Raw genomic sequence first — 60479 nt, 5'->3', positions numbered from 1 at the left:
AGAGCCTGGAGTAACCATATGGATTAATTTATCTAATAAGACCAGAAAAATGTGTGGTTTAGACAAAACCCCAACCCCAAATGAAGGCATCTTGAAACAAGCAGCTTCATCTAGGGGCAGCTAAGGCTGTGAGACAGTTGGGAATTTTCACATTGTCTTCTGAAAGCTTGGGCTCTCTTAAAATGTGATTGCTTAGAAAGACAAAGAATGCAACTTGAAAAATAAATATATTCACAATCGAATGTTACATTCTCCTTAACCACCCCACAATCTTGGGAATGCCTAAGAAACTCAACGAGTCTTTAAAATGTCACAAGGTGATGGTATCTGCAATGTGAATACAGTATACTCCAAAAAGAAAGAAATTCTTTGACCAAAGTGTCCTCCAAATCTCCATGTGGACTTGCTTATTTTCCTGGGTCATCCTTTTACATTCTTCTTACTCTAACCCCAAAGTTCTTAACAAGATATACTAATGTTTGAGGAAACGAAGAGGTAAATACGTGTGTATTCTACTACATAAATCTGTATACTTGCAAACATATTGGTAGAAGACACATAAGTGGTAGAGGTAGCAAAAGTAATTAAAAAGGGTCTACTTGGTCATTTTTATGAGGAAAAATAAAAAGACCCAAAGATATGATTCTGTGCTAATATTCACAAACCTGTAAAGTTCATTGGTTTCAGGTAAAAAGGTCCTATTTGTTTTCAGATCTGAAAATAAAAAAATAAAATGAAGACTCCGTAGCTCTCTAAATGCCAGCTGGATAATTTGGATGGGGTATTAGAGTAAGAGAAGAATTTAAGGCAATCCAGTAGTTAAGATATTTCCAATTAAAGCTCTGTCTTTCAGAGCATGCTCTATTTCCTTTTCTTCAATCTTCAAAAACACCTGGAAAGAAGAGAAAAGGATTTCTCACCATGCAGAACTCACAAAAGCAAACCTGTTACTACACAAACTTCTACCACGTGAAACTTCTCTCACAAGAGGCACACAAGTTAAAACATTGCTTTATCTCATCTATTCTGTAAGCTATTTTGTCCTACAGAATAAAATTTCATGACAGAGAGACAAAAACCTCCTTGAAAAAAAATCTTCATTCACACCATACTCCCATCCTCATACACCTTAAACCCCACCTAATAAAAACCAAACTGTCTTATTTAATTGGGGTGATTTTTTAATCTTTACTTTAGCAAAGAATAAGCTCTCCAGAACAGGACAATTAAAAGCGCCACCATAAAGAAGCAGTTAGCTGTACCTTTGTGAAGCGGGTTTCCTTGTTTTTCTTTAATCCTAAAATGCCCCTGGCCTCTAAGAGCCCTGAAAGTGACAAACACTCTGACTGGTCCACAGCTGCCACCTGCTGTTTTCGACAGACGTTACTATAAGCTTCATATAACTGGGAGGAAATAAGGGAGAACAAATGTTGCTTAAAAGTTACATCTTACCTCGTTACTGTACCATCTTTTAAAAAATATGAGTCTGGGCTTGCAAAAAAATTATCTGAATGCCCTATTTCCCATTTTAAATATGATAAATTCTTGACCACAACCCAAGGGAAATAAAGTCAGCTACCTTTTTTATATAGGGACAGTATTTACTTTTTCTGTTAAAATCCATTTTTAATTATATCAGCTGGAGCCTAACAGGCCTTTTGGAAAATATCTGCTCTACAAAGCAGATTCTCATCTCTACCCAGTTCCATCTGCTGAGGTTCCCAGCTTACCTTCCCCAGAGTGACCTCTTTGATTTTCAGCTGCCTGGTCAAGAGCAGCAAAGAGCAGACTAAGATCTTCTGCTGAAGAGGGAAGGAATCTTGTGCTCCTTCTTGGCCCAAAGTCATCCTGTTACCATCAACTTCTGAAATAACTTGGGATATGTGAGTAAGACCAACCCGCTTGGGAACCAGAGCCTCAGAGGATGACTTACCTATAAAGTAAATAAACTAAGCTTAATTAGATTTTTAAAAGTGTGTGTATATGTGTGTTCAGACAAATGATAACTACGTTTAGCCACAGGAAATTCAAGTGTAGTCATGTGGTGGCAAAGCAGGGGTTCTGACTCTCCAGAAGCCGAAAGATGAGAGGGAATACTGGCTGGTATGGATTGAATTGTGTTCCCCAAAAATTATACTTTAGTCCTAACCTTTGTACCTATAAATATGACCATGTTTGGAAATAGGGTTTTTTTTCTTTTGTTATGTTAGCAGGTACATGTTGGAATAGGGTGAGTCCTAACCCTAATCCCTTTTGAGTGATGTCTTATAAAGGAACACCACGGATTTTGGCAGCCACCAAAAACTAGGAGAGAGAACCACAGAAGGAATCGACACAGCCAAGATTGTGATTTGGACTTTTAGTCTCCAGAACTATGAGAAAATACATTTCTGTTCTTTAAAGCCACCCATTTGTGGTATGTTTGTTATGGCAGCCCTAGGAAACCAAGGCAAACACTATCCTCAGAAAGATCCAAAATGATGTAGGGTGACTTGGAAAGTAGGGTTGTTCTTTTTCTGGTCCGAATAGTAAGCTATTTTGTTCTGTAGAATGTAATTTGATGTCAGAGAGACAAAATCCTCCTCAGAAAGAGTAAGGGCCAGACAGAAAACTACTGTATTATGCCTTGGGAGTTCCTGATGTCTCAAAGGTAAAGAACAGAACCTGGAAGCAAAGATGATGACAGTGCCTGGTAATTAATAGAAGAAAAAAAAAGTTAAAAAAATTACCCAATCCTTTGAGTCAAATGAGGGGCTAAATGTGGACTGTAAAGTCAATCCCACACCAGTCCTCCAGACGGCTTCCCCAGGCTTCCCCAAATGACCTTTGAGGTTTGGTTCACTTGCCCAAGCAGTTTTGCAGTAGAGCAACATTTGAGAGAATGTCATTGGATAGTTTAGCAGATAGCACCATCTCAAAAGCCGGAGGTTGGGAAACTGCCAAGAAGCTGCAGAGGACTATGGCCTCATTGTTTGGAGATGCCCAAATTGCAAGACAGAGGAGGGATTTGCCCTGTAACAACCTCTGCCTGAAGTTACTTCCTGAGACCATTTGCAGTTCCCCCACAACAATTTTCTACTTCATGACAACAAACAGGATTCTGCAGTAGAGAAACCAAAGATCACTGAACAAATAACAGAATCTTAAAGTTGAAAGAAATTTAGATGTCTATTCTTGCTCCCTACCAGACAGGTGAGTCCCCTCTAAAATAACCTCAACAAGTGGCCATCCAGCCAGCTTCAATGCTGGGGGACTCACCATGTTTCAAAGAAGCCCAGTGAGTTCTATTTATTAGAAAGTTTCTTCTTTTATTTAGTTAAAGTCAGGTCTCTACAGCTTTCTGGAACCATTAAATGCCAATTCCACACATATCAGAAGTCAAAAGATAGGAATTAGGTTAGTCTAGTAATTTATGCCAGAAACTTAAAACTTGTTTTATCCGTGTGTGTGCTCATGGGGGGTCACTGACAAGCCTAAATGTTATTGGAACAGAAAAAAAGAATAATCTGAAACGGTGAAGAGAAGGAAGAAACCAGTATCTAGTTAACACATTGGCATATATTGCCCACCATCAGCCTAAGCACTGTTTGGCTGCTTCTGAAATATTTATTAATTTGATTTTAACAAGTTGATGAAAAGAAGTTTTATGTAGAACTATAGTGCTAGAAACAAATTTAATAACTCCCAACCAGTGCAGGGGTAAAGGAAGAAACAACAAATCAGACCGTCCTGTTTTGAAAAATTAACGTTGGAAATTAAAAGCTGAGAAGATACGTGGTTCATGGCCATTTGACATCTGCCACAGCTAAGAGAGCAAGGCTGAGGGAAAGAAAAAATTGGTCATTAGTAATAGCCTCCAGTTTACTGCAGCAATATGATCTTTGTACTTCTACTCTCTTGGACTTGTTTAAAGGCTTGAGATATTCCAAGTTGAACTCACAATTCTTTCACCCAACTTTTTTTTTTTTTAACCAGAGCTTTACTTTCACTTGTATGGAGACCTATAGTGCACTCAACGTAAGCACAGAGCAAAGGTGATCTGACATTATTGTCTACAGTTTTCATTCCTAGAGTGTGGAAAGAAAACTTTCTCTGTCCCAACCATTTATGTAACACCCTAGGGAACTCATTTCCGGTAATGCACAGAATATATGGTACCAGCAGGCAAGACTGAAACAAGGTAGATGAAACTGACCAAAAACACAGACATAAAAACGGGTGGGTATGGATTTAACTATGCTCATTTCATCTTTCAGAAAAGTTAAGCTTCCAATAATAAAGGAAGATAAAACTACTTACGTTCAGACAGTGGTTTGAGGATAGTCTGGCTTTTGACATCCGACTCTACGATTTCAATAGCTCGCCTATAAGAAAATAGTTCTGAAATTAATTTAGGCTGAGCCAAACCAAATACCACACCAAACCACCAAGCTCAAAACCAGGCACATTAATTAAAAAAACAATATGTTTTATCATTTAAAGCCCCCAAACAAAACTGGGTTGTGTCTCAGCTAAAGGGGACTTAATTGCCTTGGAATAATTCATGGACCAGGGAATTCAAGAAACTTCAACATTACATGGTTTCCTCTTATAGATGCGAAGTAGGTCACAACATACATGGAGCCAACAGTAACATTTTGGATGAGAAGAAATGTCATGCATAAGGGAGAGGAAATGCAGTGTGGGTGACGAAGAAGGAGCACAACCCCCATACATTAGGCCTAAGCGGGGAGTTCTTGGTTATATCTACACGCGATATATGTAGGCTAAACACCAGCCTACTTGATGATTGCTCACAGCTGTAGTCTTTACTCAAGTAGTTTGCCGACTAGGGTAGACTTTCAAATCCAGGATCATGCCATCTAGCAAAAGGAAGAGCTTACTCTCCCACTGCTCTCTCCAAAGTGCTTTGCCCACAGGAAGCCATAAGCCAGACCTGGATCTTCTGCATGACAGTAGGAGGAGGTTGGACCAGTGGGCCAGCACAGCAAGTATCATTTTAATGGACCCAGTGTCCCTACTGGGAAGCAAGAAATTTCATCAGTCAGCACAGGAGGCTTTCCCCAGCAGGAGAGTCAGGGGGATGGGAGGAGAGAGCTGTCTGGAGTACAACTGTGAGGCCCACCAACTGGAGGGAAGGGGTGCTCACAAAAGCAAAGGAAGGGGGAAAAAGTCTAAAGGCAAAGATGGTTCAGGTCCATAAATAAACCTGCTTGAGACCGGCTAATGGAAAAGTAAACTGGAGTCTTTTTTTAATACAAATGTAATTAACCAATCTATAATCACCACAGGGAGTGCCAGCAACATCTCATTTGTTTCTCCCTCTGTAGGTAATGGACTGATAATGTTTCAGACATTAACACGGTGGAAATGCAGAGCTCCCCACTGAGAAACAAGTCCTCCTTTCGGAGCATAAAAAGTAGCAGAATGGAGCCTCTTAAGCCGTATTCACTTGAGTTACGTGAGACAATTAACAGCATTTCTTTTTTTAATAAAAGCGACCCACAGTGCCATAACTCACCTGCAAACATCTAGCGCTTTGCGAACATCTCCCGACACAGCTGAGACTTTGCGAGCACAGAACTGAATTGCAGCATTATCCAGAACCTGATCTCCAGACACCTTCAGACAACACAGAAAAGATGACAGTCTACACTATAAGATTTTCCTTCTCTGGGATCTAGGTCCCAGTCATAAATATTTTCACGGTTAAGTCTAAAGCTTGATTGGCCACCCCGGATGGTCTGAGATGCCTTTTCTGCTCATAAGTAAACGGAGATGTTTGAAGGAGATAGTTTTCTCACACATTTAAACATTTTGTAGTAATATGGCAGAAATGGAAATGGAAAAAAGCAATTAGACCTCAGAAGAAGGTTTTTATAGGCCCCTATTTTTAAGGGCTAAGGAGCCACTTGAGTGATTGCCTTAATTCCTATTTTATTTCAATACTGAGCTGTATAAATAGAGCCATATGTGGGAATTCATACAAGAGTTCTCACTATGGCCCATAGGAACTCAACTGGTAAAGCAATCAACACAAAATAACTTAGAACCATTGTTAGATTTTTCCCACCACAGGTGAGCCAAAGAACATATATTTTGGCACAATGGTTGACACTCACTTGGTTAAGTCGATCCTGCAAGATAGTGGCTATCTGATTTCTGGTATAAGGTGGGAAGTTCAACAGCTGTGGCTTACATTTTTCTCTAGCTTGAAGCCTAGGCAGAATTCTGTCTGTGAGATCCAAGGTATTAGCAATACCTGAGGAAGAAATAAATAACACTAATCATTGGTCAAATCATCCTAACAGGAAAACCAAACCCTGTGAAAGCTAAATTTCCAGTTATAATCCAGCATTTCAATTGTTTCCCACTTGGCCCCCAACAGTCATTAGTTAAGATGTACATAGTCATCGTAGAATGTTCAAGTTAGGTACAGAGTTGTTCACTGATAAGCAGACCCAAAACCAGAAAAACCAAACCCAGTGCCGTCGAGTCGATTCCGACTCATAGCGACCCTACAGGACAGGGTAGAACTGCCCCATAGAGTTTCCAAGGAGCGCCTGGCGGATTCGAACTATCGACCCTTGGGTTAACAGCTGTAGCACTTAACCACTACGCCACCAGGGTTTCCAAGCAGACCCAGACACCCCCAAAATCGATGGCCTCTGAAATGCAGTATAATGTCACTTCTATTCAGACTTAACAAAATTGATTTGCCTTGGATTAAAATTACTATTATTTTAGAGTAATTTTCTTATTTTGACAAGCAGAAAGCAGATTTTAGATAAAATAATAAATAATAAGTAAGCTAAAGAGAGATAACAGAGAAGACTTTAGAACCACATGTAACATGAACAACTGAGCACTAACCAATCAACACCAATCGAGAGTTGCTTAGCCATGGCCATTCAAACAGCGTGTACAATACATCCTGCCCTTTGCTGTCTAGCTGGTCCATCTCATCCAACACCAACACACTACATATAAAGAGAAACAATTAGTATTCGGGTTCATCTTCTTAAATTTCCAATTTTTCGGTTTGGGCTGACGTTAGATCACCACCTTAAAGCTGAGACTAGTTTAAGATCATCTGTCCTACTTCTATTCACTGTTAAAATAACATGACAACCTCTATCACGAACAAGTAACTTCCACGTTATCTTCAAGCAATTAGTTTAAAGACATTTTTTCCAATTTATAACTAGAAGGTGTATTTTTCTTCTTTCCCTTTACGTTTATATAAGTGTCTCTCATATATCAAACAAACCAAATGTTCTTTATGAAAAAACTGATAATCCAGAAGACCAGAACGTGAGTTTGTGGGCAACAGACCTTGCAGATTTTCAAAGCACAACATGCAGCAGAGCAATACTTACACCATGGGGCCCTTCTCTGCAGTCATATGTTTTTCTAACTTCCTCATCATGTCCTTCCCAGCTGGCTTGGATCCTCCTTCCTGACAAATCTCCTGAGCAATAGCTGGGAATACAGCCTGAGCAGTCTTCAAAGACATGCAATTCAGCATGATAGTTTTAAAGCCTTTCAGTTCCTTCTAGAAAAATACAAACATGAAAGAGTTACTTTGGTTTCAGATAAAGATTTGATAGAACCTAGGGTGTCTTTGAGGAACTAACAGCATACAAGACCAGAAGCTCCACTTTCTTTTGGAAAGATAGAAACAATGAGAAACAAAAAAGGCCCTATTTTGGGAGGAAACTTCAACCCTCTAAATACTTCTTTCTTAACCCTCAACAACCACGTTTCATTTTAGCAAGAGCATCAAAATTCAGATCCTCAATGTACCTTGAGGTCTCGCAGAATTCGGCTTAAGCAGGCAGTTTTTCCAGTTCCAGGAGCACCAGACAGATAAAGACTTCCAGCTTTTTTTCCACAGATGTGCTCTCTTAGGAAATTCCTGATGACATCCATCTCCTTTTCCCTGGCAGGCAGCAGATCCGGGACAGCTGTATGCAGGACCAGCTTTGCTTGCTGGTAGCAAGTGCCTGTGCCAGACACGAAAGGACAGTTAGACACAGAAGAAGGTGACTAAGAAGACCCACTGGGTTGCATTTGGAGTCATCAGCCTTGGTTATAGGAATGCACTAACAGCTGCCATCTAAGAACAAACCTTCTTGCTTGAACAGTCTTATACATTCAGATTCTTTCTCCAATGGACATCTCTGCTCAGAATTTGTTGTAATCTCTTGAGCTTTTCGAATTGAGGAAAGTGTTTTGTTTTGGTGAACGCTGTCCTTTTCTCTTTTGCTAGGAGACTTAATTGTCAGCTGATTGTCAAATACCAATTTGCGCCCCTTAGGCATACGTGAGCTAGGAGGACCATTCTCTTTCTTGCCTTGCTTTGGTGGAGAACAGGAAGGTAAATGGGGAGTGTTGCACAGGTTGTCAGCACCTGAAATATATTAAAATCAAAATGTGGTCATTCATAGCAGTGGATAGTAAAAGGACATTGCAAGGACCTCTGGATCCCCCAGAACCACCAAAAGAGAATGTTTTATCACTAGGAACAAATATTGGCCACCAGATGGCACCACTGAATTTTGCTACAGGAGAAACCAAATGAGTTTTACTGGGAAGAAATTCTAAGATTGTTCTAAGACAGTATTTCTCAACCTGGGCACCACTGGCATCTTGGAAGAGGGAATTCTTTGTGGGGGGTGGGGGGGCCTGTTTCCTGTGCACTGGAGGATGTTTAGCAGCATCCCTGGCTTCTACCCACTATGCCAGAAGCACCCGCTCAGTTGTGTGACAATCCCTCAGTTGTGACAAACAAAATGTTTCCAGATACGGCCAAATCACCCCTTCCCCATTAAAAACTGCTGTTCTAAAACAAGAAAGCATTGCCAAACACTGTTCTAAAATAAGAAAATAACTGAAAATATCAAGGGTGCCACCCACTTGTTTCCCTTAGTTTCACAAATATTGAGGCAAATTTCAAAATACTATTTAATTGCAAGGTCATTTAAAAGATTGTCAAAATTAAAGTACGGTATTAAGGAGAAGTTGAGAGCTACTAGCTCAAAAATTGTACCTATAAAACAGATAGCTTACCTAGACGTTTTCTGGGGCTGAGAGGCAGAATTTTTTTAGGAGAACGTGGTATAGCCTGGACGTGTGTCGGTTCTAGTTTGGTGTTATGACAGTTTTTAGCTTTGTCCAATGTCCGAGACAGCTTCTTTTTTGGAAAATTGATGGTAGCCTGTGACTGGGATCGGGTTCGAGGCATAATGGCAACACAGCTAAGTGTGAGTAGGAACAGGACAGGCAGTCAGTATGCAAAAGTGAAGGGAAAAGAACCTAACATGCAAATTCTTCAAACAGTTGTTCACTGGTGCTCATGACCAACACCCATTTCATGCGTAAATTAGGTTATAGCAATATTTTAGCATTCAGTTCTGCTTCACATCTAAATCGATACAATTATAGCTAACACTTAATGTCTACCTACTGAGTATAAGAGGCTGTTACAAGCATTTTGCAAATATTAACTCATTTAAATTTTACAACTGCCCTAGAGATGGATACTATTATAATCCCTATCTTACAGATGAGGAAACAGGCACAGAAGCCCAAAGTCACATAACTAAAAGTAGCAAATGGGGACATAACCCCAGGCATCCTGGCTTCAGAGTCCAAGTTCTCAACCACTTGAGCGGTACTGCTTCTTACGCAATAAGAAGTTCATTTTGATTGATGTCTAGAGTACGTCTAATTCCCTCACTTCAGGCCGCGGGATATCTTTATCACCAGCTTAGTCTAGCAACCTTCCACATTTAGTCTCCCCCAGTTCTTCCCCTCGCCTCTGCACTCAGTCTTCACTCAACCCCCCACCCCGGAACATCTTCCTCCTACAGCAATCAGCTCCTTTACACCATGCCCAGCTGCCAGAACTCCTCCGAACCTGCACATTCCCCTGTCTGACCCCGACCTCAGACCTCCCCTGATCTCGGCTCTCCTCCTCTCATTACACTCCGGCCTCATGGGATCCCGCAACCCTCTCCCCAGCCCTTACCGCGCTCCGCCGCCTCCCAAACCCCAGGCCTTCCCGAGCACCTTTCTCCCCCGCAATCTTCTCCTTTCCACCTCACGGGGCTTCGTCGCCTCAGCGCAGGTTTTTTCTCACGTCTCACACAGACGGCCTCAGGGATTCTTCACCAGAAGCTCCTGCACTGATACCGGCAGCAGCAAAGCCCTTCCGCGCTCGCGCCAAATTTGCAGAGTTGCAGCATTCCCGCCTCCCGCCAAAGCCCGACCAGGCTTCTGATTGGCCGCCGCAAGAGCGCCACGGGCCTCGGCCACCGCCCCTTTCTCCGCGGCCCGTCCAACAGGAAGGCCCAGAGCCAATCAGAGACTCCCAGGTCTCGGCGCCACCGTGAGGCCACGCCTACTAGGTGGTGATGGCATCTACATCCGGGGCCTCCGCGGAAAGACGCGCCGTTGCGGCGAGGGCGGCTCTGGTTAAGGCGGACTCGCCCCGCCGCAAAGCCCACCGGGAGATGTAGTCCTTGCCACACGCAACTCTGAATTTCCGCGCTTTTTTTTTTTTTTTTCTTTCTGTGCGATGTGTAGAGATGCGGTGACTCGTCTCCTTTCCTAACGTAACCATTTTAATTATCCTGATGCGCTACATTTTCAGAGAGCTGCTACATAATATCTAGCATTTATACAGCGTTTCTGTGCCGGGCAGGATGCTAGACGCTTTATTTATCTCCCTAGTCTTCCACCCGGCAAGGCACAAAGCAAACGCGCAGAGGGTAATTAGAGGTCACAGCACTTGGTGCTGGCGTAGGACCGAGAATTCTTGCTACCCAAACCAATGTTTTTTGTAAAGCTGTACCCATACTTAAATTACACTGCATCACGGTATCTCACCGGTGCTTCAAAGCAAGAAGTAGGGTCAGACCTCTATTTTGTTCAAGGTACACATTGTTATCATTAATTCCATTAATCCACACATTATGCGGAGTGGAGAGAATTTTATGGTCCTATAACTTCAAAAAAAAAATTTTTTTTTTTTAATGGCTAACCACTAGGGTTTCAGGGCCAGGACACACAGTTATAGAAAAACAGGCAAGCTGAGCTTTTAATGAAAAATATAAATTAGAGCAATAATTTACAGGCTGCCTTCCAATGCTAATACCTCATCTAAGCCTCAGGTTCCTTTAAAGGCCAAAACAATTCTAGGTGATGATAATCTTTTTCCCTCAATATCAAATGAAATAGAACCATAAAACAATAGGACAGCAACTATGACAACCAGCAGTTAATTAGTCTGTATATGAGATGAGCCGATATCGAGTGCTTTAAGTGTATGCCACGGACTGGGATTTTACCTATATCACGTTAATCCTCTCTCACAACCACCCCAAGAAGTTAGTATTATTTCCATTTTACATATGAGGAAACTGAAGTAGAGGCAGTTGAGCAAACCTGCCCAAAGTCACACTAGTAAGTGGAAGAGCTGGATTTGAACCCAAGAGGTCAAACTCTTGACCACTTAATCACAGAGGGAAGATTAGACAATGTTCTAAAATGGTCTTCTAATTAGGAAGAGATGGTGAAGGGGCAGGCTTTTCTAGCAGCGGAAACAAGAGGAAAGCAGCCTGCCATGAATGCAAGAGTTACATACAATAGAAGCTGTAGACCAGTGGGCATTTCTGGTCTCTTTAATAGGGTAATAGAACCCAGGAAGCAACCTTCACTGCTTCTATTACTATAAACTGGACACCTAGAAAATTGTCCTTAAATAATCTGAAATGCTAAGGTGTGCCCAGCCAACTTTAAGAGATGGTGGTAGAGTACAACCTACCCCATTACAGTGGGACATAGGCAGCAAAGGAGCCTATGAGTACTTAATGTGCATGTTGGAGCCTATGAAAACAGACACCAGGAAATATAGCACTAAAGAAAATCCTACAAGAGTGAATGACCACTGTGGAAGCTGGTAGAATTACGGAATGTCAGGATCGAAAGGGCTCTAGGTTACCTACTTGAAGCTTGCCCTTTGTAATATGTCAGTACATCATGCACACACCACCACCACCGTTTCAAACTTCTGTGCCTTTGTGCATGCTGTTTCCTCTGTCCGGGATGCTGCTCCATCCTCCTTCCCTGGCTAACTTCCCTAAAGCCTTTCAATACCCTGCATAGGTTTCTTTAGGTAGCTATTTGCAAGTCTTCTAGACTATGAGCTCTTTGATGGCAGAGGTGTGCTCTACTCATCTTCATCTTGTGGATGCTTAGCACTGAGTAAGCATGCAGAAAATACTTGCTGAAAGAAGGAATGGAAATGACGCTCCTGCCAAGAGGGCATCCACCCTTTGCATGAATTTTTGTAGTTGGATAGCATATAGTCCTTTAAATCTCACATGCACACACTCCTAAGCCTATGAGCGAAGAATTAATTCAGTTATGTACAAAGCTAACTAGACTGGGCTCCAGTGATGTCAGAGGCAAAGCATTTTCCTAGAGTTGTCCTCTGGGGCGGTCCAGACTCTGAGACATTTTAATTCTCTTACCTATGTTTGCAGAGCACTAGGAAGTCAAGGACAGGCAGCTTCCTTGTAATGAGCTGCAGTTTGTGGCTGAGCTGGGCAGGGAAATAAGAGGCACACTCACCATAAGGACCTATGCCTCAGTAATTAGTGAGCAAACGAGTGTCCTTATCACCTGCTAACTCACACAGTATCATGGAGGTGGAATCAAATCATACTGGAAAGATTTGTCTGGCACCCTTTTGTGTGAGTGTGTGCACATGTCTACACACACATCACACAAATACCGTCCCAATAAAGCTTGGAGGGTTAGGAAGTTGAGGGTCATTACGCTCCATCTGAACACCATTTAAAGTCACAGGAGAACAATTAAATCAATAAATAGGTAGTTTATTAATCATATTAATAACAATGTTAGGTCAAATAATCAGAAATTCAGCCAATCCAGTAAGTATGGATGAAAATGAAAGGAGGGCTCTCTTCCCCTCCCTCCCCAACCCTCAAAGGTTTTTATTTCTAATTATGTGCATGATTCATACACACACCCATTATGAATCAGTATGGGAAATAAATTCAAGACCTTTGCTAGTGATGAAAGTGCAAGTTGAGCTCAGTGGTTACGATGTCAGCTGACCACAGCAAGCAGAGATAGCCTGGTTGAATTTTTACACCTAAAGTCAAAGTTCCAGAAAGCGAGCTAAGGGTTCAACTAAAAAGCAGTGAAGGGCAACAGTCAACACCCACATAAAAACAGACACACACGGTCTGTGTGCTCTGCCCCCATATCTTTTCTTCTGCTCTTCAGTCTAAGAACCTGTTACGCAACACAGGTAGGAAGAATCATAAAAAGGGCTCTCAGGAGAGGACACGGAGGGCCTCCTGGGTACCGGAAGTCAAGGGCAAAGGGGAGTTAGGTGGCAAAAAATAACGTCCAATTCTATCAGAATCACCTGGTCAGCCTGGTTAACAACAACTATGATTTTCACAGTAGAGCAAAAGGGGAAGAGAAAAAACACTTGGGATGTTTCAGGTGCTTCTGCCCAAGTCAGTACATCTACTTTCTGGGGGCCTGGAGTGAAACCACTACACTAACCTGGATATAAGGCAACAGATTTTGTCCCCTCTCTCAGCCACCACTTGAGGCAGTATTCCAGACAAGAGTACACAGTTTTGTTTTAAGTAAGATTTAATTAAACTGCACGGCATTTAGAAGGAAGAAAAGTACCAAAGAATTCAACCTGAGACTAGATTATACCTCTTGGGGGGTGGGGGGAATTAAGGGAATCAATGCTATTTGGAAGGAGCACTGTAATCTGAATATAACTCCGAAATAAATCATACAATAAATTATTTTTTAATTGATCCACGTACAGACACACACACACACTTCACACATGTCATTCTAGTCTTTTATTCAGTGTTGACTGTGACTTCCATGCTGGTCACCCTGGGAAAAGACAAAGGTTAGAAGAAATTAAGAAAAAAGTCTAGGCCCCTCGGCCACCATGGAATGAAATTTAAGACAAGAGAGGGAACCCACTAGGTTGTCAGAAACAGAAGCAGAAAGAAGAAAACAGCAGTTATTAAGGAAGATTTTAATTGCTTCAAAGAGGAAGAGAGGACGAAAGCACAGAACGCTAACACAAGTAAAGGCACAATGAACGTGGAGTTAAATGGAACCAAACTCTGCCTTTAGTTAAACAGCTTTTTTTTTTTAAATAGGTTTTTGAAGGTGATTGTTTTGTTTCATTTTGTTTTTAGGAGATGAGTCGTAAAGGCAGAGTTGTAATGGCCCTCCTCTCTCCCCTCCCATTCCCTAAAGGGTGGCTGGCAGAAAGCCAGCTTGACCACACAGCCAGGGACTGAGATTCAATAGGGAAAGAAAAACTTCGACTGGAATGTGAAGAATTAGATTTGCAGTTGACTGCAGGTCAGGCTTCCAGAAGGACACAGCTCAATGTAGTGCCATTAAAGAGCCTCAGATGTCCTATACTCTACCCCCTAGAGCTTTGCAGAAGGGCAGAACCCTGGAGTCATACTTCTCCCCCACTCCCATAAGCACTCAGCCTACAGATTATTTCAAGTGATCAGGAGAATACAAACACACCCCAACCCTGAGTTGCTCTGTAGCAAGTCTATTTACAATTTTTTTCTCACCTCTCCCTGGAGGTAAATCTGGGTTTCAAGTTGGGAGGCCGTGGGGTGAGAAGACTCCCCCAGTGCAATGGCCAGTGACTAGTCTCCTTGTCTTTGCTAGCTGGGAGGGCTGGGATGGAGCAGCCTCACATCCATCAGGTGGGGTAGAATTCTCACTCTGCGGACCCAGGCTATGGAAGCGACGGGGCTTTGTGCAGTAGCTGGAGAAAACCACACCTGGAATATCAAAGTGCTTTGGTCCAGGTTTGATGACCAGGGAGAGGGAAGAGTGACATTTAGCTCATTTAAAAACCTGGAGGCCACCACCCTGCTTACCAGACAGAGCAGTAAGAAACAACTATGAAGTTTTTCCCACTAGGGAAAAACACCACAAAACCCAACACAAGCACAAGGGCTTTTAACACAGCTTCCTGACGCTTACTTGGGCAATGTCTCTTCCTTTGGGAGGGGACAAGGGAGTTAATGGGACTGGGCAACAGCCTCAACATGAGACCACCCAATCTTCCACTGAAGAGACGACAGTCCCACAAGCAGATAAAAAGAGCAGTTTAAAAGGTGAGAAGTTTTAGTGCTCTTGCAGCCAGCCCACCTTAAACCTGTATTACAAGCTTTTTACAACATACAAAATAGATCACTAACTATGAGGATCACATTCCCAATCTTCAATAGTAAATATACATGATAATAAATCTGTTATTAACAGTGAGACCAAATAGTGTATAAGGCAAAAATATTTAAATAGGTACTGTGTCATCACCGTGCTCTGAAAAAGAAAACTCTTCTGACTAGATCTAGGCCCAGGCCCTTTTTCATGAGGCTGATACAACACAATCAATACCCATGTGACACAGTCCAAATGCTGAAGGATATGAGGGGCAGCAGGCAGAGGAGAGGACAATATCAGCCCCAACAAAAAGCTGGGGTTTGGCTTTTACTTGTGATACTTATCTTGATGCTTTGAGTATAGGGAAAAAAAGACACACTTTGATAACATTGTACAAAAGGCATCAATTCCCATTTCAAAAATAAATGGGAAGACTTCACAGTCAAAGTTCAGTAACTTGTCAGCATCTACCCTGGAACCCGGCTGCACTATCGACTCTTGTACTCTGTCCTTTTCCCCTCTACCTTTCCCTCTACTAGTGTCTCTCTCTCAGCTCCAGTTACTTTAGGATGCTGGGGATACTTCTAAGAGATAACTGCTAACAGATTTGAAAATAAGAATGATAAAGATGAATGATTAGAAAAAGTCTGGTGACTGACCTAATCATGGTTTGTCCCAAGAGTCAGTGTGGTCCAGGGGATGGAAAAGGACAGCAGACTCCATACAGAAAACCCAACCAGGGCCCTCCTTCACCTAGCACTGGGAAGACTTGGATTTCACCTGGCAACATGCACAGATCCTTAGCCTGTGATCCAAAAGGCTGGGACGGTACCTAAGGAATTTAAACCTGTGCTATGGCCAGTGAAAATTTTTAACTAACTTTCCCCATCCATTTCAAGGAACAGTCACAAGGCAACAGCTGTAGCAAACCAAACCATCTGGTATGTGGAACCCAGGAGCCCCATCTTTCTGTTGGAGAAAGGGTAGTCCCCGTCTCATCGCTTAAGCTCTGTTCCTACCTAGATTGGAAACCCGTTTTCTCTTTGCTCTTTAACCAGGGTCTGGAAGATGAAGAAACACGTACTGCTGGCTGCCAAGGAATATCCATTAGACTGAGGCACATCTCACTAACATCTTTGTGCTTCCTGGCATGCAGGGATCCCTGACTACCCTCATTAAGCTTCTACTCCCTGCCTTACCCTTGTCTATTCTGCTGTGTGTTAACCCTTGTAGTAGTCTTGGGAAGGTGAGGGTGGTGCAGGAAGGAACAGAAAAGCCTGCTCAGTCTGATGGGCTGTGAACTTCCAAACAAGCAGGTATAAGTTAAAAGTCTTTTGTGGCCCTGCAGAGACAGTCCCTTCCATGAGGTACTTCTTCGTCATGCTGGAGCACCCACCGGGGTTGAAGTTTTCTGGAAAGGACTGAAGGAGCCACTGGCCTTCAGGACCAGTCAGAAAGGCTGAGGTGGGGTCAAGGTTAAGGTCAAGGCCAAGGCCTAGGCCCTATCTTCCAACTCCCAGCAGAGGTTTTTGAGGTTTGTGAGTTAGGAATGAATGATGTCCCCTCTCCCCCCACAAAAAAGGCAACTTTTCTGTTGAGGGGCTAGGAATTAGGGAGAGGAAAAACATCCCTCAGCCTCAGTACCCTGAGGAAATAGGGCAGGGAGTCCCAGAGGATTCAAATAGCTCCTGGTCCCTTTGCTGTAGAGGAACTGACTATTTCTAGAAGGATCCCCAGTTTATTTTACCCTCGCCTCTCTTTTTATTAGATGTTTAGTTCAATTGATTAGTATTTAGTGTTTATATCCAACTTACCCCTGGGAGGGGGGAGAGAACAGAACAAAAAACACCCCTAAAAATAAAGTAGAACCATTTCCTTGCCCTTTTTCCAAACCTGACCTTTAAAACAGATCACCTGTCTGCAAACTCCTTTCCTGTTTCACTGAAAATGCCCACCCCACCCCCCAGAAGTCTTGGCCATGTCAGCCTCCTAAATGATGAAATACAATATATCTGCCAAGCTTCCCCCACAGTGGGTAGGAGGAGGTAGGAGTACCATTCTCTACCCTGCCCCAACAATGAGTTAACTCATCACAACAAGGCACCTTTCCCCAAGAGGAAAGCAGGAGACATGGAAGCTTCTTCCTCATCTGGCTAGCAGGGCTGCTAGAGGAGGGATGAATGCAGGGTTTGAGACCCTACTGCCAAGATAGAGAGTCCGGTCACCAAGTCCAGAGACAAGATGCATAGATGGAGGTGAGCTGGGAGAACACTTGGAGTCTGGGGGTTGTTTGCACTGGAGAAACACATCAGGAGCTCTCATGCAGGTTTCAGGGGAATGAAAGGGACCATCTGAGAAGAAGAGAAGGTCCATCCTTTTCCTGAGGAACAGGATCAAGCCAGGCTTCACCTGAGAATGGGTGGCAGAGGTGGTGCTCCACGGGCAGCTGAAAAAAACCAAACACATGCACACACATACACGAAGGTCACCCACCAGACCCTGAATAACCCAAAATTCTTGAAATAAGAGACAGACCCTTTAAGTTAGTCTTTACATTTGGGGAACTGGGTTTTGTTGTTGTTTTGTTTTAATAAAACAAAGGTAAGGAGAAGCAAATTTCATCCAAGAAAATGTACAAATTCGACATTCTGTGCAGTATGGAGGAGCATTCATTACTACTCGTCTCACCTCGATTTGTTTTGCTGGGATATATTCTCTGAAAGTGTTTATATTCTTCTGGAGCAGGAAAGTCTTCTACTGGATGGAAGGAATATTTTGACTCAAAATCATCTGAAAAAGAACAGACTATTCATATCCCCGTTCCTCGTGCTCCCAGAGACCTCTGTATCATATAACTCCCACTTCCCAGCCTCCTGTGCATTCTGAAGTACTGCCAGGCCTGCCTCACCTCATAAACCACAGTCCCTGCGAACAGGGACCGCATCACCCTACGTGCTGCACATGCTCAGAGGCTCTTCAAATTAAGGAGTGAACCCTTGGGCTGATTCTTAAAACCTTTCCACCAAAATTCAGGCACAAAACAGAAAAGAAGCGCAGCTGTTTGGACAGGAGCAGAAAAAAACAGTCCTGTGTTTCAATAACTGGGTCCTCTTAGAGACTGCCACCATGGGAAGCCAACTGAACTGAATCCACAAATTGGAAAAAAATAACCTAAAATAGGAGTACCTGTCTCCAGCTAATGAGACCTTTGGCCAGATAATTCCCTTTTGACCCAAGTTACCCTCATTTAGCTCTACAACACAGTTGGGATAGCCATCTGATGGCCTCCATCCCCACTTTCCATGGCCCCTCTAAAAGGCAGCTCAAATTTTCTGAGTGTGGCTCAATCAAATTCCAAGCGTTTCCACACTGAGGACATATCTTCAAAGCGATAACCCTAGACCACTGGAGTTAGCAAACTCAGTACAGGAACTAGGTGACTTAAATTGCTAGCTACTCACCCAAGAAAGATCGGACAGTGGTAATAGAATCTCTGTGGCCATTCCTCAGGGGTGGTGGAGGAGGAGGTGGCCCAGCTGGCGTCCTTGAGGGCGGAGGTGGGGGCTTTCCTCGGCTCATGGGATCTGACCCATGCATTCGGTATGGTGGTGGGGGGGGAGGAGCATCCCTGGCACCATTTCGAATCATGGGTGGCGGGGGTGGAGGAGCTGCAATCAAAATCCAAAGTAGTTAGGCTTGAATGGGCAGATAGCGAGGGGTAGAGGGATTTGAGAGACATGGGGTAAAAGAGTACCCTGGTGCTTTGCCAAAGAACCAGGCTGTGAAAACCTCTGGGTGCCATTAAATATCATATTCACCCTCTCCTTCATCCCTATTTCTTTAACAGCATCACCAGTCTCCCAGATGCCAAGGTTCAGAATAAAAGTATGACTTTTTCATTCCTCACGACAAGTCTGTCAAGAACCCTACGAATTCTTGATGACTTTTTTTCCTGCTTTTTCATGCCTTCCTCCACAATTCTAATTCAGGGCTTTCTCATATTTAGTCTCGTCTACTGCAAAAGACTCCCAGATGTTTGCCCTCCGTTCAATCTCTAACCCCTCCATTCTGGACATCACCAACTCACTAATCTCCCTAAAATACTTGCTCAAATTTTTTCAAGGGCTTTGCATTTCCTACCTCATAAAGTCTCAAATCCCCTCTTCTGCATTTCCACTGCAGCCTGTGCACATCCCACCACTCTATTAGGATTAGTCATTAAATGTGCCTCTCCCCCAGTGTACTTCATACTCCTTAAAGGCAGAGCAGTGTCATTCATCTGTGTTCCCAAGCACAACCAAACATACAGCCTGTGGTAGGTAATCAATGTTTGCTCAATAAACTGAATTACATGTAATTTTGCTCTTGTGACTTCCCTCTCAGTACTCTGAAATGCCATCCCTCACCCTATTACCAAATCGTACCTATCCTTCAAGGTTCAACTAAAGTTCCATCTTTTCAAGACTTTCCCAAACCAGCCCACTCTATTCTGATCCCCTCCTCCTTAGCTTCTCCACAGCATACAGAGACTCTGGCACTTAGTAGTACAGATTAAAATGAGTAATTTTCAAAATATACGTAGTAGGAAGCTAACCAATGTTCACCCTGGAAGTTTTTCTTCTCCAATGATACTCTCATCACTCAAGAAAAATTGGGATTGGCTCTTTTGGAATTACCAGACCCATAAATATCATTTCATGATAGTCGTATTTCATTTCTGAAGTTGCCTCACCGCCACCAAGAAAAATATTCATATAAATGTGTGTGTATATATACACACATACATACACTAGGTCTGACTCTGCTTTTTGGACATTTGCAAAAATCAAATCCACCCTTAAAAGACCAAAACTTGCCACCAAGTAGAATCAAGTGTGAAGAAACAGCAACATCAGTGGGTTAGGTATAAAGTGTCCCAATGACAATATCAATGGAATGGGTTCTGATATGTTTAAACGCTTTGCATTAAATAATAATAATAGCAGTTATGATTTACTGGCCATCAGTTATAGTCTAGGCACTGTGCTAGGCCTTTATATGCTTTAAATTTTTAAAAAATTCTTACAACCACCCCTGGAAAGTATGTGGTATCACCCCCACAAATGAGGAAACTGGGACTCTGACAGGTTATCTAAGGTTACAGACTAATAAAAACAGACCCAGCACACTCTTACTCTCTTCACTACCCCTACTACATTACTTTTCATAACTACCTCAAGTTGTATGTATCGTATCTCCCCAACTAGATTTACAACTCAGGGAGTCAGAAGTGTGTCTTTTGGTGCCGAGGCAGTGCCGAATACCCCTAAATAGTACATGGAAAGACTACTCAGCATAACAGGCAACATTGTTTTAGTAATAAAAGTATATTCATTATTCCTCCTGAATTACTGTCGGAATTTCAGTAGAGTGACTGTAGTTAAGTATGTAACATAGTAATGGAATGATATTCACATACAGGGAAGGGGTCTGGCACAGTAGGCCCAATAAATGTTAGTTTTCACTTCCCATAAGACAGACTCAGAATGTCAACTCTCCCTTATTCTTTTCAAGGTCTGTTTAAAAACAAACAGGATCCATTAGGGGCAGTTACTAAAATCGCCTTAACATCTCCCACCGCATCTCTGAGCCTTGTTTTCATTCCGTATCTGCCCAAACCAAAGCTCTTTCAGGTCAGTTTCAAAATTTTTTCTGAGTATATCTACTCCTAGGACAAGGCCAAGGAGAGTAAGGTGGACTGTGTTAGGTAGGCTCAAAAGGACATCAGCTAGACGCTGGGCAGGTGGCAGTGATGAGAGCCAACCTGGGCTGGCAAAATAGAGCAAGGGCAAGAGTGACCTGTTCAGCTCCTTCAGCTCCTTTTCTTAAGGAGGGTCATCCCAACCAGGTTCTGCTATCTCCAATGAGTTTCTGAGCTCCTTGTCAGATCCAGTTTTAATACTGTTTCAAGTGACAGAGACCCAATGGACCTAAGAAACAACCAGTTCACAAATGAAGCCCTGGGGTGGGAAATAGCCTTTTTAAAATCCAAGATAACCCTGATTCTGAGGAAAGCATGATGGTATCAAGTCTTCTTAAAAAAAAAAAAAAAAATCCCTTTAAAAAGGGCCATTTTTTACTCTGCAAAGGGAAAATTCGGGAAAAAACTATGTACCAATATCCAAGTTTTTTTTTTTTTTTTTTTTGCCTACAATATTTTTTTAATTTAACCCATACAATAACACTTTGAGATGGGTATTTTTATCCCCATTTTACAGATATGAAATTGAAACCGTCAGAGTAAAAACTTAACTTTCGGAGCCTGGACTTCTAACACTAGTAAACCAGTCGCTGTGTTGTCAGTTCTGACTCCAATACGCAGGTTTTTTGGTCTCTGAGAAGACTGGGAGGATGGACACCCTGTACCCTTTCACATGTAAATAATTCACACAGAAGCAAATGTGTATTACATAATATTGTCATGATACGATTTAATTACAGAGATAAGTCCATGAACTACCTGGAAGCCCTTTGCCGGAAACCACTAACAATTTATCAGTACACTATAGTTTATAAGATTTCTACATCTACTTTTGATTTTACAACCACCTCTGAAAGTACTATTAACACAATTGCACAAATAAGGAAACAAACTCAAAGAACCAGAGTGGCCTGCTCAAGGCCACACAACAAATACAGCCAATACTGAAAAGACCTCTGACTAAAATATCTCACTTTTTCCCAGTGTGTGACTCTTTAATTACTGCTCTGGTTACTGATACGGAAAGCAAAGTTGATGATGGCTAACAGACAGAAAAACAAGGCTCATAACTTCAAACTTTTCTCAAGAAACCACAGAAAAAGAACGAGAAGTGGGAAGCAAGAAGTCCACAGACATTTAAAGCTACTCAGCTCAGCCCACAGATATTGCATTTTTCTCTACTTTTATTTCTGAACATGGTAGGAAAAGACATGGGCTCTGCTCAGATAACGGGTCTTTTAAAAAATCCCTAAGTTAAGGGTTGAGTAGTCACATCGGCAGCAACGTCAAAAATATTTACTATCTGCCCTTTACAGATATGTAGACGGAAAACCCATTGCCAATGAGTCAATTCTGACTCATAGTGACCCTGTGTCGGGTTTCCAAGGCTGTAAGTCTTTAAATCTTTACGGAACCAGGCCGCCACATCTTTCTTCCGTGGAGGGGCTGATGGGCTGGAACCGCCAACCTTTGGTTAGCAGACAAGCACTTTAAGCACTGGGCCATCAAGGCTCCTACTTACAGATACATAATGTCATTCAAATGTGTTCCCTGGGTCAATCGATTCTCCTGAATTGTTTCTTTTCCCTGTGGGGAATAAATGTTTTCATGTGTGAAAATACCACCCTCATTCAAACCATTCTTTATAACTGTGTGAAAAACAAGGAATGGGATGTTCCCAAGCTGTTGCAATAATAAATTAACACAGATTAAGAAAGAAAAAAAAATTAAAACCTGAACTTTGCACAATTAAGGACCATTTTAGGACTATATCCTTAGGACTAGAGCTAGGGAGACAGGGGTCAGGAATGTATCAGGATACTTGTTTGACTACCCCATGTTAGACTGCCAGCTCCCGAAGGACAAATCTCTAAGTATCCAAGGAGCCCGGCTAAAAGGGCTTTTAAGGCTTCCTGATGACATAACTTCTTTACCATTGTTCTACACCTGCAGGGGCTGATTGTTTAAAAGCTCAAAAGCCATTTACAGAGGGTGTGGCTCAAAATCCAATGGTAACAAGAACGTCAAAACCAAACCAAACCAACTGCCATCCAGATTCTGACTCAGCGACCCTATAGTCCAGAGTCTTAGGGTTTTCAAGGCCGTAAATCTTTACTGAAGCAGACTACCACAGTTTTCTCCTGCTGAGCAGCTGGTGGGTTCAAGCAGCTGACCTTCTGTTTAGCAGCCAGGGCTTATGTAGATACAAGAATAAAAAGAAAAACCAAACCCAGTGCCACCGGCTCATAGCGACCCTAGAGGACAGAGTAGAACTGTCCCACAGTTTCCAAGGAGCACCTGGCGGATTCGAACTGCTGACCGTTTGGTTAGCGGCCATAGCACTTTAACCACTACGCCACCAGGGTTTCCGACACAAGAATAAGGGAGCCAAAATTCCTGAGTCTAAGAAAGCCCCCGGGAGCTGTTTTACTCTCGAATTTCAGTCAATCTGTTTTTTTAGAAAGATTACACAACTTCTTTTACCTTTTCTAGGGTTCCTTGGAAGAAGCTCACATCCTTTAATTTCCTCCTTAACCAGTTTAGGTTCCAGAGCCCATTATAACAATCACTCCCCTTTCCCTCTCTCCCTTAATCCCACATGCCTAAAATACGCTGGCCCTGCCTGGTTAAATACAACTCTGCACCTACTCTGCACCTGCAAACGCACGGCTGAGTGCACACCATACTGGTTAATCTCACTGTAAACGTATGGCCCCTAATCTCAAGTGGGTTTTTTGTGCTGCTGGCAACCTGCCACATTTCCCTAGTCCAGCCACTCTCCCACACTCCCAGATGACCATTTCACCTCTTCTTTTCTCTCTTCGTATCTCCTCGCCTCACCTCATTGCCAGCTGATGGTCTTTCTTTCTATTACACTGAGAAAATAGAACCAAATCAGAAGAAACTCTCCATAAGCTCCTACCACTACATCCACCTACACACTTGCTTCTCTGAATGTTCTGCCTTTCTTCCTGTTACCATGGAGGAACTATCTGTGTTCCCGTCTCAGGCCAATTCCTTACCTATAAATCAGATTCCATTCCCTCTTACCTACTCAAGCACATTAGTCAAGCAATTTGTTTCTCCTCTCTCCTGAATCAATTTTTTTCCTACTAGATTATTCCATCAGTATACAAATTAATCTGTCTTACAAGAAGTATAGCCAGAATGCTCCTTGGAGGCAAGGATGGCAAGATTGCATCTTACATACTTTGGACATGTCAGGAGGGATCAGTCCCTGGAGAAGGACATCATGCTTGGCAGAGTACAGGGTCACCGGAAAAGAGGAAGACCCTCAATGAGGTGGATTGACACAGTGGCTGCAACAATGAGCTCAAACATAACAACGACTGTAAGGATGGCTCAGGACTGGGCGGTGTTTCGTTCTGCTGTGCATAGGGTCGCTATGAGTTGGAACCGACTCGTCGGCCCGTAACAACAACAACAACAACATACAAACAAGGGTGGGGAATGAGGAGAGAAGTGGAGGAGGGTGGTAGTAAGGGACCCTCGGCCCCACATCCTCTTCCAGAACCACTCCATTATCTGTCTCCCTTCACAGCACAATGCAAGAGATTTCTGCAGTGCCACCTCCAATTCCTCTCATCCTACCCCTGCCTGAACCCACTCCAATTAAGCTTTCACCTTCACCCTCCACCGCTCCACTGAAATTACTCAAAAAGGTCCTGTGTTACTTGGAGATCCCAAAAATGACTCCCATGTTGCTAAGACCAATGTCAATTTTCAGTCTTCAACTTACATGACTTATCTGCAGCACTGGACACAGCTGATCACTCCATCTTCCCTGAAAGACTTTCATTAGCTTCTAGGACACTCTCGGTTTTCCTCCTCCATTCCTCACTGGAAGCTCCTTCTCAGTTTCCTAGGCTGCATACGCCTCATCTCTCTTACCTCTAACGTAGGTTCTCCCAGACCTCAGGCCTCTTCTCTGTCTATAAACACTCCCTAGGTGATCTCATCCAGCACACAGTAGTTTTCAATACCACTCAAATTTCTCTCTCTAGCCCAGACCTTTTCTCTGAACTTCAGAGTTTACTAGCCAACTGCTAATTCATTATCTCCTCTTTAATAGCTCAAACTTATCCAAAAATGAACACCTATCTTCCCCTCCAAACGTGCTGTGGTCTTACCCATTTGTCTGGTTTATTCCAACAGCATCCCAAGTGGTTTCCTTTTGCCCGCCTTGCCCTCCTGCAGTCTGTTCTCAACACAGGAGCTAGTGATCTTTTTAAAAGATAAATGAAATCATGCTACTCCACCTCTCAAAACTCTCCAGTGGCTCACAGAGTAAAAGCCAAACTCTTTACAAAGTCCTGCAATGTTCTCCCATGAAGGTCTAGCTTTCAGACCTCCATTGCTGCCACTGTTTCCTCACTCATTCTATTCCTCCCACAATGGCCTCCTAGCTGTCCCTAGAATATGTCAAGATACTCCCAGCTCAAGGCCTTTGCATTTTTTATTCCCAGTGTCTGCAATAAGTATTCACTCAGATGAACTGCTTAGCTTACTCTAAATCACTTTAAGTCTCTGCTAATTTGTCACCGTATCAGTAAGGCTTTCTCTGACCCTACTCCCAACCCCAAATTAAAATAGCATTACCTCCCCACCTAGTATATCCTACTCCCTTTCTCTGCACTGTTTTTCTCTAAAGCATACTACATACAGTTGATTTACATATTTAATTTATTTCTTTGTCCATGAGAACAGGAATTTTTTTGTCTTTTCTATTTACTGCTGTTTCCTGAATACCTATAACAGAGCCTGACACATAAAAAGGCATTCAATAAATAAACCTGTTGAATGAATTAATGACTTCTTATTCTTTTCCATCACTGAAGGGGAGCTCTGAGAAAGAGTGGAGAGAAGAGATAAACTCAACTCTCAGTATAACCTGGGGGAAAAAAGTGCTTCCAGGCACTTACCTGCTCCTCGACTGGGAGGGTCTCGGGCTGGGGGAGGTGGCCTATTACTCTGTAGAGAGGGGGAGGCTGAGGTGGGTGGAGGTGGTGCTAGGCCTCTGACAGGACCTGGAGTCTTCCTATGCAAAGAATTGTGTCTCTGTGGCAGCTCTGGGGCTGACTCATTAGTGGGACTAGAAGGTCCATTGGGGACCCCAGGAGGCTGGCGGTAAGGCGGCGGCGGAGGAGCCAGAGACTGGCCACTTGGTCCTGTTCTGATATTCACAGGGGAAGGAGGTGGTTTGACAGGGGGTGGAGCAGGAGGTCCCTCTCGACCAGAGTGAAGCCTTTGTCCAGGTGTCGGCGGCAACGGTTTCTCTCTGTTGTAGGCTGGGGTTTTGCTGCTGTGGATAGGCAGAGGTGTAGGGGGCGCATTGGCACGCCGCCCTGGGGGTGGGGGAGGAGGGGCAGAGGAGCTGTGCTTCATGCCAGTACTGCTGGTGGTATTAGGCCGGGAGAGGTCTGGTAAAGAGGGTCTCTGCATCCTGGGCAGTTCTGGGAGTGAGGCTCGACTGCTGTCTGTATCATCTTGAGGGCGGGTGCTGGCTGTAGACACCGGAGGCCTTGGGGCAGCAGCTCGAGAGCTCGGGACTTGCAGGGCTGGTTTTCCAGCAAGGCTCTCTATAAATACACCAGATAGAACTGGGTCAACAGAGCTAGGTATATGTTGGTTAGTATGTCTATTTTACCTGTCCTCCTCAGTGCAATCTGCACGGCAGCAAGGGAAGCTCTTATATAGTTCTGGGTTTTAATCCAGTGGCAGGGTCAGGACCCATTAACAAATATTACTTATATACTTTAAATACATTTTTATTTAATTCCTCAGCTTTTGCTACTTTATCACTTTATCACTCCTCCCCTGCTCCCACGCCTCCTTCCTCCCACTTCTACCTCACTGCTCAATCCCATTTGGCCCACTTGGAACCAATCAGAAATGAATGCATGTGTTTAGGGGATGCTGAGCTTCTGTGAAGGGCACCTTCAGCTTCCTCTCTCACCACATCCCCTTCCATTACAAGCGTGGGATAAAGTCTGTAGCCGGCAGTGGTGATGGCTGAACAACATGATGGACATAATTAATGCCACGGAATTGTGTATGTAAAAAAATGTTGAAATGGCAATATTTTGTTACATATATACTTACTACAATTAAAAAAAAAAAGATTTAAAGACCAAAAAGGGAGTGGGGGGAGAGAAATTAATGCACTTGGAAAATATCTTAAGAAAGTACTTACCAGTACCTGAACTGTCCTTGGCTCCCACAGGTCTGAGCTTCGGCACGCCTCCTTGGAAGAGGCCTCCCTTAGGCTGCAGGGCAGCCGCTCCTGAGCCATAACCACCACTGCTTCCTTTAGGCTCTGGAAGGCATACCGTTAGGGTTTTCATTTCACATGCTCTGAAGCAGTGACTGAATCAATCCTGAGAGGAAACCCCTCCTCTATCTGGGCTTTAATTTGCAAACAAACCAATCTTGCTTTTTGCCTTTCCATTACAAAAAGCTAAGCCTCTCTGTTCCACAGCTTTGTGTGGAGATGAAACTTCACTGTGATGAAAGAGAAAATACGGAAGGAACAAGGAGTCAATCCTCCCTTATTTAGGGCATAGGGATAACTGGAATGAAGAAATGTTCAGCAGAGTTCTCTAGGCTCTCCTTTCCAAGTCCCAGATGATAAGGGGGCTAATGGCTCAGGGCCCCAGGTGTGAGCAAACTCTGCAGAAGCCTATGGGAATGGACCCTTGTAGCGATTATAAAACCATCTTTAGCTTTAGCCAAGTGGATTCCAGGAATATGGGGGACTCCTTAGAGAACAGCCAAGGATGTGTCCCTAATAAGCATCTAGTTACAATAGGAGATGGAGTCTTAACCTTGAGAATGCTTCGTAAAGATCAAGAAGCAACTTCTAAGGTATTTAAATGAGCAGATGGGAAGAGAGCCAAAGGAAACCCCAGGACAAAACTCCCACTCAGGACCCAAGAACAACAGCAACCAGCCAAGTCTCCAAGTCAATCTTGGCATCCTGGTGGTTCAAGGCTAGGAAATGAAGCTTAGACTCACTCTCAAGGATGGGAGCACTCCGATCATTAATGTTTGTCACCTTCTTCAGCTTGGTCCCTTTGCAGATGTCCTGTAAGAGGGCACCTCGACCCCGCTGTTCATCTCTACTCAGCTTGGGCTGCACTGTGTTTGCCTGAAGGAAGAGGAAAATATAAGTTCCCTCCAAATACTCCCCTTCTATCACAAGCTTGAGATAAATGACCTCAGTCAAAGTGGGTTCCATAAGGATGCCATAACCTCCCCTAGCATTCTGCCTGTCTAACCTAATTATACAATTATTATTGATATCATTCTTCTTATTTCTTTTTCTCCTATTCTACCTTCTGTGAAGGGTATGGGTCTCCCTCCTATTCAGAAGCTTATGATGGGGGCCTACACTAATTCTTACTGAGTACCTATATGTTAGTCATAGTGTTAGATGCTTTATATGTATCATCATCATCGAGGCAAACATGTACTGAGCCCCTACTGTGTCTCAGGTATTGTGCTAAGCACATTACTTGCATTACACCTCATTTAAATCAAGCCCCCAAGCCAGTCTTTCAAATCTCTTTCCTTTTCCTCATTCACCAAACTCTTTACTTCCTAAGTGTTTCTTGAATTCATCCTCCACTCTCCATCCTCACTGCTCCAGTCCAAACCCTCAATTTTCAACTGCAACACCCCATCTACTGTCCATACTGTTAAGAGTGACCTTTCTAATACAAATTCAGTCAGGTCACTCCTGCTGCTGCCGAAAATACTTCCACACCTTCCCATCATCACTAGGAAAAAAATTCAAACCCTCAGCCAACACCTTCAGTTTCATCTCTCCCCACATCCCCTCAAACAATGATCTATACCCCAGTCTAACTTCTCACAAATCAGCACCCTTCCACAGTCTGCATCCTCGACTTCTGAAGCCCTTCCTCCCTCTACTCTTTCTGGCTAAACTCTACTCATCCTTTAAGACTCAAGAATCACTTCCCTCCTAAGCACCTTCTTTGACTGCTTTTTTCTTTTATCAATATTTTCTTTTGTAATACAGTCAAGTAATACTTAAGCATAGAATAAAATTATCTGGATTTTCTAAATTGTGTACCTAGCTGAGTCCCTGATACGCAGTAAGTCTCTCTGATGAAATGAGTTCCTTCATGTGGCCTTTTGCTTTGGTTCTTTGGAAAAACAGCTTGAGTGATTTTTCCCCTAAACCCCAAGGAGTTACCTTTGCCCTCGTCTTCTATCCCTGAGGGTTTGTTACTTTTGTCCAGGTTGACTGGCATTTCTTAGGTAAGCTATAAACAACTTGATACTTTTTGTCTGGTCCTGGGCTGCAGCCTGTCCTGTGATTGGTATGCACCTTGCAGGGACTGATTAATATATTATGTAAATGAAATGACTATAGACTATGCAAATGAAGTTACTAGAGCCTACTGTGCAAATGAAGTGTCTGTGGCCTACCGAAGGGATTGGTCAGTGGATTGGTCAGTTTGTGGCCCTGGTGGAAGACCCATGCCTTGAAACTGAAAAGGAGTTTGTGTATATATGCAACCAGCTCCACAGAGGTTTTTCAGACAAGTAGCAGGAAGCAACAGAAACAAGAAAAGGCAAAAAAGAAGAAGCAGAGAAAAAGGAGGCAAAGAACCTCCTAAAAGAGCTGTAACACAGGCTGTTAACAATGAAGACAGTGACAGGCCCAGGAGCAGTCCAGCAGCAGAGTCTGTCATAACAGAGGGCAGAGCAAAGAGGAGCCTGTCCTGAGCGGGCTGAGAGAAGGCCTGTGTGGCCAAGAGCCTGAATTGAAAGAGCTGCCCTGCACTGAGAAAGGGAGACTTTGCCTACATGCCTCCTGATCCTGATCCTGAGTAGCACCCTGTTACTTCCTTAATAAACTACTTAACTTTATCTTCAGCTTCATGTCTCACCACATCCCCTGAAGCAATAATCTAAACTGTAAGTGTAGTCTGTGAGTTCTGTGTGGCCATTTTAACAAATTATCAAACCTAGAAGAAATGTAGAGAGTACAGTGTGAGGGATGGCCAGTACCAGAATGGGTAAAAAGGTTGGAGAGTGGAAGTATGCAGCCTCCACCTCATGCGAATCAGCTTTGGGCTGATCCTGGTCATTAGCCTCCCTGATGTTAGACAGTTTCTGACAGCATTTTACAGTCCCAATAAAAGGCTACTGAGTGAATGACTAAGACAGTATGACTCAGAGCAGTAACCCACACAGAGATTCGAGGAGACACTCTGGGTCATCGACACTATAACCAGAGAAGCTCTACCTTTATCTACTTCACTTACTAGGCTTCCACATAGAATTTCATCTACAAAGGGGGTTCAATCCTTAAACAAAATGTAAGTAAACCAGCAATTATGGAAAAAACACTTGACCAGAAGTTGGCAGACCTGAACTCTAGTCCTAGCTCTGAAAGAAATTAGCTAGGCAAGTCACTTTTCCTCTTTAGGGCATAATTTCACATCTGTTAAACACACACACATGCACACACCCCGGTTACTAGTTCTCTAAAGCTACTTTTACTTCTAAAATTTTACAAAAATGAGGTAAAACACACCAGTTCCTTCTTTCTCATGTAACACCGGGTATCACAACCCAAATATGGTTAAAGTGGTTGCCTCCCTGGTTTAGAAGCCACACTGCTTTTTTCTCCCGTTATCAAACTTTTAAGTGTTCATACTAATATATTACATATTTCTTTCTTGATGAAGCTGTCAGATTTGATGGACTTGGCTTTAAAATGAACTAATTTGGAGTAGAAGAGGAGGAGATGAAATGGTTGCGAGAAATAACCACAGGAATCCCCATTCTTTTTCTCACAAATGCTGGAGAAATGACACACTGACCTTTACTGGGCAAGTATTTTTAGGGGGAAACACTAGTTCCTACCCAGATGCCACCTATCAATATCTACATTTAGAATGAATTAGGACAAGAAAATAAGACAAGCAATTATGGTCCAAGCAGGACCTCTCTGGGATCAGAACTAGCTGATGACTTTACCTGTTTATTCTCCATATTCTTATACCACATGTCTTTGAGAACACCAGGTCTTATACCAGGAAACGCTAAGTACCCATTAACACCAGGCCCAAAAACCTGGGATGTCTGAAAGTGAGGATTAAAGAGCAGGCTCAGAGTTAAGAATGTTATGGGCAAAAAAATCTAAAATTTCTAGCAAAGGAAGTTAAAAAAAAAACAATATGTGAGGGTCATTGATCTACTGACTCAAACGTTTTAAGACAGCCTGGCAGAAGGACTACCTACCTGATTAAAAGTGGGAGGTGGAGGAGGACCAGGTAGGGGTGGAGGGGGAGGAGGAATTGGCATCCTTGCCCTGCACCCAGTTGGCACTGCTCTCTCTCCGCTTTAATTTGCAGCTTTAGGTCACTCATATACCTGCAAGTGAAACAGAAATTCATTAAGAACGACCTTAACACAGACACACTGAGTGCCCAGGAGAACTAGGGGGCTGGGTGTGACACCAGAAAGAGAGAGACTTAGCACCTCATCTTCTAGTTCCGTTATGATCATGGACAGTCCAGGGCTTGGCCAACTTTTTCTGTAGAAGTCCACGTAATAAATATTTTAGGTTTTGCAGGCCATACATGGTCTCTGTTGCATACTATTCATTGTTTTGTTTTTTACAACCCTTTAAAAGTGTAAGAACCATTTTTAGTTAGTGGGTCACAGATTACTGAATATACTGGGATAGTCACATTCCTGGAATCTGATCAAAATATAAATATCATGTGAGAATCAGGCACTTATCAGGGCTCAAAACATTTCACACTAAAAACTATACAGCTGTCCTTCCAGTAGAGTCTGTAAGTGATCCTCATTTTACCCTCCAGTGATCACCTCCCCTGATAATCTGTCCTAATGAAACCCCTTTTCCTGACCCTCCAAAAAAAAAAAACCGGAATCCAAATTAACCAGCCATCATGAGTACAACTTACTCACAGGTGACAAGAGAAGTTCAAGATAGAACAGTGAGCTTTACCAACCAATCCATGAAAGAACTGCTTCTGAGCAAGGGGATTAATAAGACTAGGACCCAGAGAAAAATTCACAGGCAGCACCTAGCACAGATGGGAGATGATCTGTCCCAAGCCAAGCCTAAAAGATCAAATCAGGAATGGCAACCCACTGAGTAAACCTGGTTCTAAACTCTTTACAGGGGTCAACAAACCATCTCTGTGAATAAAGGAATAACCACTTAAACACTTTTCTTGATGTCCTGAAAATGGCGAAGGGAACGGTAAATTTTCCAAAGGTTCTATAAAACCAGGAACCTTTGGAGGGGAGAAGAATCTGACAGAATCGTGACTGTGAAGGTCTTCAAACCCACATCCTTTCCAGTGTAATACCACTATAGGCTTGCTGCCCAACAGAACTAGTTCTTCCAACCACAAAGAACTGGATAGTGCTTTGGTGAGGTAATTTCCATGGGCAATGGTGTCTGAACTCTCTTTAAGAAATGAGCAGCTGACTCCCCTCCAAAGGAAATACCTTCCTGTTTCTGGTTTCAAAGCTAAGTCTAGTCTTTCATTGCCAGGGATCTAACACACAAGGCTTTAAAAATTGATCAAAATAGTAAATCTTCATAAGCAGAACATCTATCACTGGGGGGCAAATTTAAAATAAAACATAAGAAAAAGATAAAAACTTTCTTCGAATTTTCTGGATTCACCTCAAAGCCCCCACAGCATTCTCAAAGAAATCAGGAATCAACAGGGAAAATAATAGTTGAAAATGCTGGTTTTGAATAGACTAACTCTAGCCACCTCTGTTCCTGCCTTTTCTGAGTATCCAGTTCTATCTACCTTTGGCCACTGCCATGGTTGAAATGGTCTTCTAGAATGACCTGGAAAAGAGATTCAGACAAGCCCCTAATTCTTTTTATAGCCACAGCTGATGCAACACAACCTACATGCTAAAAAATAAGTAATGACCTAAAGGAACAACCTCATGCCTGGCAGACAGCACCGCTTATTAAGCAAAGCAGTAATTCTCTAGCAAGCCAAATCTTTTTCTTTTAAGCAACCCACTGGAAAAGACCACCAATATACTATGCAGTTAAAGATGGCTTCCTAACATAGGCTCAGTTCAAACTCCAAGAGACCCATCAAAGTAACATTACCTTCACCAAGTTACTTTAAGGTGAACTACTGGCAGTGGCTCTCAACCTTTCTTCTGCCTCTGTGAGGTATGCATGTACAACCTACTTCTATCAGTGACATTTATTACACTATATAATAATACACTAGAGTGGGGCATTAGCCTTCCCATTTTACCGTGGGTTATTATCCTTCCCATTTTTAAAGTCTAAGAGTGGGAATATGTGCATGCATACGAGAGAGACAGAGAGAGACTGACCTGAGGGGCAATTTGCCCAAGATCAGCCAGGAACAAACCGTGGAGGTGTATAACTCTGCCCTGGCCTTCCAGGCTGATTCCTTTCCACTTCACTAATCACCGCTGGGGGGGAAAACCTCCCCTAAAAATTGGTGTGGTTAAGCAATTTTCTACTATTTTTTTACCAAATGAAAATTCAACCCACTTGATACGTCTCTTAGTGACAGGAAAAACAAACAAAAAAATCAGCCTCCTAAATATTCTCCAAGAGCAACCTAATTTATGTGAATTCAAATTAAAACAACTTTCCTTTCCCTGAAAAGCCCCAAAAGAAACTTTATTCAAACAAGTTTCAGACTTCCAGTACAGAGGGGATCTACTTTGAGAACACTTTCTAGTTAAAAACAAATGAACCAAGAACAGTTCATGATGTTTAATGGTTTGTTGTTGTTGGGTGCCAGGGAGTAAACTTCCACTCATAGCGACCCCATGTGACAGAAGAGAACTTCCCCAACGGGTTTTCTGAAATCTTTACCAGAACAGATTTCCAGGTCTTTCTTCCAGGGAGCTGCAGGGTGGTTTCAAACTGTCAACCTTTCGGCTAGCAGCCAAGTGCTCAGCCCTTGTGCCACCTGGGATCCTTAAAGTTTAATGGTCAATAAATTTCAGTGACCAACTATTTTTATTCAAAGGTCAAATTCAGGCCTTCTGGAATCACTGTCTATTGCAACTGTAAGAATTCAATATTCCTGAGGTTAAACTTAAGATTAAATTTAAAAACAAAAAAAGATTCTCTACAGAATTTTTAAGTCTTTCTTTTCTGATCTACGAAATTATAAATATGAACCACCATTCGTGCTCTTCAGAGTCCTTGATTTTCGGAAATATTTTGAGACTGCCTCTAGTTCAGCAATTCGGCAATTCTCATTCCCTTCCTTAAGCCCTTCCATCTTAAAAACCAACATAATAAGCTTTTTATATTCTCAGACTCAGTTCCTTTGAAATAAACTGTGCATTATTTCAAATCTTCAGGATGCCAAATTGATCACCGAATTCGAAGCTAAGTCTTCATAAGACACAAGCAATGCACCTTTTAAAAAGTCCTTTCTTCTACGCATCAAAAGACAAACCCTATTTTTTTATTCAATTTCCTAATGTTTCACTCCAAATATTTCTATATTTTTCAGGCAGGGGATTTTCTTAAGTAGAATGACACCAACTATTGCCTTTTATATTTGATAAATGAAGAATCCAATTTAGCTGTTGCTTTTTTCATATATTTAAAATTATCTGAGAGATATCCCTAGTTATGGCTACAACTTTGGGCCTTTATTCAACTGGTGTTCTGGGGCTATAGAACTCAGGTTTCAACTGCAAGTTATTTTAAAAAGAAAAAAATCAATAAAAATTCTAACCCTTAGTGCCATCTTCCACTTTCATGCTAAGAGACCTCAAGTAACAGTACTTTCCTTTGATCTCAGTTTTGATTACAGAGTAAATTACAGCTTTTGTATCAAAGTATCCAACAAAATCCCAAAGGGAAAAAAACTAACCTGAAAAAAGTAGGGTGCTTCCCTCAGCAAAGTCTAAAGGGCCTGAATTCAGGATGTCAACAAAAAAGTTCTCTCTTCTTTCGTAGACACGTTCAACTCTTTTAATATCCTATTAAATCTCCTTCCAACACAGAGAAACAGAGAGACAGGTAAAACAGACATTTAAGGAAACTTTCTGAAAGACTGGAGCCCTGGTGGCACACTATTTAAGCATTTGGCTGCTAACCAAAAGGTCAGCAGTTCGAATCTACCAGCTGCTCCTTGGAAACCCTAGGGGGCAGTTCTACTCTGTTCCACAGGGTCACCATGAGTCGGAATTGACTTGATGGTAATGGGTTTGGGTTTTTTTTTGTTTTCTGAAAGACCAGCAACTCTGGTGGTGCAGTGGTTAAAGCACTCAGCTGCCAGCCAAAAGGTCGGCTCGACCACACCAGCAGCTCTGCGGGAAAAAGATGTAGCAGTCTATTTCCATAAAGATTTACAGCCTTGGAAACTCTACGAGGCGGTTCTCTGTCCTATAGGGCTGCTATGAGTCAAAATCAACTGGACAGCAGTGGGTTTGGTTTTGGGTCCGAAAGACCACAATAGCTCTGCCTACTGTCTTCGGAAACCTAAAAAGAAGACAGTTATGTCTTCAAAAAAAAGTTCCAGCTGTTCTCTTAATGGAATTCTCATCCCATAGTTCACATCAAATGAAATCTCTCTGTAAGTGTCAGAGATGGAACATAATATTTGGCAGAAAGAGAAAGTCATTTGCTATAGGACAAAGAAAGTCACATAATGGAGAATGCGGGTTTTGTCTGGTGTATTTCAATCCCAGTCAGAAGGAATGACAGCTTTGCCTGATGTGGCTTCAATAACCCAGTTAGGTGGGATGATGAGACTTTTCAAGCATGGACATTCAAAACCCATGGATGAATCAACTGTTTACAACCCTTCAATACTACAATTAGCCCCAGAAACATTCACGTCAAACTAGAAATCCAAAATGACCAAGTCCACTTTGTATATTTCTCAACGAGGTCTCTAGTCAAACAGAATTAATATCAAGAAACCAAGCATAATTGCAACAAACGAAAATAAGTAAAAACTTAAGGAGTAGGTTTTTATAAAAATTAGATTCTACATTCAATAGCAATTGATATGTTCTGATAAACATTTAACTACTGGCTCAAATAACCCTAATGGTGGGCCCATTAGAACCAGTTTTGACATCACCCTGGAATAAGAAACTTTGGAGTTAACATGTCATATATCTATGTCCATTTTACCCAATGAGCTCTTAAGTACATACAGCACCTTATCTTTTTATAATTTTCTCATATTATTTTACAGCATAGAATAGGTGCTCAATAATCACTTGCCGAATTGAACAAAAGTAAATTTAAGAACAGCACTGTCTGAAAGAGCAAGTAAATGTGAGTGGAGAAAAAAAGCAGCAAAGGATGGATCAATGGACCAGAAACAAAAAAGAAGAATGGGAATATCTATGGAAAGAGGAAAGGAAGAAACGTGAGGCTATGCACATAGTTCAGTGTTCCAAAATTTCTTAACTTGCTAAATTCATTCATTCATGAATTCATCCATCATTCACTAAATATTTATTGAGCACCCACCACTCAGTCCAGTCAATATTTATTAAGCACGCACTATGTGCCAAGAAAGTACCTGGGTTGTGCAAATGGTTTATGCTCAATGACTAACCTACAGTTGGCAATTCGAACCCACCAGTGACGCTGTGGAAGAGAGGCCTGGCAATGTGCTTCCATAAAGATTACAGCCAAGAAAACCCTATGGAGTACAGTTCTACTCTGTAACACATGAGTCACCATGAGTCAGAATCAATAGGTTAATGGGTTTATGTGCCAAGACACTGCTCTAGAACAATGGTTCTCAGACAGGGGTGATTCTGTCCCCCAGGAGACATTTGACAACATCTAGAGACATTTTTTACTGTCACAACTTGGAGATGCTACTGGCATCTAGTGGATAGAAACCAGAGATGCTATTAAACATCCTAAAATGCACAGGACAGCTCCCCCGACAAAAAAGAATTATCCAATCCAAAATGTCAATAACATTGAAGTTCAGAAACCCTGCTCTAGAAGATGGACAAGCTTCTACAGTCTTAGGACTTACATTCTAGTGGAAGAAATAAACAAGGAAACAAATATAACTTCAGTATCTCAGTTAATGATAAATGGAAAAAAAATACAGAATCATAAAGGGAGACTCCAGGAGAGGGGTAGAATGTTCCTTTATAGAGGGTGTGGGAGAAGGCGAATGGCAAGCTCTCCAAAGAATTCTCTCCATGAGTAGAGCAACCCGTATGAACATCTGGGGGAAGGAGCACTCCAGACAGAAATAATTGCAAGGGAAAACCCTCTGAGGTGGGAATGAGCTTGATGTGTTAGCTAACTAGTAAGGCAGCCAGGGTGGCTACACAGAGTGAGGAAAAGAGTGGCAGGAGATAAAATCTGAGGCCTTGAAGGCCATCCTCCAAATCCAAAAGTAGTATCCTCCACCCAATATACTTGTAAGACCAAAGAAGACTAAAGGCACCAGCGCGTCACACCCAAAGTAAACCACAAGTTTAGTCAGTTTATCCTGTAATCCCACAGACTGTACTTGATCTCTCGGCTTAAGCGCAGCTAGAGACCTAAGAATTAATTGGAAGTCTTCCAAGGTTAAAAGTCACTTGATGGCAATGTGCCTGCCTGTCCACCTGCCCTTCGACTCTGCTCCTGAAAAGCAATACAGTATGGGAGGTAACAGCTCCTTATCATAGTGGCATAACAGCATCCAGTCCCTAGGCCGAAGAATCCCAATGTGGGAGAAGAGCCAAGAGCTGCTGCAAAGCCTTCACGTGCCACTCTAGGAAACTAACAAACTGTAGGAGGCAAACAGGTTCCTGTAATTTGGTAGAAACTGATGTCAACACAGACTAAGAGCACACCTCCATGTGTACTAGGAGACTATAGTAGGGGCTTTAAACTGAAGCATGTCTGGTTTCTCTAAAATACCAACAAAAAGGCTAGAATAACTTTTATGTTAACGCGTACCTTACCACCACCACACCAAAAAAGCCCTTCTACAGTATGAAAAAAATCTTCAGCCCTCTCCTGTCAATAGGCAAAGTGCTACCTCCTCCTTGAAACTCAATCCAGTCAAACTCCTGGTGAGACAGATTTCTATCACGTGTAGAGATGAAATTAATTAAAATTTCAAGGTTACGTGATGGAGGGAAAAAAATCATTTTTCCAACTGCAGGTATTTTTCATCACAAAAATTCAAACTATGCAGTAAATCTGACTGATTCGACAAGCAATAAAAAAATCACATACCTACTATGAATATTTAAACTGAAAATCTTAGGACTTATAAATTAAAACTGGATATTCTATTCTTTACATCAATGACTTTTCACTGTTACAAGCAGTACACAACCCAGGAAAAGAAAAGGAAGGAAGCAGAAGAAAGATAAAACACTGTATGATGAAATCCTGTCAAATATAATTTCTCTAGTAAAAACGTGAAGATGAATCAATAATGCAGCTTTTCCCTCTAATATGACGCTTCCCTCTTATCCTAGATTATTTTTTTAAAACCCTACAGGATGTAAACTTAAAAGTCTACTTATTCAAAACTGAATGCTTCGAAGGTCAGCAAAGCAGGGGCAGGGGTTTGGGGACCATGGTTTCAGGGGACATCTAAGTCAATTGGCAAAATAAAATCTATTAAGAAAACTTTCTGCATTCCACTTTGAAGAGTGGCGTCTGGGGTCTTAAATGTTAGCAAGCGGCCATCTAAGATGCATCAGTGAGTCTTAACCCACCTGGATCAAAGAAGAATGAAGAACACCAAGGACACAAGGTAATTACGAGCCCAAGAGACAGAATGCGCTACACGAACCAGAGACTACATCATCCAGAGACCAGAAGAACTAGATAGTGCCCAGCCACAACTGATGACTGCCCTGACAGGGAACACAATAGAGAACCCCTGCGGGAGCAGGTGAACAGTGGGATGCAGACCCCAAATTCTCATAAAAAGACCAGACTTAATGGTCTGACTGAGACTAGAAGGACCCCAGCCGTCATGGTCCCCAAACTGTCTGTTGGCCCAGGCCAGGAACCAGTCCCAAAGCCAACTCATCAGACATGGACTGGACTGGACAATGGGTTGGAGAGAGATGCTGATGAGGAGTGAGCTACTTGCATCAGGTAGACTCTTGAGACTGTGTTGGCATCTCCTGTCTGGAGGGGAGATGAGAGGGTAGAGGGGGTTAGAAGTTGGCAAACTGGTCAAGCAAAGAGAGACTGGAAGGAGGGAGCGGGCTGTCTCATTGGCGGGAGAGTAATTGGGAGTATGTAGTAAGGTGTATATAAGTTTTTATGTGAAAGACTGCCTTGATTTGTAAACTTTCACTTAAAGCACAATAAAAATTATTAAAAAAAAAAAGTCTACTTATTCATATACTACTTTATGTGGTAAAATTAGGTATCAGAGCTTATTCCCAGACGCAGGGCAACCGAGAGCCAAGTCCTCTCATCTAAAATGATGACAAATCAATGAGATGTCTACCCTTGTGTTCAATTAAATAACCACAGCCACAAGGAATGGCTTCATAAAAAGGATGACTGGAGATAACTAATGTAAGAGCAACTGTAAATTAAATGTCTAAAAATCATCCAAAACAGAGATAAACATCCCCAGCACCCACCCTACCCTCAAGGCAAAGCAAGAAGAAAACCCTCTGATTGTCTCAAGAATCAGTGGGACAATAACTCCTCTGATTTAGCGCTGTTTTTATGACTTCATTCCCCAAAGCTGTTTCAGTGGAACTTGTAAAAATGTATCAGTTATTTCTATAGAGCTGCTCCTCCTCTTCTAAAGCAAATAAGTGCGATATCAAAGCCAACCTGGCTTCCTCAGGCTATATTTTAGCTAATAACAGCCACCAGGTTTCCACAAACTGAGAACTAGAGACTACCCTTGGCTTCTGCAACCTTGCTAAGATAGGTACTGTTTGGCTCCTGACCTCCAAACAATTCACAGCAACCAAGGAGCAGGTGCAAACACCTCACGTCCAGATGCTTGACAGACTGGCAGGAAAAGATACAGCAGTTTTTCCTCTCTAGGTCTAGGGATCTAGAACACAAAGAGAAGAGAATGTGACCCTTCATATCGCAAAGACAAAGGCTGTCAAAGCCAGAAACAAACTTCAAATCACGGTGCTTAAACATCTCCAAAAAAGATGCTGCATAAATTCAAGGCAGATGATTAGTACATCTGTTTTCAAAGCCTGAGTCAGTTTTCCATTTCACCAAAAAACATTAACAGATTCCTGGATTTAGACAGTGAAATGATGCAGAGAGCTCAATGTTCATAACTAATATTTCCTCCCCACCCACACATATCCGAGAAACCAGTGGGTTTAGAGATGTTGGCTAAAAAATGGAGTCACACAAGGCCACACAACCAGTATTTAATACTAGTCTCAGATAAAGAGGCAGAAAAATAAGTGTCCAAATCAGATGAAGGGCACACATCCTAATTTAGAAATCCAGACCAATGCTAGACAGACTAAAACAGAGTCTGAATACAAAAGCAGTATCAGGGGAAGCCTAAGAAGTTTGCCTTTGAAACTTAAAATGGCAATAAGTGATTTAGAAGAATTTTCCAAAACAGGCTTTCCCAAACTTGCCTGAAAATAAGATGCATATCTACAGCATTTGTTTAAACAACAAACATTCCTGTGCAAACCTACTAAAATCAGAAAAAATTCAGGAGATCAATCTGGTAATCTGTATAGTCAACAAGTGCTTTAAGTGACTCTTGGTATTAGTGAAATTTGGAAAACATTGTTCTAAAGGAGTTATTAGTAATCAGCTGCACAGATGCTATGGTGTCTGAATGGATATCAGCAAGAAGCTGATAAGTACATTTGTTAAATGTGACAGATTGGACACATGCATTTATCAATATACCCTTATAAAACACCCTTAAAATTACAGCAAAGGGATTTTTTTTTAAGGCATAAACCTAAAAAAGCAAACAAAGAAAATGAGAAAGGCGACAATAGGAGAGAGAGAGAGGTCCACAAAATTTTGGAAGCTGGAAAGCAGATGTACTGGTGATAAATGCCTGCAACAGAAAGAAGCCAAGAAGCAAGCCGCCATTTTCACCACAGAATCTCAGAAAAGGCTCAGAAATTGGAGGCACCTGGTACCTCTATAAAAAGGGGGTGTGGGGGGTAGAACAGTAAGATTGGTTGAAAGTCTATGTAAGAAACAGAATCCTCCATCCCCTCCTTCCCCTCCCCATGGGGCCAGGAAGAAGATTGGAACAGATGAACCAGAGGGTCTCTATCAAGAGACCAGGCACAAATAAGGGCAGGCGTGTTATATTGAAAATAGAGGAATAAAGGTGAAAGTCTAACTACTCAACAGCGAGATCTCTCCCCACCTGCCCAGCTCTCTTTTCCCACCTGGTTCCAAAAACATCTGCTGCCAGACTTATACTCTCTAAGCAGGAGACTGAAGGAGTCCTCTGAGGAAAATGACCAGGCTGCCAATTTACCCTAAAGTGGTTCCCACCACTTGATGAGCCAGGATCCTACACTCAGAGCTTTTCAGTGCCTCATTCTTAAAAATGAACAGATGGACATTTCAGGAAAACCTCTAACATGAAAGACAGGAACCAAAACAAACAAAAAAAAATTCCTGTCACTATGCAGACATATTTATATATAAAATTCAAAGAAAAATAAAAAGGGCTCTTGAAAATTAAAAAATTGACAGCAGAAATGAAAAATACAAGAGTTGGAAGAAAAAGCTAAAGAAATCTCCCAAAAAACTGAACGAAGGAAAAGGTGAAAAATTGGTGAGAAAAGTAAAAAAAAAATTAGACATCAGCCTAGGAGTTTCATCATCTAGAAAACAGGGGTTCCAGAAAGGAAGAAGAGAGATAATTATCAAAGAGGTAATATATTATAAAAGAAATACAAGAAAATTTCCCAGGACAGATAAATACAAGCTTCCAGACTCAAACGGCTCACTAAATGCCCACCGTAATGAATTTTAAAACATCCACACCAATGCAGAGTATTTTTCTATTTTCTAATACTAGGGATAAAGGCAAAGTCCTAAAAGCTTCCAGAGAAAAAGCAGATCCCATACAAAGAATCCAGAGTCAGAATAGCATCAAATATCGCAATACTACTCAAAAGTCAGAACACCACAGAGCAATAGCTTAAAATTTCCACAGAAATATTATTTCCAACACAGAATTTTATACCCAGCCAAATTATTAACAAGTGTGAGGGTAAAAAGAGAAATTTCAGACATGCAAGACCTCAAAACCAGGCACCCCTCACCCCACAGACCCTTTTTCATAAAGCCTCCGGAAAAAGTCCTCCACTAATGCGTTTGAATATATCTAAAGGAGATTTACACTTCTGTTAGTTTAGGGCTGAATTAGTGATTTAAGCCAAAAAAAAAGAATAATTATACAGACAGCAAACAAAGAATTGTACAAGGAAGGAAATGTATTCATAGTACACATAGTCATTATATTGGGTGCTGAATGTTTTTTTCTTCCTCTTTTAGTAAACATTTACCTCTACTGCCTTCTAGACTCTTTTGTATAACTCAGGGGCTGAGGGCTTGGGAACTACATTCCCCAGAATCCCTTGCTAGTGGAGTCATAGTTTAGATTCCGCCAAAATGAGTCATTCACTCAAGAGCAGGAAGGTGGAAGACAGGCATTTGCCATTATTGCTTCTCCAGTACCAATGAACAGGTACGTGCCCTTGGACAGAAGGCAGATATGTGGTTTGCAGCAGTTTCCAATGTTCTCCTGCAAATCAACTCCTTTTGTATTTAAGGTAGCTAAAATTATTAACAGCTGTTTCTTTAATTCCTTGCAAGGTGGCTTTCCCTGACCTATGCTCCCCCTAGCCTACCAACATCTAAACCCTTGTATTAAATTTCTTCCTGCTTGAAATACCCAGAACGGTTTGTTTTCTTGATTGAGCCCTCACAAATATTATTTTTAAAAATATTATATTGGTCGAATCAAAATTGTGATGTATCTAAAATAAGGAAAAAAAGCAGGAAGTGCTGAGGGTGGGAAGCAGAATGAGAAACCAAAAACATCATCTTCTAGAGTAGATATTCAACAGATAATATCTAAGAATTGAAAAATCAAGGAACAACAACATAAGCATACTGTTTAGAAATCTGGAGATAATTTACATCAGAAAAAAACCACTAAGAGTATTAATAAGTGGTTTTCTCTGAGAACAAAAAAAGAAACAAAGCTTTTATGTTTTTTGGTCTTAAATCTCATAGTATTGTTTGACTCCTTAAACTATGTACACTTACTATTTTGATAAAAATAAAGATTTAATTACTTTCTTAAAAAATTCCAATACTAACAATGTATATGCAAAATCAAGGTTCAGACTGATCAAAATTTCAAAAATAAGGTCAATATTAGATACATTATTAGACAGTTAAGGAGAGCAAAAATCTCAAATTTAAAAAATTAAAAAGCCACTACACTTGTGTGGGGTAAAGGACCTAACTTTAAGAAGGGTGGACTATGTCTCTGGCTCCAGAGAAATAACCCTTATAGTCACTGGGGTGCCTTGGTCTGGGATGTCCAGGCCATACCTGAGAATTTGTGTCGGCAAGTAGGGAATGGCCACACCAGAAAAGACTCAACTGGGAGGCCAATATCAACTAGCCTCAAGAGGCATGATTTAGCCTATCATGCAGAACTGACCATAAAAGCCCTGGACACTAAGGCTCGGAGAGATTCCTGGTTAACCAGAACTTCTGTTCTTGGGAGGGTGGTGCATCTCTTGGGACATGGAAGCTCTGCATTGGGAACTCTCCTAGACCTTGCCCAGTTGTCTCTTCATTTGTATCCTTTTGGGTTATAATAAATCTGTAGTCGTAAGTGTATTATATTCTCTGCAAGTTCTGTGAGCTATTCCAGTTAGTTATCGAACCCAAAGGGACAGTGGGAGCCTGTAAGTCATAAAGTAAAATGACTTATATGTCGTGTTAAGACATATAACTCCTGAGCTTGTAGCTGGCATCCTGAAGGGATAGTGGGAAACCAGCTCCAAACTGGTGGCTAATACGTAGAAGGTTGGGATGTGGTGTAGACTCCCCAAATTGGCAGCTGCTATCTGCCTATTTGGCAGTGTGAAGGATGGCGTCTCTTTAACTTGTGAGCTCTGACCTAGTTTCAATGGCTAGGGTCAGAGAAAGAGTGCGGCAGGGGTGGCTGGCAACAAGGATGGAGGAGCAGAAATGTGAGAACTGGATCAATCTTCATATTTTAGGTACTGGGTTCATGCTTATCCTTTAAGGATCGGGGATCAGCAGTTTGATTCTAGAAACTGTGTCTCAGATTCAACTCTAATGGAAGTCACTGACTAATGTGACCTGAATCTCTCCCACAGCCTGTGTGCAACCACAAAGTTTACGACCCCAGAGCTTACTCTATCACAGGCCAAACATGTGAGGAACTTCCAGGCCACTTTAAGAAGTCATGACCAAAAGTAAAAGCAAAGAACAAATAGAGGGATAAATCTTAAAATCAGTTACCTTAGTCCTTTTTCTAGGTCTTATTTTCAATTTAACGCAACTAACTGAAAAACAAAAACAACGAACATCTGTTGCCAAAACATCTTCGGAAGTTCCAAGAACCTATTAATTAGGCTAAAAATGCTATCACAAGGCAGACTGAAATATAGTCACTGATTGCCAAAAACAGCTCTTTCTTCTCACTCTAGGCTAGCCGTATCTTGTATTACTAGCCCTCAACCTCCATGTGCCATTCTTCATTTGCACACCCCAAATACGAAAGTATAAAAACATATATACAGAACAGTCAGAAGTAAGGAAAACCCAGTGATGACAGTCTCCATTAAGAAGGGACCTGAAAGAAAACTTAAGGAGATGGTCCATAAAACGCTGATCCAGATTTCACAGGGACAGAAGTGTCATGCTTCATTTCAAAGATAATATATTAAGTCCCAACTTGCCACAGGTGATCCAATAACAAAGCTGTGACTTTCGCTGTTGAGGAGTCTCCTCTCTCACTCCAATACCCTTAAGCTATCAACAATACAGATGCTCATTGCTGAAATGCTGGAAAAATTTGCACATTTTCATTACTTGATCACTAGTGAGGGGCTGCTAAAACAAGAGTCTACTTAAAGTTATGAAAACAGAGCAAGCTGAACCAATTACACAAGAAAGGTACTAAATCAAACAGGGCCATCTGGGCTTGTGATTTCCTAACAAAAGTCAATATACTTGAAGATAAAAATGCTTTCATATATTTGGAGTTATAATGCCCCTTGGGCTTATGATTCATTTGCATATCCAACAAGACTTATATGTTAAGACATATAACCTAAAATGATGGATTTGACAGAAATACTATAGTCGCCAGTCCACGATAAGAACGTCTGTGATCTCTTCCCAGCCCCATGAGGAGTACAAAAATGTCAGTACTTCCTAGAACTAAATATGACTTCCGTTTCCTAAACAGCAGGTCTGGCAAATTAAGAATCTCATCATCCCCCACAATCTAAGAATTGTTCCCCAATAATTATTAATCTGTAAACCAATTTTCAAGATCCTAAATTTTTTTTTATTGAACTTTAGATCAAGGTTTACAGAATAAATTAGTTTCTCATTAAACAGTTAGTACACATTGTTTTATGACACTGGTTAACAACCCGACAACATGTCAACACTCTCTCTTCTCAACCTTGGGTCCCCTATTACCAACTTTCCTGACCCCTCCTGTCTTCTAGTCCTTGCCCCAGCGCCGTGCCCCTTTAGTCTCGTTTTGTTTTATGGGCCCGTCCAATCTTTGGCTAAAGAGTGAATCTCAGAAGTGACTTCATTACTGGGCTGAAAGGGTATCCTGGGGCCATACTCCCAGGGTTTCTCCAGTCTCTGTCAGGTCTGCAAGTCCGGTCTTTACAAGATCCTAACATTTTAAGACCTAATCTAACCTCACAATTTCAAGAACCTACGTCAAGAATAAGGAGCCCTGGTGGCTCAATGGTTAAGCGTTCAGCTGCTAACCTAAAGGTCAGTCGTTTGACCACACCAGCAGCCCTGCGGGAGAAAAGACCAGTCGATCTGTTGCTGTAAAGATAATAGTCTAGGATACCCTATGGGGCAGTTCTACTCCGTCAAATAAGGTTGCTATGAATCAGAGCTGACTCAATGGAACACAACAACACAAATCAAAAAGAGGCTTTATCCAGGAAAATTCTTTAAAAATACATGTTCTACTGTACAACCACCAAACCTCCTCATGATATTGATGGTTTCTGCATCAACACTAGTAAACTAATACTTATGAGAAGAACTGACAGAAAAAAAAAAAACCATTGTAAAGGTTGAATTCAAAATTCACTATTTATCCACTTTTTAGGAGAGCCCACATCTCTCAAGCCTTGCCTCCTACCTCTCTGTTTCTCACTCCCTAAGCTCTGGCGCAGTGGTTAAGCGTTCGGCCGCTGATCAAAAGGGCAACAGTTTGAATCCACCAGCTGCTCCTTGGAAACACTAGGAGGTAGTTCTGCTCTATCCTTTACGGTCGCTATGCGTTGGAATTGACTCAATGGCAATGGGTTTAAGCTCCTACCAAGAAGCCCTGGTGGTACAATGGTTGAGCACTCGGCTGCTAACCAAAAGGTTGGTGGTTCGAACCCACCAGCAGCTCCACAGGAAAAAAGACAGTGAAATTGACTCAACAGCACATAACAAGTTCCAACCACAGTGGAATTTCTTTCAATTCCTAAAATACCCAGGTTCCTTCCTCCCTAAGGACTTTCACCTATGCCATTTCTTCCACCTAGAAAAGTCTTATCTCTTCCCACTCATCCTTTAGCTTTCAGCCTTAAAAGTTACTTTCTCCTTTTTTTCCGGCTGGAACCATGGAGGGTGTCGAAGAGAAGAAAAAGAAGGTTCCTGATGTGCCAGAAACCCTTAAGAAAAAGCGAAGGAATTTCGCAGAACTAAAGATCAAGAGCCTGAGAAAGAAGTTTGCCCAAAAGATGCTTCGAAAGGCAAGGAGGAAGCTTATCTATGAAAAAACTAAGCACTATCACAAGGAATACAGGCAGATGTACAGGACTGAAATTCGAATGGCTAGGATGGCAAGAAAAACTGGCAACTTCTATGTACCTGCGGAACCCAAGTTGGCACTTGTTACCAGGATCAGAGGTATCAATGGTGTGAGCCCAAAGGTTCGAAAGGTGTTGCAGCCAGATCTTCAATGGCACCTTTGTTAAGCTCAACAAGGCTTCAATTAACATGCTGAGAATTGTGGAACCATATATTGCGTGGGGATAACCAAACCTGAAGTCAGTGAATGAACTGATCTATAAGCGTGGTTATGGCAAGATCAATAAGAAGCGAATTGCCCTGACAGATAACACTTTGATTGCATGATCTCTTGGTAAATATGGCATCATCTGCATGGAGGATCTGATTCATGAGATCTATACTGTTGGGAAACGCTTCAAAGAAGCAAACAACTTCCTGTGGCCCTTCAAATTATCTTCTCCACGAGGTGGAACGAAGAAAAAGACCACCCATTTTGTAGAAGGTGGAGATGCTGGCAACAGGGAAGACCAGATCAACAGGCTTATTAGAAGGATGAACTAAGGTGTCTACCGTGATTATTTTTGTAATCTGGTCAGTTAATAAAACTGTAACTGCTTTCAAATTGAAAAAAAAAAAAAAGGTTACTTCCTTAGGGACCTTTCCTGACTGTCCTCCCTCCCAATCAACCCGGGTTAGGCTTTCCATTAGTTGTCCCCACAGCATTTATAAGCAACAATAATTAATTACTTGCTTAACAGTCTTTCCCACTGGACCATAATTTCCATGAGGACAAGCACTGAGTCAGTTTTGTTCACTGCTGTATCTCCAGCACCTAACACAATGCTTTGCACATAAATGAGTAACAAGGGTCAAAAAGCTATCAGCTTCAGCAATTCTAAGAATTTATCCTGCAGATACGGTTGCATATCCAGAGGGTCAAATATACATGGTTATTCACTGGAGCATAGTTTGTAATTTCAAAAGACTGGAAACAGTTTAAATGTCCATCAGTACTGGGCCAGTAAATACAATGCCAAATCTCTTTATCACTGATAGAAAATGACTGTCAAAAGATATTAAATAAAAAAAAAAAGATGTAAATAGTACAAACAGTGTGATACAATTATTTTTTTTTAAAAAGCAAGAAATGTATATATTTGCTTTATATGTACATGGTATCTCTGGAAAGAATCTTAAGACTCTTAAACTGATAACATTAGTTGCCTCTAGGAAGATGAACTGGGTAAATGAGTAGACAAAGGTAGACGGTAAACTGATCACTATATACCCTTTTTTACCTTTTGAATTGTGAACCATATGTATGATCTATTCAAAAAAGAAAACTTGCCAAAAATGTTCCTATCCTTATTTCTAAGACAGTGGTAAAAACAGTTTAAATACTTCATACCTGGATTTCAGACAACAAACATCTGGTCTACTGGCTGAGCATTGGGAAGGCAAAAGTGGAAAGAAGGAAAATTCACTTATCCACAAATCTCAGATATCTTGCTCATACTAAATTGTATCCCTTTAGAATAAAATTCCATTTTTTAAAACTAATTGTCTCATTCTGAATAAATATGGAGAATGTTTTCAGTCAAAGGGGATTGTTGGATTTAGTCTTTTTTTTATAAGCAGAGAAAGTAGGTCGGAAAATTTGCACTGAGAAATATAAATACTGACTAAAAACACAGGAATTACATTCGTTACAAAAAAAACCCTTGCCGTTGAGTCGATTATTCCAACTCATAGTGACCCTACAGGACACAGTAGAACCGCCCTATAGGGTTTCTAAGGAGCAGCTGGTGGATTCAAACCTTTTGGTTAGGAGCCGAATGATTAAGCAATGCGCCACCAGGGCTCCTACACTCATTAAGGGACTTCAAATTCTAGATGGACCTTAACATGAATCCATGAAGTTCAAGAAAATAAAAAAAATTTTTTAAACCAATTTTAAGAATGAGGAAGAAACCTGCACATATTCCTTAAATATACCGATGTGCCAAGCATTTAAGATGTTCTTCAGGAAAGAAAAAACTGTGACTGGGTTGAAACAATTCCAATAATCATATTTCCTACCATAATCAAAGCCCTGTAACCACAATCAAAACCTCTGAGATCTAAACTTGCTCGTTTCTCGAACATGCATGTCAGGAACAGAATACTTTAGAATAATGATGGCAAGAGAAAGCTGAATCTAGGGCCATCAATAAGAGGCTTCATTTTGGGAGTAACGCCAATGTCACAAGGGTCATGGTCATCAACTGCAGGAAATGATCTTCATAATCCATCCCCAAACCTATGGGAGACAGTTATCTTCAGCTAAATTATCCCCTGAAAAACAAAATGTATTTACTAAGTAAAATCTTAAGCGATCTAAGACTGACATGTTGTTAGCTGCCAACAACTCATGGTGATTCCATATACAAAACGGGACCGTTGTGATCCATAGGGTTTTCACTGGTTGATTTCCAGAAGTAGATCACCAGGTCTTTATTCCTAGTCTTTCTTATTCTGCAAGCTCCCCAAAACCCACTCAGCATTGTGGCAACACGCAAGCCTCCACTGACAGATGAGTGGTAGCTACACTCAAAGTACACTGGCCAGGAATGGAACCCAGGTCTCCCACACGGAAGGCGAGAATTCTACCACCGAGCCACCACTGCCCTCTAAGACTGACATAACCAAAAAAATCAAACTCAGTGCCGTCGAGTTGATTCCGACTCAGAGCGACCCTATAGGACAGAGCAGAACTGCCCCATAGAGTTTCCAAGGAGCGCCTGGTGGATTCGAACTGCCAACCCTTTGGTTAGCAGCCGCAGCACTTAACCAGTACACCACCAGGGTTTCCAAGACTGACACAGACATTAGCAAATGTATCACCTTTTTTCCTAGTAACATTGCTTTCCCCCATAAAGTTCTATTCAACATTTTTTAATATCCCTTTATAGATTACATTAAGAACTCCTCATAAGTTTAGTCTATGGCTCCACAGGCTCAAGGTTTGAGAGTGAAACTGGGGGGAAATATTGACGCAAATACTAAGTCTCTCTTCCTCAATGCCCTGGACATTCAAACTGTGCAGTCAAAGACACTGATTACCAGATGATTAAGAAACAAACTCTGAATTTAGAAGAACTATAAAGAATTGCAAGAACATTCAGTAAAGAGTACTGCCTCTATTTCCTTGCAGAACACCTCATTTTGACACAGAACGCCCCACCTACTCTAATCAGGGGAACATCCCTCAAGAGACAGTTAACTGCAACCCTGCCAACTTCTGCTCGGGAGTTGTGTGAAGCATAGTAGCAACAACAGCCTACTTCAAGAAGATTAACAGTCACACTCAAGAAGAAAAGAAGTTATTTGGCAAAGGGATGCATGTTGCCAAAATGTTAGTCACAGCTTCAAGGGCCCAGTTGTGTGTCTCCGCAACTATTCTTTGCTTTGACAAGAGTCCATTCCCTGGCCCAGGAAACTCAGCTCAGCTTCTGTCACGCTCTCCATTTGGAGCAGTCAAGGATTCTTTCATTTGGTGGTGTCAAACTGTGACACAGACAAGATGTCCACCAGAGACTAAAAAAGTGGGGAAAAAATGTGTAATTTGCTATTTTCCACTTAGAAGTGGTTCAATGGAAAAACGTGAGACGGTAGGAAAAATAGAAAAACATTATGTTAAACAAGCAGGCTATACCAAAAGCTTGCCCAGAGCTCTGAGCCTCCATAACTTATCTCAAAGCCCTCTTAATTACAAATTGAAAAGATACACTGTAGGGTGAAATGACAGTATAATATCTAGCAGATTTTTACTCCAAATAAATATGTATACTTATTGTCTACAGCTCATCCTGGGGTTGGTATAAAGACTATGGTTTGCTGAAGCAGCCTGAACCAGCAGTCCATGAATTTCAGAATTACTTTAGATCAACAGGAAAACAGACTCAAGTACACCAGGTCACTCTCATCATCAGACAGCCCAAAGAGTCAAGAAAGAACAAGTGACAATTTTCTCCTCATTAGGAACAAGGACTTCTCTCTTCCATTCTTCAACGCCATTAATAAAATCTGAGAACCCTATTGTTCACAATACCTTCCACCCTCCCCTGCATTTCACCTTTGCCCTGACATCACATAACTAATCAGTAGCAACTAGAATAAACACTACTCTGTATCAAGGGAGGCAAAACTAGAATCTGCCCCCTCTTAAGCAAATCCACATCAAACTTCAGAAATGCCAACACTTCCAGGAACACATCTTCTAAGCTAAACAAGTTCACCTATAGGCAAAGTTTTTAGAGCTTTATACCCAAAGAAATAAAACTAGAACAGTCAGGATTTCAAAGGAGTAACAACCCCACTGGTCCCACCAACAGGCAGCTATGCCAAAGTGATTGGACCAAAGCAAAAAGCTCAACTGTCTAAAATACTATTTATCCTTGATCTCTCATAGACTCATGAAGAAATTCAGTGTTCGTCAGGAGTAAAATACTGTGGCAACTAGAAAATAAAACACTGCATTCTCCCACAGTCCCCACCAACCGACCTCATTCATGCCAACTCTAAACTCCCTATCTCCATTTTGATGGCAGCCAACACAATGCAACACAATAATATAAAATTTTGACTGATAAAAGTTAACATTAAGAAAGGAGAATTTAAAAACCAACTCTTCCCAGGCACATAAAAATGCAGCGTATGCTGAGGAAGAAACTGAGGATATGTCTCCTAAATATCAGTATCTCAACTTTGTGTTTGGAAATCACTTTTTTTTGCAACCACTTTAAAGATTCTCACTTGGTTAACAGAATCTTTTAGAGGCAGGGAGGGAAGAGACCTATATTTCAAAGGGGGAGAAAAAACGAGGCACTTAATGATTTGCCAAAGAGTTACTCAGTAAATCAGGAGGTAGGCTAGGACAGTCCTTATTCCCTGGGATCCTCTTCTGATTTGTAAAGGAGTTAAAAAAAAAAAAAAAAAAAGTCTCCAAAAACATTCAGTAAGTCGTTCAGAAACCAAAACTGTAAGACAAAAATTACAGCAAGAAAAGAGGGGGATGGGCCCTGGGGGAGGCCAAAGCAGTAAGATCATTCAAATCCCCTTAAAATTATGAATTCCTGCACATATCAGCTTCTTCCGGGTCCTTACCCCAATGTTATTCTTTAAGAATGTTTCTTCCTGATCAGCAGCCCAACCACACACACTGCCCACATTCAACACTTTCAGATTTTCCATCTTCCCTCACTTCACTTGTCACTTCCCCTCACTCCAACATGAACCCTTAATTTTAGATGCTCCCGTGCGCATCTCAACAGCTCTCCATCCAACCTTTAACTCAATTCTGATTCTTTCTCAACGAACGCTCTTAAGAGTCCCTCTAGCGTAAGCAGTTTCCCGAGTCATCCTCCCAACCACAGGTTTTCACCCGGCTCAACCCCCGAAAAGTCACAACTGGCCTCCTCACCCAGAGCATCCTGCTAATTACCTGTTCCCAACAGGTCCTCCCTCCCCGTCTCCCTTTTAGCGCACGGTTACCTCGTTCCGCACCCTGAGTTCCCGTCTTACTCGCCTTACCCAACCCTTCAGGATCCCTTATTTCCTGTCTCTCAGCAGCCTTCCTCTTCATTTTCAGTCTGCGCTCGCCCCACACCAATTCCGGACCACTCCTCCCTACTTAGATTCCACACGCCCCCTCTCCTCCGGGTTCTTCAGACCCAGCCCCAGGCCCCTTCCCTCAGGCCCCGCCCCCAGGCCCCTATCCCCTTCAGGCCCCTCCTCCAACGCGCCCCTCTCTCCTCAAGCCCCGCCCCAATCCCCACTCCCCAGCTCTTCCTAGCCCTTAGGTCCGCAGGTCACCGCAGCGACGGACCCAGCCGCCCCGGCCTCTTCCTAACCTGGCCGCAGTTGCTCCGAGAGCGAATCCTCCGCCACCTCCGCTCCGGCTTGGTCCCGTCCCGCTCGCCCCCCGGCAAGCTCCCTTTCTAGCCGCCGCCGCCCCTTTTCCAACCCGGAAATGGATCTGCTCCCACTGTCCCCAGCGTCTGCGAACAAAATGGAGGCGGGGGAAAAAAGGAGGAGGGGAGCAGGGAGCGAAGAGAGGCTACACGCATGCGCTTCTGGAAGGCCCGCCCCTGTCGGCTCACGTAAAGGCGGAAGCGGTCTGATCGGCCCCCATCTTGAGAAGGTCACAGAAATTCCGTTTGCTAACTGAAAGGAGGATTTCCAGCTTTAGCTGCAATTGGAATCACCATCACCTGGAAAACTAACCAAACACTGATGCCTAGTTCCACCCCCGGAGATTCTGATTTGTTGTTCTGGGCTGTGGGTTAGGCATTGGAACATTTAAAATTCTGCAGGTAATTGTAACGTGTTGCAAAGGTGGAGAACCACTGAGCTGGAGTCTTTCATGATTATACATTTTATACGTCTTTATTCCACCGCACTCCTCCACACCTCCTCCCTAATCCCGAGGTAACGAAGAACCTGTCTCAGCCAACCTTGTAAGGGCCCAATAGTTAAACTCCGGTTGTCATGGCAACAGGGGCAGGTCCTGCTAACAGGTCATCGTTTACGTCATCTTAACCACCTAACCCAAGGGTTCCGCGGCGTTCAGGAATGGGGGGTGATGTTGCATGGGTCAGGGGAGAAGTGCTACGCCCTCCCTGGCAGGGATGCTGTTGACTGAGAATCTCCCCCTAGACCACCCAGTGCAACCAACCTCATTGTCTTATATCCTCAAAATGCTCTCCTTTGGGTCTCTCCATCATCCTTCCTAGCACCAAATCCGAAGTAAGAGGACAAGATTGGGATTTAGGTCCCACTGCTTGCTAGCTGTGTGGCCTTGGGCTTTAGCTACCCTAACTGTAACACGGAGGTAATAGTGCCTACCCCGTCTCCCTCATAGTATTGTTGGAAGCCTCCAATCAGATAATGAATAGGGAAGCACAAGTGATAAACCGTCAGTTATTATTTTTGTTTTCCTTGTGTTCTGCCACTACCCACTAGTTGTTGTTGTTGTTGTTGTTAGGTGCCGTTGAGTCAGTTCTGACTCATAGCGAGCCTGTGCACAACAGAACTACCCACTTAGTCAAGTAAATGTCACAACCTTCATTGCATTCATTGAGTATCTGCTGTGGGTCAGACACTGTCCTAGGCACCAAGAGATGCCTACTGGGGTGACTAAGACAGAGCCTCTGCCTCCAGGAACTCACTGTGTGGTAGGCAGACTGACATGTAAACAGCTAGCAGAGATATAAGTCAGCATGTGATTAGTGCCATGGGGACATACATGCTGTGGGGCATCAGACAATGGAGTGATTAATTCTTGCTAAAGAATGGGATAAGATTTCATAAATGGTTTTGAACTTGACCTTAAAGGATGAGTAGAATTTTATTACTAATCAGAGAAGACAGGGAGCACATTGCAGGCATAGGAATCAGTGGGGGCAAAGGTAAAGATTTTCAGGTATGTAGTTTTTTAGTCTTACATTCCTAAAGGTGTTGTGATTAGGCCAGAGGGATGGTAGATCTAAACTCCTTACCAGAGCCTCCTAGCTCTTCAGCCTCCTCTCCTCCCTGTACCCTCCTCACTCACTACACACTATGCACACCTGCTTTCTAACACTGCAATGTACCAAGCGGTTCCTACCTCAGGACCTATATACTGGCTATTCTTTGCCCCATCCTCATTTTTTGAGGCCTCACTCAAATGTCCCTTCCTCAGAGGGCATTCCCTGCCCACCATAGAAGATATAGGGAGATAGTCAGATGCTTGCAGTCATGCTTAGAATTATGAAGACTGCAACAGGTACAAATGCAGATCGATCCAACAGTGTTGTGGTGGGCATTGTTGGCATTGGTGTTGTGATTTTCCAAAATGCTGAACAACTCTTGGTAAAGTTCTAAACAATACAAAACAATTTACAAAGTGGTCACATTCCTGGAAAAGACAGGTTATATGCAAATTACATGCACAAAATATTTTGTGTTTGTAGTTTCCTTTTTTGGTTATATGACAAGCCAGATACTTGGAAGAGCTTCCCCCTAAAAACAACTAAGAATCCTGGATAAGACATTTAAAAAATCTTAAATACATTGACAAGCTGCTAAAAAGGTAAGCAATTTTCAAGGCAAAACAAAGTAATTGAAGGCAGAGAGTAAGTGGAACACTGAAGCAGGCTTTTGCTCTGAGGGCACTTGCCTAACTAGGTGAACCTGAGCTTTTGTCAGTGTCTCATGGAAAAAGGAAACACCATAGAATCTCTTCAACAGCCCCCTCCTCCCTTGGGTGTAGGGTTAATGGAGATAGAGTCTAGGCTAAGGTAATTATAAATAGACTTTTTCACATAGAATATTGAGCAGGACATTCAAAAGTCTTGTGGAACCCAGGATAATTCTTGGTTGCATGGAACCATCCCTTGCATTGCGTTCTCTAGCATCTTTGACCCTTGCCCACCAAATGCAAGTAGCACATCCTAACCATTGTAATAAACAAAAAGAGCTCCACAAATTTCCAAAGTGCCACTGTGGAGAACCACTGTCCCTTGCCACACTATCAAGTTGACAATGGCAAATTGTAAAGGACTTTATTGTCTATTGAAAAGCTTAGAGTTTATCTTGTCTGTGAGAAGAAATTGTTGAAAGGCTTAAGCAGAGAAATGCTACAACTCACTTTGCATTCTAGAAAGATCTCTCTGATTGCAGCCTGGGAGACAGTTTAGATGAGACAAGGTTGGAAAGATGAAACCAGTTGGAAAGCTGGTGTAGCAGTCCAGGTGAGAGATGACAGGTGCCTGAACTGAGTGGCAGCTGGTCACTGGCGGAACACAAAGGCTTCAGAGGCAGGGCTACCTGGAGTCTCAGTTCTCTGTGCTGCTGAAAACGGTGAGACCTTGAGCAAGTTATTCAACTTCCACTGGCCTCAAGATCCCCATCTGCAAAATTTAGATAAGATTAAATGGAACGCATCACAAGTGTTTACACACATGGAAAGTACTCACTAATATTAGCTGTGATCATTATTAGGGTGTCAGCAGTGGGGATGGAGAGAAGTAATTCTAGACATATTTAAGGGGTGGAACGTGGGGACTGAAAAGAAGGAGAAGCCAAAGATTATCCCTAAGTTTCTATCTTAAACTCTAGTGTGGAGATGAGGCTAACGCTTAGCTGGAGAGTGTCAAAGAAGAAAAGGAGGGGCTGGACTGGTTAAGGAGCCTGAGGAGCCTGGTGGGACATCCAAGAAGTGAGGTCCAGTATTCCATGGTATGTTTGAGTCTAGAGATTTGGAAATCACAACCTATGGTAGTCTCCAAAGATGGCCCCTAACAAACCAGGGCTCCTGGTCTTCATTAATTTGGCTGGCCTGTGACTCCATTTAACCTATGGAAAGAAACAGAAATGATGCTGTACCAGGTCCAGACCTAGGCCTTAAGAAAACCTGGAACCTTCCATTTGTGTTTTTGGGACCCCTAGGCTCCCATGGATTGACACAGTGGCTGCAACAATGAGCTCAAGCATAACAACGATTGTAAGGATGGCTCAGGACTGGGCAGTGTTTCGTTCTGTTGTGCATGGGGTCGCTATGAGTCAGAACCGACTTGACGGCACCTAACAACAACAACAACAGGCTCCCATGAGGAGCCCTGGTGGCGCAGTGGTTAAGCATTCAACTGCTAAACAAAGGTCAGCAGTTCAAATCCACCAGCCACTCTTGGAAGGAAAAATGTGGCAGTCTGCTTCCGTAAAGATGACAGCCTTGGAAACCCCAAGGGGCAGTCCTACTCTGTCCTGTAGGGTTGCTATGAGCCAGAATTGATGTGACGGCAGTGGGTTCGGGTAGGCTCCCATGTAAGAAATTGGCTACTCTGCTGCAGAGACCACCTGGAGGGAGAGGCTTTGAGACTACATGGAGAGAGAGAGAGCCACCTGTCCCAGCGTTTCTGCTGTTCCCACCAGACCACCAGACATATGAGGGAGCCATCCTGAACACTTCAACTTCCCCTCCTCTTACCTGCGGCCACATAAGAGACCCCAAGTGAGATCAGCAAAACTGTCCAGCTCAGTCCCAGTCAACTCGGAGAATCTTGAGAAATTATGAAATGGTTGTTGTTTTAAGTTACTGAGTTTAAAGTTACTTATACAGCAATAGGTTCCAAAACAGAAGTATAAGGATAAAATCAAAGGCAAGATTTATAAAGAAACGTGAAGAAGGTTTAGGGTCAAGCCCAATGAATGCCACATGCAAGGACCAGGCTGAGGGAGGAGGCTAGCAAGGGAGACTGAGAAGGAGAGGGCAGAGGGAAACCCCGGGGTCATAGTGTCCTGAAAGCAGTGATGAGTGAGGAAGGAAAAATGGTCAGAAATATCAAACGCTAGCGAGAACAACAGTAAGATAAGTGTCCCTTAGATTTGGTAACATGGGAGTCATTGGCGACCTTGACAAGAACAGTTTCAGGAAGCCATGAAGGCAGAAGCAAGATTGCACTGGGTTGAAGAATGAAGGGAAATACAGAAAAGCAAAACCAAACAAACTAGAGTTGTACGTATTGACCTGGCTGGATCTCACAAGTATAATGCTGAAGAGGGAAAAATTGCTGAAGAGCACATCGGGCAAGATAGTATTTATATAAAGTTTAAAATATGCAAATATAAAGAATTCTTGTTCATGACGACCTTATGTCTAACAGAATGAAACGTTGCCTGCCAGGTTGCAATGACTTAATACCAAAAAAAAAAAAAAGAAAGTAAACTACCTCATTAATATAAAAAAAAAAAATTTTTTTATATGTAGAAATGATAATCCTTTGCATATTGAGTTAAATAAAATATATCATTAAAATTAACCTGTTTCTTTTTACTTTTTTAATGTGACTAGAAAATCTTTAAATTGCGTTTGTAGCCACATATTTGTATTAGATAGTACTGCTCTGGACAACTTACAACTTACACTACATAAAACCACACCCAAACCCACTGCCATTGAGTGGATTCCAACTCATAGTGACCCCACAGGGCTTCCAAGGCCGTAAACTTCTAGTGAAGCAGTTTGGCACATCTTTCTCTGGATGGGGGGCTGCTGATGGTTTTGAGCAGCCAATCTTTCGGTTAGCAGTCAATCCTTTAACCACTTGACCACCAGGGCTCTTTTTTACACAATATATAGAGGGGATGAAAGTGGAAGTTAAGCGACATCATGGGGAAACAACCAGACAAATCAAGAATTTAGGACATTTTAAAAACGTGAACTTCAAAAAGTCAATGTCATGGAAAAAAAAAAAGGAGAGCTATTCTAGATTTAAGGAGACTAAAGGGATATAACAACCAGATGCAATGCATGAACCTTAATTGGGTCAGCATTTATAAAAAAAAGTTTTTAAAAAGATTTTTAAAACAACTTGGGAAATCCAAATAGAGACTGAATATTAGATGATATGGAATTATTATTGATTTTCTTAGGTATGATAATGATGTGGTGGACATGTAGGAGAATGTCCTTCTTAGGAGATTTCTGCTAAGGAACTTGGGAGTGAAGTGATAATATTTGTAACTTATTTTCAAACAGCTCAGAAAAAAAGAAAATGTGTGCATGTAGAGAGAGAGAAGCAAATTTAGCAAAATGTTAATTATGGAATCTAGGAAGGCTGAAGAGCTTTTATTGAGTTATCTTCCAGCTTTTCTATGTTTGAAATTTTCCATGACACAAAGTTGGGGAAACAAGACAAAATGAAGAAGGAATTAATGGGAGATGAGGAAGTGGAGACAACCCTTTCAAGAAGTTTGGCCATAAACAAAAATGAGAAGGGGACAGTAGCTAGAATAGGCATGTAGGATCAATTTTTTTTTTTTTAACAGAGATTTGAGAGAATTTAAGTGTTAATATTTGCTCACATGGCACAACACAAAATGAGAAGCAGCAGCTGCAAACATCCAGTAGTAATCGAAACGTGGAATATATGAAGTACGAATCAAGGAAAATTGGAAGTCATCAAAAATGAAATGGAACACTTGAAGATCGATATCTTAGGCATTAAAACTCATCGCCGTTGAGTTGATTCTGATTCATAGTGACCCTATAGCATTAAAAAAAATGAGTTGAAATGGACTGGTATTGGCCATTTAGAATCGGACAATGATATGGTCTACTATAATGGGAATGACAAATTGGAGAGGAGTGACGCCGAATTCATTGTCAAAAAGAACATTTCAAGATCAATCCTGAAGTACAACGCTGTCAGTGATAGGATAATATCCATATGCCTACAAGGAAGACCAGTTAATACAACTATTATTCCAATTTATGCACCAACCACTAATGCCAACAACATAAACCGAGACTATACATGGCACCTCGCCCATACACAAGGAACTCACCCAATGGAATACACAGGAATCAAATCTGCTACATCTGTGGAAAGAGACGATGGAAAAGCACAGTATCATCAGTCAGAGCAAGGCCAGAGGCCAACTGTGGAACAGATCATCAATTGCTCCTTTGCAAGTTCAAGTTGAAGGTGAAGAAAATTAAAAGAAGCCCACAAGAGCCAAAGTACAACCTTGAGTATATCCCACCTGAATTTAGAGGTCATCTCAAGAATAGATTTGACACGTTGAACATTAATGACCGAAGACTAGACTAGTTGTAGAATGAACATCAAGGACATCATCCATGAAGAAAGAGGAAGGTCATTAAAAAGACAGGAAAAAAAGAATGCAAACCAAAATGGTTGTTAGAACAGACTCTGAAACTTGCTCTTGAATATAGAGTAGCCAAAGTGAATGGAAGAAATTATGAAGTAAAAAAGCAGAATAGAAGATTTCGAAGGGTGGCCCAAGAAGACAAAATAAAGTATTATAATGAAATGTGCAAAGAACTGGAGTTAGAAAACCAAAAGGGAAAAACAAGCTCAGCATTTCTCAAGCTGAAAGAACTGAAGAAAAAATTTGAGCCTTGAGTTCCAATATTGAAGGGTTCTATGGCCAAAATATTGAACAACCCAGGAAGCATCAAAAGAAAGTGGAAGGAATATACAGAATCACTGTACCAAAAAGAACTGATGGACATTCAACCATTTCAGGAGGTAGCATATGATCAAGAACTGAAGGTACTGAAGGAACAAGTCCAAGCTGCACTGAAGACATTGGTGAAAAACAAGGCTCCAGAAATTGATGGAGTATCAATTGAGATTTTTCAACAAATGGATGCAATGCTGGAAGCGCTTATTCATCCATGCTAAGAAACTTGGAAGACAGCTGCCTGGTCAACCGCCTGGAAGAGACCCAATACATACCCACTCCAAAGAAAGGTGATCCAACAGAATGCAGAAATTATCAAACAATATCATTAATACCACATGCAAGTAAAATCTTGATAAA

At 42.0% G+C, this 60479-nt stretch overlaps 2 protein-coding genes and 1 pseudogene across 5 annotated transcripts; 1 reads left to right on the top strand and 2 right to left on the bottom strand.

The window, feature by feature from the left end:
* Positions 1-215: 215 nt before the first annotated feature.
* CDC6 (cell division cycle 6) lies at positions 216-10224 on the bottom strand. 2 transcript variants are annotated; one of them, XM_049861229.1, is made up of 12 exons: positions 10075-10224; positions 9073-9260; positions 8132-8413; positions 7807-8006; positions 7380-7555; positions 6874-6980; positions 6123-6262; positions 5522-5622; positions 4300-4364; positions 1731-1933; positions 1263-1403; positions 216-892 (listed from the first exon to the last, which is right to left on the bottom strand). In XM_049861229.1, the coding sequence occupies exons 2-12, from the start codon at positions 9245-9247 to the stop codon at positions 803-805; spliced, it is 1680 nt and encodes a 559-aa protein (XP_049717186.1). In that variant the 5' UTR covers positions 9248-9260; positions 10075-10224; the 3' UTR covers positions 216-802. The 2 variants fall into 2 exon arrangements, with proteins under 2 accessions (XP_049717186.1, XP_049717187.1); XM_049861230.1 differs by having other exon boundaries at positions 8357-8413.
* Positions 10225-12351: 2127 nt separating this feature from the next.
* Positions 12352-53156, bottom strand: WIPF2 (WAS/WASL interacting protein family member 2). Of its 3 annotated transcripts, none has more exons than XM_049859862.1 (8): positions 53003-53156; positions 31316-31447; positions 28052-28184; positions 27231-27353; positions 25960-26616; positions 18738-18944; positions 17965-18066; positions 12352-17722 (listed from the first exon to the last, which is right to left on the bottom strand). In XM_049859862.1, the coding sequence occupies exons 2-8, from the start codon at positions 31376-31378 to the stop codon at positions 17682-17684; spliced, it is 1326 nt and encodes a 441-aa protein (XP_049715819.1). In that variant the 5' UTR covers positions 31379-31447; positions 53003-53156; the 3' UTR covers positions 12352-17681. The 3 variants fall into 3 exon arrangements, with proteins under 3 accessions (XP_049715819.1, XP_049715822.1, XP_049715820.1); XM_049859865.1 differs by lacking the exon at positions 53003-53156 and adding an exon at positions 52683-52780; XM_049859863.1 differs by lacking the exon at positions 53003-53156 and adding an exon at positions 52678-52777.
* On the top strand, positions 46929-47745 carry LOC126062365 (60S ribosomal protein L7-like; annotated as a pseudogene).
* Positions 53157-60479: the final 7323 nt, after the last annotated feature.

Source organism: Elephas maximus, chromosome 19 (genome assembly GCF_024166365.1).
Source record: "Elephas maximus indicus isolate mEleMax1 chromosome 19, mEleMax1 primary haplotype, whole genome shotgun sequence".
In the NCBI taxonomy this organism is placed as follows: domain Eukaryota; kingdom Metazoa; phylum Chordata; class Mammalia; order Proboscidea; family Elephantidae; genus Elephas; species Elephas maximus.
The sequence above is the reverse complement of the archived record's forward strand: the minus strand, read 5'-3'. Positions and strand labels throughout refer to the sequence as shown.

Coding starts and splice junctions, on each gene's coding strand:
- CDC6 (XM_049861229.1), bottom strand. CDS start 9,247: ATGCCTCGAACCCGATCCCAGTCACAGGCTACCATCAATTTTCCAAAA. Junction 1,934..4,299: donor CCTCAAACCACTGTCTGAAC/GTAAGTAGTTTT, acceptor TTTACTTTATAG/GTAAGTCATCCTCTGAGGCT. Junction 1,404..1,730: donor AAGAGGTCACTCTGGGGAAG/GTAAGCTGGGAA, acceptor ATTTCCTCCCAG/TTATATGAAGCTTATAGTAA.
- WIPF2 (XM_049859862.1), bottom strand. CDS start 31,378: ATGCCAATTCCTCCTCCCCCTCCACCCCTACCTGGTCCTCCTCCACCT. Junction 27,354..28,051: donor GAGTGCTCCCATCCTTGAGA/GTGAGTCTAAGC, acceptor TATGCCTTCCAG/AGCCTAAAGGAAGCAGTGGT. Junction 18,945..25,959: donor CCCTCCCAGTCGAGGAGCAG/GTAAGTGCCTGG, acceptor TTTTGATTGCAG/CTCCTCCACCCCCGCCACCC.